Below are 65,214 nucleotides of genomic sequence, written 5' to 3' on the forward strand. Positions count from 1 at the left end.
ATATAAATATCAGAAAGAAATACCATTCTCCATTTATTTATTTATTTATGTTAGAAACTTTCTTAATGATGAAGAAAGAAATACATTCATATTATGAAGGGATAAATACCACTTTTTCCATTTTATTTAAATTCGATTTTTATATTTATGCATAGAGGAAAGAGAATATGCACATAAGGAAAAGAAAACATAACATATACATATATACATATATACATATACACATATACACACATATTTACATGTGTGGCCTAGACTTAAATTGTAAATAATTACTCACATCAGTGAAATAAATAAAAAAAAATGAAAGGTTCCAGATATTAATATAATATAAAACAAAATTTAATTTCATTTATCCCCAAGGCCTTATTAATAATAAATTATTATTATTATTATTATTATTATTATTATTATTATTATTATTATTATTATTATTATTATTATTATTATTATTATATTTAGAGTGCATCATTATTAATTTAAATGATAATAATTTAAATGGATCTACTTTAAGTAAAAATTTGAAAATCATGTAAACCTAACTATCTAACTCTAACATTTCATCGCTTCATCTTTTCCATCATTCAACTTGACTCTAATCTTAATTTAAATCCTTCCAAACAAAATTTGATTGTTGGATGACTGCCAAACCGAAATTTCTACTCGATTTTGATTAGGTAGCTGGTAGTTCGATTTTAGCATAGACGACTAACTAATATATATACACACTCTTAATAATTATTGATTTATATGTGTGCGTGGAGGTAGGTGTTGAGAATTCCTTACTCGATAACACTTACTCCTTCGTAACCAAATAAAGTTTAGAGAGCATATTTTCTATTCCCTCTATGAAATTTTGTTTTTCTTAAACCAACCGTTGACCTAAAAACTTAAATTTGTAGATGAATATAAATTTAATATCATATCATTCAACCGTATGTTTTTTTTAAACCCTTCTCATCTACAAGAAGCTAACTTCTCGTTTGACTAAAGAAATTGTATGCGTAAACTCCTCAATAACGATGAGACTACTCTCCCCGGATCAAGCTTATAAATATATATATATAAACATCGCTTTCCTTGCCTTTCCTTTTAATATTAACATTAAAATATGAAAGAGATCATATGCCTTAAAAAGAAAAAGAAAGATCCATGAGATGTTGGGGGCAATAGAAAATTAAAGTTATAAGTTGAAGTAGTTGACTAAAGTTCCATAGGAAACTTCCTTTACATTACATCAAATCAACTCTAAACTTAATTTATTTTATCTATAGTTTCTTTGAATTTTCTATTTTCTCACTGAAATACCTATTCCCAATTTTAAGGTTTTTGTTTCCTTTGTAACTAAGGTTTAGCTAATTTTCATTACAATTATATAATTAAGCTACCTAATCTAATTAACATAGAAGAAGGTTCCTAGCAGATTGAAGAACATCAATTTTATTTCAAACATACCCTTTCATATCTAAATTTCTTATAAAAATACTTTTCTAATTAAATTTACATAAACCTTTCAAGAATATTATAATAATACAAGTTAAGTTATAGGTTTATTTTCTTTGGAAAAAAATAAAGTAATAATACAAATACAATTCCAAACATGAACCATCCTCAAGAATTTTCTATCAATAAAGTGTAGTCATCCGTTGATGATGAACTCATAAGTACTTTCTCTTTGAGAAGAAAGAAATAATTCTACATTGAAATTTTTGAAAGAAAGAAAGGAAAAAACCAAATTTGTGGTATATGATAAATGAGTATGTATTGATAACACGCATTTAAGTGAAACTCACTTTGATTTATTAAATATATGTCTGATACAAAATTAAAAACCGCGTCAATTTTAATTTATAAATTTAAACTCTAAACTACGGGTTATATGTTTACTAAAAGAGAAGATGAAATTATAGAAATGAAGGTTTGAATTTAGTTGAAGGTATATGATTTAATTAAAAGGGTTGTTGGGATTGTTATTGTGTTGTACGCAAAACATGAATATGAATGTGTCAATTGGTCAACAAATTTCCACTCTATTTGAGTCCACCCCACTCAGTAAGGTATATAGAAGGATCCAACAAAAATGAAACTAACTTTTTATTTTATTAATTACAACTTGGTCCTTCTCTCGTTAGGTTTTTATTTATTTTTTCAATAAATTTTTACATTAAATGTCTAGTAAATTTTAAATTTTGGATTTTGCGTAAGTTAAACTAAGTAGAGATGTCAATTTAACCGACTCAGTGGATACCCGTCCCGATTGAGGTGGAGAATTCCTTTATAAAATATAAATTGGAATGATATATGTTTAATAAAATGTTCAATTACATGTTAGAAATGTAAAATGTGTGTATGAAATAGGTCAAATGTCTCTTAAATACAAAAGATAACTATTTCACTTTTTAGTTTTTTTTTTTTAAAAAAAAAATTATAAAGTTTGTTTCTACACTAAATTTTACATCTTCCTTTTAGAAATACATTGAAACAATAAGCAAAAATTCTAAAAAAACAAAGTTTTTTTTTTAATCCAAAATTTGGATGGATTGTTTAGAACAACGACTCTTTTTGAATAGGTTATAAAGTAAAATAAAATACCGATAGAAGTGGTGATTGTAATCTATTTTTTAAAAACAAAACGAAAAGGTTATTAATTGTCTCTTTGATAACCTTCATATTTTATGTTTCTTATTATGTGTTTCTCGTTTTTTATTTCTTCTTTTATTAAAACAAAGATACATACTATGTTTAATAACTATTAATGTTTCATAATTTTTTTTTAAAAAAAAATACTGAAACAGAAATTTATTTGATAATATTTCTTGTTTTTCGTTTCTTGTGTTATCTTTCTAATATTTTTACTTTTTTTAGTTTAAATATAATTTAATAATGTCAAATTTTAAAAATATATAGAATTCATTAAAATATTAAAAATAATTGTAAAGCATTAATATTATCATATACATATAAATCTATTGTATAATTTATAACTATAATACAATAATTTATATTAGTCATATGTTATTAAAATTTTAATTTGAAATATTATTTCTCATTTAATTTACTCGTCTTAAATGATATTGATTCAAATTCAACTTAATTATAATATTATGTAAATATCGTTAAAATATTAAAGATAGCGTTGACGATTATCTTAGTAAAATATATATATATGGGGTAAAATTCTAACAAATTTCAAAAATATTTAAATAAACCTTTTCTCAAAATAAAATATAAATTGAAATATTAAACGATTTAAATTTTAAAATTAAATTAATTAGCATATAAATATAAAATATTAATAGTAACAAATATAAAATAAATGAGATTTTCTAAAAATAAAAAAATTAACAAACTATAGAACAAAATCACTCAAAAACAAAATTCAAAATTTAAAATTAGATCTAAAATTTGAAAATAAAATAATACACTAATCTAAAATACTCAAAATTTAAAATATTCAAAATTAAATTAACTTATAATTATGAAAAATTATGAGAAGAAAAAAATAATATATATTTATAGATGAAATATTAATAAAAGAGAAAAAATAACTTAAAGAAATATTAAACATATAAATATGAAAAATTAATAGATAAATAATAAATTAAATTAAAAAATATTAAACATATAAATATGAAAAATAAATAGTAAATAATAAAACAAGCTAGGAAATATAAAAAAAGATGCAAATAAATAAATCATAAAGTTTGAAACTGAACCAAAATCTTTAGGCTAAAAAAATAAATATAGACATGTCTCCCATCCATTAGCTAACTAGATATTTAAAATTATAAAACAGAATCAAACGAAATGGAAACGGAAACGATTATTAAACATATTTATTTTTCAAAAGATAAGAAACATAAAAAAAAAAGAAAAAAAAAAAACATTATCAACCGATCCTAAGTAACTAAAATGTTTAAAATGATCTATTTGGTAATTTTAAAGTTTAAAAACTCAGTAGAATGCAAATAGAAAGTCTATAGATATATTAAATATTTTGAAAATTTAGAAGTGATGGATTAGAATCTTTAAATATCAATAAATATAAACATAAGTAATCAAACTTTCAACTTATAAGGTCGTATCAATTATAGGTAGAACTAAGGTTCTTATTCACATGTAATGGATAGTAATTTCAAACTCACATGGATATACTGTGAGGACTTTTTGATATTTTGACGGTTTTAAATTGGAGGTATTTGAGATTGTTATTGTTTTAAATTCAACCATTTTTTTCACGGATTTTATATCTCATGATTTCATTTCAACATCAATTTTTACATTTAACTTAATCCCAATTTTCAATATTTTACGAAAAATTATATTTCTAACCTTAAAGTTTTGAAGAAAACATGTTTTTCGATCCCTATTTTTAAAAAGTAGCTACTTTTTTAGTCCCCAAATTTACAAAAATAGATCTATTTCATTTCTAAGTTTTCAAATGTACCTTTCAAAAGTCGTTGGAGTACCTTTAATTTGATCTATAAAAAAAATAATTATATAATCCTATTTAAAATTAGAAAAAAAAATAATAAAGATGCATTTTCAAATATAACATAAAAAAACTATCTACAAAATAGGTTTAAATTTTTTGTTATATTTTATAAATAGTTTGATGCATATATTAGGGTTTTTTCAAAAATATAAAAAAAGGGCAAAGTATTTATTAGAACAATTTCGAAAACAGAAAAAACTCAAAGGTCCACGGTGTAAAATACAAAAAATGTCCCATCAAATAAACCGTCAATAACACGCGTAATATATTTGTGATCGTTTAGATTTGGTTATTGTTTGGTACACGATCTTTTAGATATAACTACAATTTTGTTATTTAATTTGGTTACACGATTATTTAGATTTGGGAATGATTTTTGTTTTTCAGAACTTGGATCGTTTAAATTTGGCTAAACGATTTTCTAAAATTCTTTTCTTACAGGATCGTTTAGATTTAGCTAATTCTTTTTGTAAATTGTTTAGATTTGTCTATCAATATTTATTTTTTTTACACGATCACATTTGGCTAATTTAATCTAATGATTTTTATTAGATTTGGTTATTCAAATTTAAACTAAAAAGATTTGTCTACCGATATTTATTTTTTTATTATTGTTTACATTTGACTAATTTTTATTAGATTTGGTTATCCAAATTTAAACTAAAAAGGAAAAGAAGAAAGAGGATGAAAAGATTAAATGACCTAAAAAATCAGAAAAGAAAAAGACGATGAAAATATTAAACGATGTAAAAAAGAATAAAAATAAAAAAGACGATTGAAAGAAATTGCAAAATCAGGAAGAAAAAAACATGATGGAAAGAAATCGCAGCGAAAAAAATAGACAATTGAAAGATTTAACGACGTAAAAAAGTAATTGAAAAATAAGAAAGATGATGGAAAGAAATCGTAGAAAAAAGAAGGACGATGAAAGAAATCGGAGGAGAAACGATTTCATTACGATGAGAAAAGAAAAATAGAAGAACAAACATGAAATATTTAAAAAATAGTATAAGTTAGATATTTTGTTAGATATATGTAAGTTTTTGTTGGCATCGTTAGTATCAATTTTGAAGTTAAAAGAATGGAATAAAGTAAAAGGGAAAGGAGTTTGTTGTTAAAAAATTGGAGTACACTTGGGAAGTTTCCCATAATCTTATTAAATATATATATATATATATGGGCAAGAATTAGATGCATGATGTTGTTATTAATATATTTTTGGTAGGGACGCGGTTTGAGTAAGAAAAGTCCAAAACCAAAATTAATATTATAAATAAATAAATAAATAATAAAGTGCTGTAAACAGAATCACAAAATTGAGAACCGTCGCAGCACTTTCCGCCATTATTCTGCTTCTTCATCTTACGCGCTCTCAACTTCGATTATCCCCTCCGCCGCATCCTCTCTTTCCACACCTACATAACTATTTCTTTCTTATTCTCAAATCCACTTTGCCGACATTACTACTTTCTATATATACACACACCACACCCCTTCACCTTTTCTTCCAAATTCATTCCTACCCAATTCCCCCTCCAATCCCAATTCCAAGCATTACCAATGGCCCATTCCTCGATTGTTCCCAATTTCCATCATCCCCCACGAGTTTTCGTTTGCAAAACCTGTAATCGTGAATTCTCCTCCTTTCAAGCTCTCGGCGGCCACAGAGCATCGCATCGGAAGCCCAAACTCTCCATCTCCGCTGATGGTGTTTTTAATAGTAGTAATCAGGTTAAGACGAAGGTTCATGAGTGTTCTATTTGTGGTGTTGAGTTCCCTGTTGGGCAAGCGCTTGGTGGCCATATGCGACGCCATCGGAATTCTTCTCCTCCTCCGCCTGTTGTTAATGATCATCCACAGATGGGTCAGCCAGTCGTCTCCGATGAATCCGATTGTGATTGCGGTGTTGGTGGAGGTGTTGATTTGGATTTGAATCTCACCCCCTTGGAGAATGATCTCGTTCGCTTGCAGTTGATGGCTCCCCCAGTCGGTTGCTTCACATAATCATTATTGTTATTATTTTGTATAAAATATTTAATTTCTTAATTTGATGATGATACACACAGAGCTAGAGACTTCGACTTTTTCTTTCAGGATTTTGTTTGTTTCTATTGCAATTCCGTTCCCTTCAAAAAAAAAAACTAACATCAAACAATAACGAAGATATATTGAGATCCATACGTCCGTATAAATTGGTAATTGGTATATATATATATATATATATATATAGCAACCGGCCACCTTCTATTAATTTGAGCAATACAAACATAAAAACTCATTCAACTTTATCTCATCTCATGTGTATTCAGATAAATAATATTTGCTTATTTCTCGTAAAAAAAAAATCTCAATCATTATCAAACATTTACTTTCCATCATCATAAACAAATCCGTAGATAGATATCAAATATTTAATTAAACTAACAAAATATAATTTTTTATTTGAGATATATATCTATCATTGTAGATTCAGTTTGTTTCTCAATTTAATTAATTAAGTATATTTAATTATCTATTTCTTTTTTTTAGAAATACGAAATATGAAAATACTAATACACTGACTACTCAAATATTTACTCGTATGAAATTCGGCCTTCGTAAATTCTTAATTGCAATAATTTGCAAAAGTGCAAAATATATAGTTCATAGACATTGGACGATTTTTAAAATATTAATGTTAAATATTAATGGTGATGAACATACCTCAACAACTTCATTGAAAGTTAATCATCAAAACATAAATTAATAAAACACCATTTTATTAAAAGAAAAATTGGTAAATGATAGTATTGTAGAATAATGGATCAATTTGGTAGATACCCTAACATTTATTTTAATATACCCTAAACCCTAACTAAACTATCGAACTCATGAAAAGTGACGATATACATGTGTTGATTATAATTAATTAGTACCCTAGATATAATATAGGGTCCAAACAATTTACAATCTTTTTAGGAGGACAATTAAAGAACGTAACATTTTTAAGTGTTTATAGTTTACTTCTAATTATTTGCCAATTTTATGAACAATTGACATTATGAATTTAGGATTTTCTAAACTAATTATTAGCGATACAATAAGATCAATTTTTTTTACATTTATGAATCCCCAAACTCAACATTTGTTCCATTGGGATAATAACAAATAAATAAACAAATAAAACCCAATAGATTCATTCAAATTAAATCGTTTTTTTTTTTTTTTTACCAAAGAATACGTATAATTGTTTATAAAAAAAACAATAAAACCTACGTAATATATATCTTCCCATCAATTGATCATCGTATGGACCCATAGCCGAATTCTACAAAATTAGTTATTCAAATCCCAACCTCCTTGCAGCATACCCTATTATACAATCGACCTATCCAAAATAAAAATAAATAAATAAATATCAAGAAATTAATGAAAAAAAAAAGTTAGAAATAATGGAATTAAGAAATATATTGATATTAATTAAAAGAGTAAAAGAACCTGATGAGATCAGTGGTGAAGAAGGAATCTTGTTGAAAAATCATGCGGTGATTTCTTGTTGAATTGCCGCCGTCATTTTGTAGTGGCGAATTAGGGTTCCAATTCCAGGGAGATAGAAAAGAACAGTCGATTTCAAGAAATGAAGTTAGACTAGAAAAATCAATGGATTCGACCAATGGAGTAATAACATATTGTCGATATACCGGTGGTTGAAGGTTCTGTTGTAGCAAATGGAGGCTGAGTATACTCCGACGACGATATGCCTGTTTCAGAAGAAGGTGCAGCCATAGTCGGTATTGGTCATCGAAATCCATTGTTTGGATTTGAATTGCAACCAAACTATGTGTATTGTAAATGATTGAATGAAAGGATTAACAATGTGAATTGTTAGAAGGAATTAAAAATTAGAGATCGGTGTCTCCTGCTCTTGGAAAAGGAGAAAAGGGAATTGAAGAAAAGTTTAGGAGATGACTGCTCCTAATTTTCAAACTGCTCCCTCCTATTCTATCTAGGTTTTCAATATATTTATATACGTGTGTGTGTGGTGATATTATTTTTTTTTAGGTCAAATCAAAATTTTCAAATGTGTTAAATTACAACTTTAGTCATCTCCAATACTAAATTTAAATTTTTATTTTGGGTTTTTAGTAGATATTTAAATGATACAAGTTTTTTCGTTTTTTGATAAATTAAATCATTTTAAATAATATAAATTTGAATTTCATGTAATGGGAACTCTACATTGGGTTAGAAGTGTATAGGTTTGAAAATTTTGAAGATTTAGGGTTTAAATAATAAACACAAACTTCCGGTGGTGGCTCCAGACTGGAGTGTTGCAGTCATAAGTGGTAGTATACAAGGTTGGATGTCAAAGGTTGAGCATTCGAGGGAGGTGATTTTGTCGAAAGTGGTCATCAAAGGTGACATGTTTTCAGAATGAAGACAGTACCATTAATAGTCAACTACTATTGTTGTTGAAGTTGGACATCGAAGCTGATTGTTGGAGTGGAATGAAGTGGTTGCCGGTAGACAACGTTTGGAGTCATTGAAAACATTGGAGGGAAGGAGAGTAAGAGGAATTGATGCCCCCAAATGACACTAAGCATCACATTGCTTTTGAGAAAGTCAAATACAATTCTACGAAGATCTTAATTATTTTAAATGTTCAAAAAAGAAAAGATTATTCCTTAATTAGTTTTCATTATTAGGTCTAAAATCAACATACTAGTTTCCTAAATAACTATCATACCCTAGCTAATTGTTTTAAACTAAAATTTCATTATTTCATGTATTTTTTTCTCTTCCACACTCATTTAGCCATCATCTTAAGACTTAATCCCAAAATGGAACTTAACTTAGAAAATTGCTACAAGAGTTAAATAGTTAACCATAGTAACAATAACAAGTTAGCCCATCTAGTATTTTAGTATATTAATAACCATCAAATATGTGGTTCAAATCCTCCCGCTTTAATTATTTTACTAAATAAAAAAAAATTCAAGTATTGCAACATCTTACCAATTAAAAATTATTATGAACTCTTTAGACCTCAACTTCAAAAATAGCATGAAAGCAAAATCTATTGAATTATTTTGATATAGAGTTACTTTCAAACAAATACTACAAGAAATCGGAGTTCTCCCGACGCAGTCAAAGACATCGGCAGAAACAACATCGAAAATAACAGGCTCTCCCGACGCACAGGATAAGACGTCGAGAGAAAAATCTATTCTCGACGCATTACGATTAGCGTCGGAAAAGGTAGGTTATCCCGACGCACACTGCAAGCGTCAGGAAAACATCGTCGGAAATACAGACACATTAATTATAGCAGGTATGTATTCCCGACGCCATGCATAGTGCGTAGGGAATAACCCGTAATTGCCTATGCATCCCTCATGTGTCGACAAAGCCCCGAAGTTTCCCAACGCTATAAGTAGGATCTCCCAACGTTTTCGTGCAGCGTCGAGAGATCCCCTATAAATTAATTTCAGTTCTGTGTTAAACAAAACCGAAACGAAGAAAGAAAAGAAAGGAAAGGAAGAGAGAAAAGAAAGGGAGAAGGAGTTGTCGCCGTCTGCCACCATACAGGTAAGTTTAAAAAAGTTAATTTTTAGGCTTAGTGTAGATAGTTTAGGGTTTTTAAAAAGTAAATTGTTTTAGAATTTTGTTTTGGAATAGATTTTTTATTGTTAAATGTATTTTTGTATAGAATGTGTGTAATGTTGTTATTGTTGAATTGAAATTTGAGGGGGTTATAGTTAAACTGAAATTTGAAGGGGGGTTATGGTTGAATTCAAATTTGAATGAAAGGGGGTGGGCTTATGGTTGTTTTCAAATTTGAAGGGGGGTTTATGTTTTGAATTGAAAATGTAATATGCGTTAAGATTTGTTTTGTCTATGGTAGCCTTGTTTGTTTTGAATTTGTTTCTGTTTCGGATGGTTTCAAGGGGAGATAGTAGGATAGCTTGTAAGATAGCATTGTTGGAAAGGGTGGGTAGGATATGAAGATTTTGAAATATTTTGTTGTTAATAATTAGGTTGTGTTGGCTATCCTACGGTTATGGTAGCATCTATAGTTTGAAGTTAGTTTTAGTAAAAATTTTGAGAGATCGTACATTACTAAGAAATAGTAAAAATTCAAGGGAGTAAGTTATGGATGTGAGAGAGGGAGAGAGATATGTTTCTAATCAAATCTATTTATGTTTTAGAGACTTAAACGATGAACAAGGGTTGGATGAAAATTAGAAATAAGTTATCCCTTAAGTATAAACAGGGAGTGACCCAATTTTTAGAATTTGTCAAGTTTCATGTTAATGCCTACGAACGATTAAGGTATCCATGCAAGAGATGTTTGAATTTAAATTGGAGTTCATTAGAGGGTGTGAAACGACAACTATTGACTATTGGAATATCCCCCTACTACACATAATGGATGTATCATGGAGAACTATTAAACTTTAGAGGTGTACATAAAACTTTGAGAAAAAAACTAGTAGTAATTCTTTTGATGAAGGAACTAGTAGTAGGCAATTTAATGAATAAGATGATATGTTTGATATGCTAAATGATTTACAAGCCCCGATTGAACAGGAAGAGGAAACAGAGGAACGTCGTTTGAAAGATGAAATGCTGATGAATGTTGGGGTAGATATAGATGGAAATAGAACAAACATATTTCAGGACTTATTGAATGAAGCACATAATGAGTTGTACCCCGGTTGTTCTAAATTTTCGTCATTGAATATTTTGGTTAAGTTGATGCATGTAAAGGTTCTAAATGGTTGGAGTAACAAGTCGTTCAACATGTTGTTAGAACTCTTAAGAGCAGTGTTTCCAATGTGTAGTACTACTATCCCTAGTTCATTCTATGAAGCAAAACAAAAACTTCGTGACTTTGGCTTGGGATACGAGACTATTCACGCGTGCAAGTATCACTGTGTATTGTATTGGAAAGAGTCCGCTAATTTGCAACATTGTCCTACATGTGGCGAGGTTAGGTACAAGGTTAATCATAATAAAGGAAAAAAAAATTCTGCATAAGGTATTGCGCCACTTTCCTTTGGTACCAAGATTACAGCGCTTGTTTGTATTGCAGGAAGGGTCTACTGACATGAGATGGCATAGGGATAAACGTGTTGAAACAGATGATGTGTTGAGACATCCAGTTGATGCAGAGGGGTGGAAGCACTTTGATTCTGAATATCCCGATTTTGCTTCTGATCCACGGAACGTGTATTTGAGCTTCTGGTCTACAGAACTTGTTTAAGAAAAAAAATTTAGAAAAAATTAAAATTACATATTAAAAAAATACATATAAAAATGAATTCTCGACGCAACATAACGTCGGGAATAGGATGTACATGACATGTCGGGATAGTTCTCCTGATGCGTGTCTAACGTCCGATAAGGAACGTTGGGAGAAGGAATTCCTGACGCCTATTGGTCATGCGTCGAGAATTCTTCTCCCGACGCGTTTCTTCCGACGCGCGTCCCGATGCAGTAAACAGCATCGAAAAAAGATATCCCGACGTTTTTGTAGTTTCTTCCGACATCGTTGTACGTCAAAAGTCCCTCATCTCTTACAGTGAAAATCTATCAAATTATTTCAATAGATTTTATAAATAATTCTATAAAATTTGATATTTTTTTAATATTTGTATTTTATTATTATTGTATTTAATATTTTTCTCCTCATTCAATAAGTCAAATTTAATTTTATCTAAAATATTTATTTTTTAATATTTATTTTTCGATATCACAAATCTTTTGCATTTTTTTAGTGATACTAGAAAGAACAATTATATGTTAAATTTTAATTTAAATTGTTTAATTATATGTAAAAATGTAAAAAATTTAATTTAAGGTTTAAAATAGTATATATTTTTAATTTTTCTTTTTAAGATATTCAAATATTATAAATCCGTGAAGTAAAATATTTGGAATTATATAATAAATTTATACAAAATAAAAGAAAATTTTAATTACAAAACAAAATATCTATTTTAAAATTTTAAATTATACATATCTTAGAAATTAAACATTTTCATGTTATTTTAATTTTTTTTGTATGAAGTTGATTGAATGAAACATCTCGTTATTCTTTTGTTTGGAAAATTTGTGTTATTTCGATTGTAACCATGGACGATTATTGTCAGATAAAATCATAAGATCAATTTTAAGTTTATGAACACACAGCTGTATGAATATAATATATATAAACAAAGAGGAAACTAGTGGTTAACCATAATATAACAAAACATATCTTTTTTCATTAAAAATAAATGAAAGAAAGAAAACAAATAATAAAGAATGAAATGACATAAATAAAATAAAAAATGATGGATAAAGAAATTTCTTTCCATCCAAAATATAATACTCAAAGACAACCAAAGTTTAAATTAATCGAATATAGATACATAGATGAAATAATGTTGTAGTACATGGTAAGTACCATGAGAATATTACTTATTCGACATATAGTTGATAGTGTCGTCAAAAGCCTCATTGCATCTCGATTGAAAAATACAAAAGTACATCTTGCTTTACAACAAATTCTTTTATATATGGATTTATTTTATTACTCACATTGAGAGAGATAATAATTGAAAATTTGAACACGAATCACAAAGAAGATGAGGGAGAATGCATGAGTGATAGAAGAGATCATACGTTTTTTCTTAATTTAGAACACATTAAAAAAAATAAATGAATTTAATTAATTGTGAGATAACGCTAAGGTAAAAAATGTTAGATAATTAAAAGAATTAAATTACAGTAAAACCAACGTAGTAAAAAAAAACAAACTAAAAGGAAAGAAAAAGTTTATGATGCTTTCATATATACTATAGAATAGATTTATATATCAAAAGGTATTCATAAAAATCATTAAAAATGAGTATTGTATTAAACATATTTTCCGTTTCCACTCTCATACAGAACTGCACTCTTCCTAATTAACCTATCAGTCCTTCCCTCGTAAAAACCCATCGAAACTCCTCGCCGGAGCTCTACTCTTTCGAAACTCACTTATCAACGGACGGTACGTTTCCGGTACACTTGAATGGTAAGGACAACTTAAAATTTGTCTTTCTGCGTTCATTTCTAGGTTTTCTCTTGCTCGAAAATTCCCACGATCTTCGTTGATTCGCTTTGTGTGCAAGAGGATATTGATGTTTCTTTTCTTAAGCTTTGCGTGTTTATTGAAACTGTGGGTTGGGTCTATGGTATGAGTACAGTTCTTTTCTCATTAATTCTGGTGCAGTGAAATGGTGGGCTCGAAGAAATTGGGGAGATAGTGCGTTTAACAAGGAACCTCCATCTTTGGAAGAGTTTCTATGAAGATTCATATGCTTCTCCACGTGGTAGATGCTGTGTTGAGTGAATGAGACTAAACTACTTCTGACTAGAAGAAGAATCAGAATGGTATGCTTTGAAGTTCTACAAGTATGAATTTCTAGGTTTGTTGCTTAAAATCGTTTGCGTCTGAGCTTAGAAGAGTACTAGGTTCGATTAATGGCTATGTTCTAAGAGTTTGAGCTACATCTCATGGGATAACACGATTGAATATTTTAATAGAAACAGTACCCCTCTTTTAATTTGTATATAGAGTACCATATTCAAAACTTAAATTGGGGCATATTTTAGGGTTTGAATCGTGGTTTTGTATGCTTGATTTTTTTTTTTTTCAAATTTTTGAATGGTCTATAGCGATCTTGATGGCCTGGATGGACATTCAATTGGCTTTCCTCGTTTCATTTCTCAAATGATAAGTGTTTATGATTGCAAAATGAAATCAAATGTTTTTAGGATTTGAGACTAGCACAATTTACTGGAGCATAAACTCAATTTTTACCACCACGCAAAAGGTCTTTTGGATAGAGAAATCCTTTCGAAAAACCATCAAGATGAGTGGTCTAAGACTTAGAGAGGAAAACCGAAAGTGTGACAGTAAATAGCCTCTTCGCATTAATTCTTTCTGATTTCTTCTCTGAATAATCATTTCTTGGTGGACCTATGATTTTGGAAAAGACAGAAAGAATCCACTTGCTCTGATTATTTGTGATTTTCTGTCCAGAACAAGGGTTTTTGGATGACAAAGGTTCCTGGGCATGAAAATGATGCAAATTCAACTTTTGACAGCCCATCATTATTAGACATGAAGCGGGCACATCACTGGTTTATAGATGGCTGTGAGACACAGGTTTTCCCCAACAAGAAGCAAGCAATTCAAGCTTCAAATAGTAAAATGACTGGAGTGGTGTCAAATATGAATGTTTTTCCTTGGGAGCAACATACTCCAAGTTATCAGTCTGTTTCACATCAACTTATCGGCCACTTATTTGGACCTGAATCAGTAAGGTCTACTGACTTTGATCGAGCTAAAACATCTTCTGTAATTTCGGATAATGTGGACCTCAGGAGAAAAGGTATTGAAGTTGAAGACCATTATGGAGAGGATGCATCTGTTGGGTTGTCGATTTCTCATGGTATGGAGGATCCTGAAACATCTCCTAGCTATGGAAGAATTAGAAAAGTGAAAGTCAATCCGGTAAAAGATAATATACATGATCTCCAACCGTGTCTTAGAAGTAATACTAATAGGGAAGATGGTGGTCAACTCACCATAGATAGTTATTACAAGGAAATTGAAACGGGCCTTGTATCTGTGGGATCAGCCTATATTAAGGAGGATGACAGTTTCAATTTGATGAATCAAACCTCCAACAATGGGGATCACCATATTAGGTTTCTAGGTCATAGTGGGAAGATAGATGACAATGTTGTCTCCATTGGTGATGATTATGGTAAGCGGGATGCAAATATAATCTCATTTGATGGATTTCCTGATGATCAAGATATTATATCCTTAGGCAGGACACTTGGTAGCCATGACTCAACATTTTATGAACCTTCATTCCAAGCATCTGAAGCTGAGGGTGTCGTAGAGTTGGAATCATCAAGTTTCGATGTACCTGCAAGCAATTCTCAGTTAGCGAAGCAAAAGCCTGATATAACGCTGAAGAGTAGACCAGAATACAAAATGAGGAAAGAAGCTCCAAACAGTTTTCCTTCAAATGTTAGAAGTTTGATATCAACCGGCATGCTTGATGGTGTTCCTGTTAAGTATGTTTCCGTAACCAGAGAGGTAACTTATTATCTTCTTTGCTTCATTTACACCGTAAGTTGTATTCTCTGTGTGGTTACCCCATATACCTTTCACTGATTTCATTAGGAGCTTCGTGGAATAATAAAGGGATCTGGCTATCTTTGTGGATGCCAATCTTGCAACTTTTCCAAGGTAAGTCATTAAATTTATAGCTCAAGATGCATTCAGTCAGATCATACCTAACACACTCTTTCTTTGTTTTCTTGGAAGATGCTTAATGCATATGAGTTCGAGCGGCACGCTGGCTGCAAAACAAAACACCCAAATAATCATATATACTTTGAGAATGGGAAAACTATTTACCAGATCGTACAAGAATTAAGAAGCACACCAGAGAGCTTGTTGTTTGATACAATCCAAACTATATTTGGTGCACCTATCAATCAGAAATCTTTTCGGATTTGGAAAGGTAAATACTAGTTTTTCTTTGGAAATACATCCACAAACAATTCTTGCTCCCTCTATCGTACTCAAATCACACACACAACACCACCTTTGAGAATTATGCTCTTCACTCTAAAATTATGTTTTGAATTGATTTTTCCAGAATCATTTCAAGCAGCAACTCGCGAGCTTCAACGCATATATGGCAAGGATGAACTTAACCTGTAGTAGACTAGACTTCATTGCCAGTACTGTAAATGCCAGAGAAGATTAGGTGGACACTGTTCAAGGTAATCAAAAAATTTCTTGCTAACTGATTGATTGTCTGAACGTTTTCGTGGACGTTGGTTTCTATCGTACTTGCCCAGATGCATCAGTTGGTGGTTGAAATTCAATTGGTGTGGGGGGGGGGGGGGGGGGGGGGGGTGGGGGGGTGTTAGAATTTAAATGCTTCACCTTATTTGGAATTTTTGTAACCATTTGTGTTGGAAACTACAGCCACATTGTAAATTCTTAGCATGAAAGCCTGATTAAACTTTCCTTTAAATTGTGTAGCTATCGGGGGTTGATATTTGAAGACATGGAAATTTTAACCTTTCTTTTGAGGGGGTAGTTTCTATGTTTTTGTACATTCTTTAGTCGAAAGTTGAACAGATTTTGCTCTGGTGGATAGAAGGTCTAAAATTTATTGCTATACTGTAATAGATATTGCAAAACTATCAAAAACTTCATTGCAATATACCATAAAACAGTACTTGCAATTAAAACGAATCAATGATTATGAAATCACCGGTCAATCAAAAAGCTTATTGCTCAAAGATAGCATTAGATTTAATTATGTCATGCATCAACATATCTTTTTATTTATTGGCTTGAAAATTTGTGAAAAGTTGAACAGGTAAAAATCAAATAATAATGAAGGTGAAAGCAACATAATTAGACTTATCATTAAACACCATGTTCAATAGCACCAACTCAAAAGCTTAGATAGATGGTCTAAGCTTTAGAGTAATGATAAGTTTATCTTTTTTTAATAAGTAGGTAGTTCGATCCTTTTGATTTTGCTCTTCATAGTAAACTGATAGGAGATGGAGAGCAATAGGTCGAATTACTTTATAAAGAAGAGTGGTAAATGACCAAAATAAGTTTTATCATTTTTAAAGTAAAAATAGTTGCTTTATATACAAACCATCTTATAGCAAACAAATAATTGGGACATCATCGTTTCTGAAAAGCCAAAAAAGAAAACAAATAAATATCTTTATAATATAGACATGATCACAAATGAAATTCTAAAACATGAAAGTGCCTATCTATCTATTACACACTAAATGAAGTTCAAAAGAATTACAAAATAACTTGATCAATGAAGTATGACTTCAACATGATTACTACTTCAAAGGGTTTGATCATCTTAAGAGCCACAACAAGCTGATTTTTGCGCAGCCTGACCAGCATTGGCTCCCTGGTCTTGTTGATTGATCTTGATCGTCGAAGGCTGCAAAATGTAATGAAAGCCGACTTTTTGGTCATGAATTGTGGGATGTTATAGGATAGGTATAGGATAGGGATACAATGAGAAAATAAAAGGTTGTAGCTTAATGTTTGGGTGAATTATGGCAGAAAAACGATACAATACCTCGGCTTTTGAATCAGTATCAGCAAGACGTTGCTTGATATCCCTTGCTATCGAGAAGAAAACTTCTTCCACATTAAGATTGGTCTTTGCACTCTGCAATGGAAATATCTTTCAGCCTACCAACTTTACACTTTTGTGGAAAAATTACACAGGTAGAAGAGCAAGCAACTCACAGTTTCAAAGAATTTGATCCCATACTCATCGGCAAGTGCCTGTCCTTTGGATGTAGGCACAGCCTGTAAGAGAAGGATATTAAAAGATACGTTACGACAATAGTGAGGGCTTGAGGGATAAAGTAATCTTAGTTATGACTTGGAGGCTAGATTTTGTGTTAAACAACATTTTTGTGCCATAAAATCTGTTCCGTAATTATTTTCTTCTTGAATTTGATGTAATGACTATGCATACGACAACAACAGTTTGTTCACAAGCTGTGAGGTACGTAGCACAACCATTTAGAGTCTATGCCTTTCTTTTATGTTCTTTTACGGCAGAATATAGCATACCCTTTTGCTTTCATCCATGTCGGCCTTGTTTCCAACCAATATCTTGTTGACATTATCAGAAGCATGTTGTTCGATATTACGAATCCAATTTCTAATATCTGAAAATGGATAGGGGAGAATAAGAAATGAGTAGGTAAAAATGATAACGAAAATGGATGCTATGAAACATCCTTTCCATAGCCTTGGCCACACCTCATAGGAAAAGACATTAATGAATGATGGAAGCATATGTTGGATCCAATGAAAATTATGTACAATATTAAATATAATTCACCAAAAGAAAAATCTTCAAGAAGAAATGGCAAATGGTACTTACTGTTGAAAGATGATTCATCAGTTACATCATAGACCAGCAAAATGCCCATTGCTCCACGGTAGTAAGCTGAAGACAACAAACAAAACAGCTAAGAAACTCTGCTAATCGGAATATTTGGCATGACCATTAATACTAATGATACAATTTAAGGAGCACATGAAACAATAGTGGGAACATCTTGTTAAACAAAGAAAAGAGAATCAATCTCCATATGCAACAAAGAAGAAACTGCAACCTATCCTGTCCAAAATCACCATTAATAGTTCGAATGCACGAAAGATATACAATTTAGGAACAGATCCAGTAAAGACTAACCACTAATCAATTTCATGCATTACAATGTTGATTTTCTATCATGAATTCAACTCTTAGCAATGGACAAGTCCATAATCACGAAGGGTGACAAAGAATACCTGTGGTGATTGTACGGAAGCGCTCTTGCCCAGCAGTATCCCAAATTTGAAGCTTGATCCGTTTTCCATCAAGCTCAATGGTTCTGATTTTAAAATCAATACTGCAGGAGGAAAAAAGTTGATCCAGTCAGTTCAGAAAAAAGCTTTTTAAACACGTAAAAATCCATGTGATTTTCACAATCCCACATGACATGGACATTTACATTTACATTCATATGGAAAACTGGAGTTCATACACACCCAATGGTAGTAATAAAACTAGTGGTGAAGGAACCATCAGAGAAACGTAAGAGAAGGCAACTCTTACCGACACCTGCACACGAAAGCAACCAAAGAACATCATTAGCATTTGGTGGCATTACAATGCGAACCGAATCAGTAACTGAGCAGCAGTACATCTTGAAATCGAGATGTTCAAATTTAAAAAATGTAAAATACATCAAATCAGAACAAACATCCTCAATCACCAAATCAATTTCAGGGTAATCGACATTATCATCAGCGATCCCAGATCCCAGAGAAACAGGCATTCCCAATCGAAATTTTTTGCGTTTTTCCCAATCGACAAACAATAATGAGAAAAGAAGGCACTATTTACGCACCGCTATCGCCGATTAAAAGAAGCTTTATGAGATAATCATAATCCGCCCGAGCTCTTGCAGGTGGAGCAGCCATAACAATTGCAATCAAATCGAATCAGAAACCAAAACAAACCGTCTTCAGAAATAACCTAAAACATTATCAAAACAACCCCAGATGAAGAAAAGAAAAGAAAAGACACAAAAACTCAACAAACTCCATTATTAACGAACAAAAGTTAGAAAGACAAAAACAAAAAAAAACAAAAAAAACAAAAAAATCCAAAATGCCTAAGAAATGTACCGATTCCAAGTCAGGAAAATGGGAGAAGAGGTGGAAACGAGTCACCGGTGAGGCGCGTGAAGTGGCGCGTGGGAAAATTGAGAGAGATCGACAGTGATTCGTGGGTCAGTTTACCGATTTTAGCGAAAAAGAAGAAGAAAAAATTGAGCGGCTCATCACCCGTAAAGAAACCTCCTTTTTCTCGGACTTTATTCCCTTTCTTAAGAGGATGGAAATGAAATGACGGAACAGTCCCTCGATTCTCGCCAATTATCTACTGACACCTGTCGTTATTCTGTTCTATATCTTCTATGCCACGTGTAGTAGTGGGTTTATGCTACGCTGTATTTTCAATTTTTTCTATTTTTTCTTTTCTTACTTTCATATTCCAATCATAGACATAGGGACAAAATTCATACTTCAATCAATATTTTCTATTACTTTTCTACACTTCAAAAACAATAATTTAGTTCATCCTCTCCTTGGATATATAATTGAAATGGTTTCCCTAACTCTTTATATTTTTCAATAATCTACTTTTTACAAATTGTAAAAGAATTTATAGAACAAATAGATATAAATGTCGAAGTTATTGTAATACTAGAAATGAGACAATTGAATCTTTTACCTTCAAGTTGTTCGTACAAATGTATATCTATTAATAGGTGATATTATAAATTTTATAAGTAGATTCCCTTGAGCATTATTGATACTAAAATGAAATTAGTTGTCAATGCGCTGGTTGCCACATCAGCAAATTGGGCTGCGGCCAGTACGTTGTCATATTTGAATATTCTTCTACTAATTATTTATTTATTTATTTATTCCCTTCTTCTATATTCAAACTTAAGCTATTCCTATATTAAAATATAATATCATTTTTGTTCTTATATTATAGAGTTTGTTTAATTTTTTCATTATAATTTTAAATGCTTAATTATAGTCTTTCATACTCTCCATAATTCTTAAATAATAACTTCTAATTAGTAGTTTATAGTGAATTTTTATTAGTATTTTTCACCATAAAGTACTTTATGAACATATTTATATACTGCATCTCCTTGTTTGAATATTGTTGTTTTTTTTTTTTATCAATTTCAATAAATATTAAGTTCGAAATACTAAATTTAAAATTAATCGAGAGGGCAATGACTAAAATTATAAAGTTAAAAGAAATTTGATCGTATTACATAAAAATACATCACATCTAAATAATAAGGAGTAATGAAAAGCATGGAGAATAGGAGGAAAAGAAGGATATAAGAAATTGTGTGATTCAAGAGGACATTTGTAGGTGTTGGTAGAGGTTGTGATAGCAAAAAGCATTGTGGAGATCACTAAATGCGGGAAAAAAGGTGAAATTCCCCTAAACAAAGTGTCACATTTTAAGCATCTTTAATAAAAAAAAAAAAAAAAGGGGGGGACTTTGGTTCATTCTCATTTATCAAGTTGACCACCTCCACGTATGCGGATGTCTCAGGTTCACTACTTTTATCTCTCTAATCTAATTAAATCATAAATGATGCAGCCAGTTGAAGTATTTAGCCCAAACAAAACTAAATCCATCCTAAAATTCACTCCCAAGAACCAAAGTTGTATTGAAATATGATCCCAAAAAAAAAAAAACTTTTAGATTACAACCCACCATTTATAGTCTTACAAGGAAATAAGAACATTAACTAATTAATTTAACTCTAAAATAAAAATTAAAACTATATATATATATATATATATATATATAATAACCTCTCTGAAGGCCAAAAAGAAAAGAAGAAGAAGAAGAAGAAGAAGAAGAAGAAGAAATCGCAATAAAGAAATGGGGAGATTATTTGTTGTTGAAAAAGATGCTTCAGTTAGAACTAAAATCCTCTGCTCCATCTGCGAAACTTTCATTGCTTCATATAGAAATATGGATTTTCGTCATCTCTACGTAGTAATAATTAATAAAATATTCCTAATTCTTTTATCTCTTTAATTGTTTTCTTTTCTTTCATATTTTTCTTCTAAACCCTAACAATGGCCGCTATTTCTTCTTCCAGAATTCTTCTGATGAATGTACTGGAATTTACTTCTCTTCTGTGTAAGACCATATTAATTAATTAATTCTTCCTATTTTAACTAACTAATTATTAATTATTATTATTATTATTATTATTATTATTATTATTATTATTATTATTATTATTATTATTATTTCTTGTGGAAATTTGTAGTGTTAATTTGGTGGAAATTGCGTCTCAAAGAATTGAAGATAATGATGAAGAAGACGATGATGGTGTTGAATTATGTATACGTCTTTATTGTGTCAAATGTGGAAGTTTCTTGGGACATAAAAGAGTATATAAATTCATTTATTTCTTAATTAATTTGGTTTAATTTTTTAGAATCTTGATTATAGTCTCTTTTGTTATTTTTCAGCATCCATATGGTCTTAGAACATTTCCACCTATTCCTTGCATTTTCCCCCGGTAAGGATTATTGAATTGTATAATCTTGAATCTAACATCTTACATCTAATTTTGGTGTCACTTTTAGTTTCTTTCAAAGAAAATGAAAATGGTTCATAAAAGATATTGTTAATGTACGATTTATTTTCCCATTTCTTACACTGTTCTGTATCATTTTGAACTTTTTTTTTCCTTTAATTTTCGAAATTCAAATCATTTTTTTCGAGAGTAAATGACAGAATAAAGAAATTTAGAGTCAAACAAACAAAATGTTTATCGGCTTAGGTGCGTTTGAATTGAATGAAGTGTTTCTAAAAGTAAAAAAATGGTTTATAAACACTACAATTAAACTGATTACAAAAGCTAAATCTTTAATCCAATTTGTAATGTTTACATTTGAGGGGTTTGATTCTGAAAAGTTAATATATATATATATATATATATATATATATATATATATATATATATATATATATATATATATATATATATATATATATATGATTTGGCAGAAAGGTGTTGATTGCAGTTTGATTTGAGAATGAATGATGGATACTTACAAATACAAGGTTGGTGAAAACACAATGTCAGGTTCAGATATGCTGCTACTCTTTCATATATATTCCAATTAAGAATTGAAGCAGTATCTATGCCAGATTTTGTTGGGGTTTGTTTTTGTAATTGTCTTTGTTTATAGTTTTAGGTAAGTAATAATAGAGATATTGTATATGCATACATCCTTCTATTTCAATATACCATTAAAATCAGTTTCTTCTAAATTCATTGATAATTAAATTAACCAAGATATTGACACTAACGTTAATCATAGTAATTATTTTTCTCAAATCAAATTGATAATCTTCAATTCTCCTTGTGATTATTGTTTTATTCAAATCTTCGTTAATCTTATTTTAGATTATTGACCAACGTTAATCTCTTGAAGATGAATAACAAAACAATTTCTTGAAGATGAAGAACATGATAAGTCATCTCATTGATTCCTCGCTTGTAAATATCGAATACAGTATTGCATTCCCAAATACCTAATTCTTCTTCGTCCACACTTACAAAAAAAAAAAAAAAAACAAAAACAAAAACAAAAAAAAAAAAAACCATTGAAGAACAAATCCAACATACCATCATAAATTACAACATTCATCCAACCCTAACTCTATAATTCCACCCTTAAGCCGCCTTCGATGGAGATTTTCCGGCCTTTGATGGCGATTTCGGTTCTTTCGTACCCTTATCTGTCTTCTTCGGCAACAAAACCGGATTGATATTCGGAAGAACACCACCGCTAGCAATAGTTACGCCGGCAAGCAACTTTCCAAGTTCCTCGTCGTTCCTAATCGCCAATAGAACGTGTCTTGGAATGATCCTGTTCTTCTTGTTGTCTCTAGCCGCATTTCCAGCCAACTCGAGAACCTGTAAATCGAAATATCTAAGATCAACACATTTAAGATCAACACAATGGCGATTCGACAGAGAAGGATGAGGAAGAAATGGAGGAAAAAAAAAAAAAAAAGACGATCTGGTTACCTCAGCGGCTAAATATTCCATTACTGCGGCTAAGTAGACGGGAGCGCCGGTACCGACACGCTGAGCGTATCTTCCTTTCTTCAGATAACGAGCTATACGGCCGACGGGGAACTGTAGACCGGCTTTGACGGAGCGAGAAACTGCCTTCTTCTTCTCGCCTCCTCTTCTTCCTCCTGCGCCTTTCTTTGCCTTGCCGCCAGTTTCCATTGGACACTGATTAGGTGTTTTACGTTGAAGAGAATGAAGCTTGTAGTCGACGGGGAGTTATCGGAGTTGAGATTGAGTGAGAGACGGGTTTGAGTCGGATCGTCTTTGAGAGTTTGGATTTTATACCGCAGTAGGAACTGGCTAATGTGTCGGGAGAACGTGAGCTGTCGGATTGGTATTTCATCGACGGTTGTTAATGATTTAATTTAGCGATCCGTGGCGCTTTTGGGTGGACCAATGATAATTGAGTATAGAGATTTGAATTTTGGGGCGTTTTTCGGCGAAAAATTCAAATTTCCCGCTACGTTTTTCACTTTGGGGAATTTTATTTCTTTTCCTTCAAATTTCTATTTGTTTAGGGTAAATTTGATTTGTTTAGGGTAAATTTGATTGGATTTATTTTGTGCCACTTCCCTTAATTAATTAATATTTTTTAGTATATTAAATTAATAGTAATTAAATAATTTGTCCAATATTTAAATATGTCAATCAACAATTTTGATGGATAGTATTCAAATTGAAGGAAACAAAAGATTAGAATCAATCTTGTGTTCTTAGTTATAAGTCGATGTTATGACTTATTAAGTACATTTTTCTTAATCTTTTTATAACGTTTAATATGAAAAAAAAAAAAAGTCAAAATTTACCCTCTTTAAAAAATAAGAAGAATGATTACATTGTAATTAAAGGTAAAACCAAAAGAACGTTGGCTAGAAAATGGCCTAATTTCACTTGCAAACTACCAATTTCTTAAACTTTTTAGAAGGTGACTTGAAAGCTTCTATATTCTAAATGGCCTAATTTCACTTCTAAATTTGTGTCATGGCACTTTGCCACTAAACAATAGCATTCCAACAATTTAAATATTCCAACAATCTCGATCACTATTTCACATATTCTATCATCTATTTATATTTAGAATATGGATTGTTGTTATTTGGGATTTTATGCCTGGAAGTCTCGTAGTTAATTAGTTATTAGATGTAATAAATGATTGTTTTAATAATATTTGATGTAATAATGATTGTTTGGGGAAAATCTAGGGTTATTTTGTGAGGCTTTAATAATATGTTGTGAATTATGTTTAAAATAATAACCTAATTGGTCTAAGTATATAATGAATACTTTCGTATAATAATCAATTTGTATAAGACGTGTGATATGCAAATAATTGATAATGATTAGTGTAGGTATTAAATGGATATCTTGTTTACGGGGGTGCTTTGAAGATGAAAGGTTAATGGGGGTTTGAAAGTCTGGTGGGATGCTTTGATTTATTAAATAAACCAAGTAATTTTATTTTAATTGTTAATATGATAAAATGGAAAAAAAAAGTATTAAGTAAAAAAACTCACAGTTAGATCTGTTAATGAAATATTTTGATATTCTTGAAAAATAATTAAATAAAAATTTTATTAAAAAATTAATTTAATACAAATTTAAAGAACGAGATAATTAGATCTATTTTAAAAACTTATTAGAAAGAAGTATTTCAGAAAACTTATTAAAACTATAAATTTTCAAAATCTCACTAGAATATATATTATGGATTAGTTAAATATATATTCTCGAAACGTTAGTAAACAAATATATGAGTATTTATTAAAAATATGATATAATAGACTAACTAATTTGAGATATTAAGGATAGGGATTAAATTGATATATGAAAAGATTTGCTACAATTTTCTCTGTCAAATAAATATGAGATTTAGGTAAGGTAAAATCCAATAAACAAAATATATTGTTTTGTATAGCTACCCAGCCAATATCCGATCCATTTAAAATACACAATACATGGAAACCATGAAATACCACAGAATTAGGGGTAAAATTAAAATTAACAGAAAGTTATAAATATATGTGTCAATGTATTGCTATAAAACTTATTCCATGCTTTTTTTTTTTTTGCTAAATTTTCAACCAGGTAAAATAATTTTGTCATTTAATCCAATTCCCCGGTTACAGGTTAAGTAAAATGAAGATGTATCTTATAGAATCATGGGCACCACAAATAGTGTTTGTAAGGACAGGGGTTTAAAGGCAGTAAGTCTTACAATATAAGGACCATGAAACATTATGATAGATAATCATTACCAACATGATATATATATGTATCTTCCTTCTTGATAACTTCTTTCTAATCTTTTTCGTCTAACTCCACGAAACCATGTTGTCCCCACTAATGAAATATCTTCGGTTGCTCTTCAAGGATCTCTTGAAGAGGAGTCGTCGCACATTACAAGAAATCGGGATTCTCCCAATGCAGAGAAAGACGTCGGAGAACAATCGTCGGGAATAAAAGGCTATTCCGATGCCCAATGTAAAACATCGGGAATTATATGTTTTTCTAATGCCATGCATCATGCGTCAAGGTAGGCATCGGGAATTACATGTTATCCTGATGGGTTATGTATGAGTCGGAAAAAATCCGTCATAAATTAGATCACATTAATTATGGCAGACATGTATTCCCGACGTCATGTATCATGCGTCGGGTATTGCATTGGGAATTAGGGGCATTCTTGATGATGTTGTTGTGCGTCGATAACGAAGAAGCATTCTCGACGCCGTTAGTGGGATCTACTTTTGGAGATGATATACTTTTGGGCTAAGTTAGTTAATTAGATAATGTTTAGTTGAATTCTTGGAAATTTGATGAAATTGTTTATATTGGTTTTGTAAATGATATGAATATGATGCAAAGTTTTGGAAATGATATGAATAGATGATGTTGAGTTGTCATTTGATGAATATTTATTGTTTATATTTATTTAAAATGGAACAATTGTTGGACAACTATATAAGACCAATGGGAGCATAATGCATGAACAAAAATATAAATAAATTACAATAAAAAAAATGAAAAATTGCTTGACGGTTTTAAAATGTCATAAACAACGACATTCTTGACGGTTCCTAAATATCATAAAAAAACATACTCTTGACGGTTACAAAATGTCATAAACAATCACTTTGTTGATGGTTAATAAATGTCATGAAAAAAATGTACTCTTGACGGTTTTAAAATGTCATAAATATTCATATTTTTGACAGTTTAAAATCGTCAAGAGAGTTTGTTTTTGTAATATGCAGTGATTTTTCTGTATTGACTCGTTGAACATCAGACATTCAACACCGAATGACTGTCAAAGACACTTCATTCTATTCTGACCCAACATAAACAAGAGAAGAGAAAGTATTTATTTTGGGAAGAGTACAAAACAAAGATATGAAGAAGAAAGACGTGGCAACCAGACACGACTAAGCACCATGAGAGAGAGAGAAGAATCTTCCCTTCTTCGTTCTTCATACGGTTGGTTAAACGTGCACCCATTCCCCCCCTCTCTCTCTCTACATTCAAATAAAACCCCCAATTCTCGATTCATCATCCTCATCACAAACATAATTCCCCTTTTTCTTCCTTCTTCTCCAATGCCCATTTCTTTCCTCCACCGCTTCTCTCTCGATCCCCCGCACTGCCGCACCGCCGCTAAATGGACTGCCCTATTAACGCTAACCGCCGCCGTGGCCTCCTTCGCTCCGGAGTTCATTTTCGCTAATGCAACGTCGCTCCATTCCTCCTTCTCCAGATCCTGTCGGCGTGATGGCTACATCAGGATCCCACTCGACCTTCCCGGCGATGTTCTGTGCTTGCCGGCGAACATGGTGAATCGATCCAGTTTGGATTTCTTCGTACCTACGGTTTTTGCGGCTCTCGGAGTTGGCGTTTCGGCTTGTTTCGTTAGATCCTTGGGATTGTGGGAAGAATTTTGAGATTTCTGGATAAGCTAAGGAAAATTGGTATAGATAGCAAAATTTATGGTGTGGTTTTAAAAAATGTAGAAAAAAAGAAAAAAAAAAAAAAAAGAATTGTTATATATAGGTTTGATAGGATGTATATTGATGGCAATTATTTTACATATTTATGTTTATTGATTAAATATTATATATACGCTTCATTTATTTTTATGTAGTTGTAACCATTTGTATTTGGCATATTAGTGACATAAGGTAAATAAATTAGTATTTACAAACATATGTTTTTGTAATTTGGTAAACTAGTAAAGAAGGTATGCCTACTACTTAATTAGTTATATTTTTGTGTCTAAAATAACTAAATTTGTATACATCCTGTAGTTATTTTTCTATAAAACTAAATCAAAACTGGTTAATAATGAACTAAACTATAATAATTTATTATTGATTTTTTTAAGAAAATTCTCCCATATCTATGGATTAGTTAGATTTATGGTTTAGGGTAATTTCCTGTCTTTCACTGATTAGTATTGTAGGACATATAGGGTATTTTGGTTTTGCTAATTATTATTATTTTTTTTATCTATAAAGTTCAATTTGCTATTTTACTATTTTGATTCTTTTTTTGTTATTTTCTCAAATAAATTTTAAAAATCTGCTACTTTATTGTTAAAACAAATTAAACTGTTTGTCTTCTTTTTCCTCTCTAATTTTTCCCTCTACCTACACCTATTCCACTCGGAAAAACCATCGTGAAGCTCTTTGGTTAAAATCTGTGTTCATTAAAAATCTTCGCAGTGGAGAAAAAAAAAATCATTTGATCGAAATTCGTTAAAGCATTGAAGTTTTCCACTGTCCATCTGTTTAAAATTATTATTGGAAATGACTTATTTTGGGCTTAGCCCAAATAGCAAAGCTATTAACCTTTGTCCCACATGAATAAAACTTTAAATGGGATGAAGAAATATAAACTTCTATCGTTGAAGGGGACTACAAATTAAGTAAGTGGTGATAGTATAACCCTGTCCCATACGTGCCATCGCCGTCCGGTCGAGCAACCGAGTTTAAAAGCTAGGTTCTTTTTCTTTTCTCTCTCTTTTTTTTTAATTAACAAATGGTTTAAAAAAAGATTAATTTTTTTAAATCAACTATATACAAACCTACCATCTAAAAAATATTTTCTAATGTTATAGAAAACAACATACATAAAACATGAGACAGAAGATTGTTACTACAAAGATAAGAAATAAAAAATGATATGTTTATATACCTTTTTTTTTTTCAAATATTTTTGGTGAATCAAATGAAATTAATTTTTGGTTAACAAATAAATATATTTGGAGATTATAAAAAAAAATTAAACGGACTACATCTTCCCCAATATAAAAGAAATCAAACTAAATCAAAATTGCACGGTTACATTAAATCAAAACTAAAAAAATGACAAAATTCAAAATTCAAACCGTGACATAACACATTTTACTCAAGTCTGCCAAAGTTTATTCAAAATTCATTCACGATCATGTTATAGACGATTTCATTTATCTTCTACAAAAATAAAGTCCAAAATATTTGAAAAGTCATACATCGGATGATCAAATATGGCATATTGAAAATATAGGCATGTGTGTCGATCAAATCTGACATATCGAAAATATTAGACATTTATGTTGCATATGATTTGCCATAAAAATAAAATTTATTGTGGATGTTTTTTTTCTTTATTTGTTTTGCCAAAAATTGAGCAGCCCCAAACTAATTTGACATTCCATCCAATTCTTCATACATTTTTTGAAGTCGTTCCTCCTATGAACCGTTGATTATTTGCTCATTTAGAACACGATCCAACGAACGCGATTCAAGACAGGTCAGCAATCTGTGGCCTTAGCCCACCAGCGAATTAGAACTGATTGAACGCAAATATGGGCCTATGAAAATCCATTGGCCCAACGTAGCCTCATTCGGTCTGCCAAGAAGGAAACTTTTTCCGAAGTTATTCCTCTTACCTACCGTTGATTATTTTCTCATCTAAAACACGATCCAACGCATGTTATTCAAGACAGGTCAGCAATCTGTGGCCGTAGCCCGTCAGCGAATCAGAACTGATCGAACGCTAGTATATATATATTAGTCCAACCACATTCTTCAAGGATTATACATTATTCCGCTCCTTGTTAATCGTATCGAATTCGATCCTTAATTTTCCACCGCCTTTCCTTCTTCCGAACAAATTCCGATGGCACCGAAGGCAGATAAGAAGCCCGCCGAGAAGAAGCCGGCCTCCGACAAGCCGGCCGAGGAGAAGAAAACCGTTGCAGAGAAAGCCCCAGCGGAGAAGAAGCCCAAGGCCGGTAAGAAGCTTCCAAAGGAAGGCGGCGCTGCTGCCGGAGACAAGAAGAAGAAGAGGATGAAGAAGAGTGTAGAGACGTACAAGATCTACATCTTCAAGGTGCTGAAGCAAGTTCATCCAGACATCGGAATTTCCAGCAAGGCCATGGGAATCATGAATAGTTTCATCAACGATATCTTTGAGAAACTCGCCCAAGAGTCATCTAAATTGGCTCGCTACAACAAGAAGCCCACCATCACTTCACGGGAGATCCAAACGGCCGTCAGGCTTGTTCTTCCCGGTGAGTTGGCCAAGCACGCTGTATCTGAAGGCACAAAGGCGGTGACTAAGTTCACAAGTTCTTAAAGCTTTATTTAGTGTCGATTGAAATCCTATAGGTGGTTTTAGATGAAATAAATTAGGCTTAGTATCTTTATTTTTAATTATTACGGTGTATTTGTGTTTTAATATCTTTTGGATTTGTGAATTTCTTTTCACATATATAGATGCTTTTGTAAATGCTTCTTTCGATGTGCTGGTAATTGAAGTGATTTTGTTCATCAAGTACTTTTTTTTTTTTTTTTTTTTTGTCTCTGATCTTTGAATCATTACTGGAACTCTGTCTGCTAAGACGATGAACTAGGGTTTTCTTGTAGGTTATTAGAAATTTGATACTTAATGTTTAGGAACAATTTTCGCTTTGAATTTAGGATATTCAAATGGGTATCTAATGTAATCGTTGAGGGACTATTTTATACTCGTGTAGGGATTGTCAGTTGCATTGTTCATTGAAACCATGCCCATTTCTTTATAATGTTTGTGTAATTTCACGGCCTTGGTGTAGCTAGCTTTATTCTGAATTGAATTGTACCCTCTTTTTGATAACTTTCTGTTAGAACATCTTTCAAGATTGTATGTATGCATTTCCATTTCGTTACTTATTTAGTTATTGAGTTCATGACATGTTCATCAGATATGGTGAGAAATTTGCATCTGTTTTGAACTTTGAGGAGGTTTGTATAAGTTGTGGATTAGTTGATTAAAGTTAGAGTGTTCGTATCCTTCAAAATCAAACTACGGGGTTTTGTTTTAAAAATCCAATAGAAAATTGGTTAATATAGCACTTAATACTTGGTACTTTCGCTTTTACATTATCTAGATCTTAAATTTTAGTGCTCAAGATTAATGATTAAATAAGAACACAATATCTAAATATATTAGAGTGAAAATCTAAATCTTAATAGAAGAAAAATAAGAAGTAACGAAATGATCTAATATATTAGAGTGAAAATCTAAATCTTAATAGAAGAAAAATAAGAAGTAACGAAATGATCTAATATATTTAGATTTTCCTAATAATGTAATAAAACTAACACAAATATTAAAGGCATGTGTAACAAAAAGTAAAAGTTCTAGATTTGCCATCGAATTTTGCAACGTTACTTCTTTTTCTTCTCCTAGGCAATTTATCATTATTTTTTTTTTGTTGTTATTTGTTCATTGTGATTTATTATCTTAAAAAAATTCATATAATTTTAAGCAGTTTATTATGCTATTTAAATCTCCTATTTTATTTTAATCAGTTTAGATAAGATCATTTGACAAAGCTATTTCACGATTGTTTCAATTGTCTTTTTTGAGATCGCTTTAAATGATCAATACGATCATTAGATTTGAAGTTTTTCATGATCTTTTACGATCATTTAACTATAGTCAACACGATCATTTTAAGTATATTATTTCATTGCACTGTCGTCTATCTTTGTGATATATCTTAAACAAGTGTGTAGTTATGATACAAAATAATGTGTAAGGATTCGACAATCATTTACCAATATCGAAACGATCTTGGTACAGGATTGTGCGTAAATGATCATGTACTAAGATTGTTTACCAAAATCTAAATCATCATGTAACAAGATTTTCACGTACGGGTGGAGGTACCTTTTTTATTTGAGATGGTGGGTTATGAATTTTTTTGGTTTTCAAAATTATTGTATATGAGGTATATATACGCGTATTTCGTTGTATTTTTTAAAATATCCCTAAACTTTTGTGTTTCTTTTGAGTAAATAGTTTATTTATCTTTTGTTTTTTTTTGTTTGGAGAAAACCCGTTAAAATTTCCTGACATATTTTGAGTATATTTATATTGGGGAGGGTGAAACGGCGTCGTAATTTTGAACAACGCGTATAAACTACGCGGTCTTCTTAGGTCTTTATATCGACTAAGAAAATCGGCCTCCATCGCCAAAGCTCTCTGCCCAAACCATTTCACCGTCGCGGAATCTCCCAAACCCTAACTTCCCTTTTTCTTCTTAGTCTTCTCTTTTCGATTACTTCCTTCACTGTTTTCGTCCAATTTCCCTTCAACCATGGCCGCTCCTTTGGACATGAGTCTTGACGATATCATAAAGAACAACAAGAAATCCAGATCCGGAAATTCGAGAGGACGCGGAAGAGGTTCTGGACCTGGTCCCGTCCGTCGATTTCCCAATCGCGCCGCTAACCGCACACCTTATTCCGCTCCCAAGGTATGGTTTCGAGTTTCTCGAGATTTTCGTCTATTTGTCTTGATTTAGCCCCTTTAATTCTGGATTAAGGTTTTGTTTTGAACGTTTTTTATTTGGTAAACGTTAGGCGCCGGAGACGACGTGGCAACATGATATGTTCGCCGATCCGAGTTCTGGATTCATTGGGCAAGGTGGGCGAGCTTCTGCTATTCAGACTGGGACTAAGCTTTATATATCTAATTTAGATTACGGTGTTTCTAACGAAGATATTAAGGTATTTATACTTCTTGTGGACGAGTGGAGTGAAAAGAGATTTCCTTTCTTGTTTGCTTTTGTTGACAGTCTGCGTGTTTGCAGGAGCTTTTTTCTGAAGTCGGTGATATGAAACGTCACGGAATCCATTATGACAAAAGTGGGAGATCCAAGGTATCTTACGAGGCCTGGCATAAGATACCGGTTCTTTTGCATTATCTATTTTTGGGCGAAGTTAATAAACTCTCTGTCTATAGGGAACAGCGGAAGTAGTTTTCTCACGACGACTAGATGCTGTTGCGGCTGTCAAGAAGTACAACAACGTTCAGCTTGATGGAAAACCAATGAAGATAGAGATCGTTGGAACTAATATTTCCACGCCTGCTGTTGGTCCTACCGCTGCCGTGAACCCTTTCGAAAATTCAAATGGGGCTCCGAGAAGGTTAAACCCTATTATGTTTTCATGCCTAATCATTGAAATTAGAACATAGATTTGTTTATAATTGGGTGGAATAGTTTACTACATCAGCATAGTGCAACATAATATATCATGAATATTATATATAGCTGTTGAAAGTTTGGGATATCAATTGATTGATATTAGCTGTTTTCAGATTCTTGAGAGTCCGATTATAACTGCTGAAAGTTTTCTTCCCCTTGTTTTGGTGACCATTATTTCTGCTTATAAAGAATTTGTATTATGGCCTCCTCATTTGTTGTATTAGTGAACTTATGGTATATTTTAGGTGAAGTATGCTGTTGTATGTCTTCTTGGGGAAATTTGTCTCTGATACTGACAATTATGGCATATGAATTCGGACTTGAATCACTTTTTTACAGATTTGTACACGATAAAGATGGTCGGAGCCTTTTTTTTTTTTTCATTTTTAGTGTGTCCCCTTTATTCAAATCTCTTTATATTTTGAGCTCAGTTTATTTGGCTTTGTTTTACATTTGTTTTATATAATCAGCGATACCATCCTCTGAGCCATCCATATCATTGTGACATTCATTTTCTACGGAACAGGCAGCAAGGTAGGGGTGGTCCGCCATCACGCCAACGTGGTCGTGGTTTTGGAAGGGGGCGTGGGCGGGGAAGAGGCCCAAGTGAAAAGGTTTCTGCTGAAGATCTTGATGCCGACTTGGAAAAGTATCATGCTGAGTCTATGCAGATAAATTAGTTGGTTCTTATATAGATGCTTTTGGTTCAACGACCACGATCTGTTCTCTGTATCACCACCATTGTCTAAACTTGGCAGAAAAGGGCTATAGTTTTTCCCTAAATTGGTTTGAATTTCTTTACAGCTTTTGGGCTTTCTATTGTTAGATTTTGACTTCAGCACGGTAATGTAATTGATGAACAGTAGTCAGTGTGTACTCTGCTTTCATTCATTAAGTCCTTTCTGTTTCATTTAATGAGTTGGGAATCAAAGGATCTACTATTTCCCTTAGCCTGATCACATCTGCAAGGGTGAATTGCTTGGAATAAAGCGCTGGCTGCTAATTATACAACAAATGAGTTGCGGTTCCCCATTGAGGTAGATGTCTATATTTTTGTGCTGCTAATTTCCATATGTTTCTCTCATGATTGTAACTAATGATGTTTCTCTTTTAATTTTTTTCAGGGAACCTCAACTCAATAAATCTAATATGTAAGGCATTGAACTCAGAGTTGGCTATAACGTGCTAAAAGATGAACAGTCTTCGTAGCTATGGATCCGACTCGAGTCGAATGAAATTAAGAAATTTCCAAGATGAATAAGCCTTTGTTGGTGTATGGAATCTTTGCCTGCGTACTATAGTAAAAATGCCTGATAATAGGTGAGATATCATTATTTTAAAGTAATTGTCGTTCAAATGTGTGCAACTTGGTGGTGGTATTCTACTGCTGTGCGTGTGGAGAGAATCCGCAGAGCAGTTTGCCGCAACTCAGAGGCCTGCATTTGAGGTAGCATACCATCACTGTTGAGGGACAGTCAAGTTTTTTTACTGCTCAAGTGCTAGTCTTGCAACATGATCTCTTTCATTAGACAATGGATAGCATCATGGCATTTTGACCCTGATCAACGAGCGGTAAAAACTTGGTGTCTTCGGAATCATATTCAATGCATTTACATTTGTTTGAATATTTGAAAACAACCTGCGTGGGGATTGAGACGAATATGTTGGGGTAAGGAGCAATGCCATTGGATTTTCATATTATTCTTTTCATGACATAGTATCAATAGCGTAAATAGGTATGTTGATATCACTTTCTTCATATTTCCATCCTCCCCTCCAATTAAACTTGGGCCAGTTTTTGATTGTTTATTTGTACAAAGCTATAATGTGTATGTCAATATCGATTTACGGCTGAGTGTGGTTTATATAGATACTAGGATGTATAATGTTCTAATTTTTAGATTATTGCGTAGTTGGTCTGATTTTGCACGATGGAATCAAATGGTGTCAGTGCTAGGAAGACGGCAACTCTCATTTAGAAGCCTTTTTTTTTTTAATCTTTTTAGAAAAGAACAATACCAAACGATCAAACGTTGTTCTTTACACCAAGTCCTCATATTGGCCTTCGTATGTAAAGTTTAGGGTACTTTAAATCCTCTAAGTCGGTCTACATCCTATTTTGTTCTTGAATCTTGCATCTTATTCTATTTTTGTCCACTCCTGAAAGTTTTGTTGACTGATCTTCTGAAAAGCTTGATATTTGCTACCAAAACATTTAGTGAAATACCTTCTTGGTGTCTTAGCTTATTGGAATAGGTGCATCTGGTTAAGGGTCTTTGAAATGGTCTTGAAGGTTGTAAGAATAGGTTTAATAGGACCTTAAACCACTAAAAACAAACAGGAAATTGACGCGTTTAATAGATAATATAATGATATTAAACATAAATTTTTTCTTCTGTTTCTACACCATTCTATTCTCTTTTTTTTTCTTCATCTGCCTCTATCAAGTGTCATTTACCTCTATGTACCATTCTCACTATTGTAAAGCATCAATAATTGGGTGTCCTCTCTAGATGTTTCTCACTCAATTTTCTCAAGCATTTCGTGAAAGACTCCATTGATTAGACATTTTTATAAAAAGAATTGCGATTCTTCCCTTTTACTTACTGCGTTGGTTTTCCTTTAGGATTTTGTTTTTTTGAATGGGCTTTTTATACAATGAAACATATATTATTTTGTAGGGATTGTCACAATTTTTAATTTTCAGATAGTCTTCAGGATGTTAAATTGACGGAGGGAAGAATGTAGGAAGAAAATCTTCATCTGTAATTCATGTCGCTGTCTATCTACCTCCACATGGATTGGGGGACTTCTCCTGTTTGATGAAATTGAACCCAAAGTTAGAGCCATCTTGCTCCAGTACGTTGGATATCTGTGGTTAAATCTAGAGAATCCAATTCGAAGACTCCGTGAAATCCTAATCCTAATTAAGACTCAATTCTGAGGTGCAATTCACAGAATCCCTAAGCTAAGTAAAGTAGTCAATTCCTTATAGGAGTTGTAATTCTCGTACTTGAGGACGCGTCCGTCGGGGAAGATCTGATGACGGTGGGGAGGCAGCAGGGAAGGTTGGTGCGGCATAAAGTCATGTAAATTTACAGAATACCGTTTCTTGAGATTTAACCCAAGCACTTCAGAAATTTTACTCTTTAAGAAATACAGATTTAGTTGGAAGAAACCCAGAAAATAGAATCATGTAGAACTATTTGATACATAATCTGCTTGGACAAGGTTTTTTCGATTCAACGTGTCAGTTTTCTGTTCACTTTTAATGGTTTTGTTGGTTTGATAGCAGTTTTGTTGGAAGATGTACTCTAACCAATCGGTGCACTCCTCTAATTGAAAACAACCTAGATTCTTAAAGGATGCAATCTTATTTGGCATCTCTAGTGTGTATGTAAACTAGTTTACTATTTCGTTGAATAGTCAATATTAGTAAATGGAAACAAGAGCTTATTAATGTATGAGTTACAAAGCTCACTCTCTTTGTTTTTGTACAAGCAATTTCATAAAATCATCATAACATCAGTCAAAAAAGATGTTTGCACCTAAACGATACACAAAAACACTTTCTGAAATGAATATAATGTTGCTTGGTTTAAAAATTAACATAAATAATTAAATTTTTCATAAAACAGTGGACAGAGAAGTATATAAGAGGGGGAAGAGAGATCTTTATAAAGAGAGGAAGTGAAAACGATTGGTTTGCGTAGAAATGAAACAAAAGAGTCCCTTTTAACAAAACAATTTTATCGCAACCATTTAAGTCCTTGCTAAATCCCAATTATCTAAATTCAACTCTGTCAATCTGTTGGTGGTTTAACATAATTTCCAAGCAGGAACAGAATAGATATAGAAATCTGTCAACCCGAACATTGCTATAAAATTTCGTAGCTTGTGAAAGAAAGAGAAGATAACTTGGACATATTAAGAGGTCATAATTCTCTAATTCATTATCTCAAAAGTTTAAGAACAGACGAGCACAATATAAATCTATAAAACCAGTAACGCCTTGGAGAACCCAGTTCAACAGCCAAGATCTACAATCATTCTTGCAACCGAACGACAACTTAACCTCCAAAGCCATACAGAGTCCTCCCCTGCCTTTTCAAGGCATAAACCACATCCATGGCCGTCACGGTCTTCCTCCTTGCATGCTCGGTGTAAGTAACAGCATCACGAATCACATTCTCAAGAAAGATCTTCAAAACCCCTCTGGTTTCTTCATAGATCAATCCACTGATACGCTTCACACCACCTCTACGAGCCAAACGGCGGATTGCAGGCTTTGTAATGCCCTGAATATTGTCTCTCAAAACCTTACGGTGACGCTTTGCTCCTCCCTTTCCCAATCCCTTACCTCCCTTTCCGCGGCCAGACATATTTCAGAGAAGATGGGTGATTCCGGGGGATGAAGAAGAATTGGGCCAATTGGAAAGTTCGAATTTTGTTGTGAAGATGAAGAAATGGGTGGGGGAAGAATATATATGTGTGATTGATTGAGGATAGAAATATGACGTCCGTTGGATCTTTTGTTGATCGACGGATGAAAAGGTCGATCCATGTGAAAGAAACGCGGATGGTGGTAAGGATTTTGAGAAGTGAAATAAATAGCGGTTTGATTTAATATTTTTGGCGGGTAGAGGGCGGGAATGGTGAACTCCCAAAACTTATGTCCCAAAATTATTAGAATTTAGAATTGAATTTGTGGTTTCTTTGAGGACACAAAAGAACAATTTTTTAAAAAATTAATAACAAATGGGTCTTTTACTTGCTTGATACTATTCTAGAAGGTTCTTAAAATGTCTATTGACATATTGTATGTAAACTAAATTTTAGGCGCGTTCAAAATAATTGTTAATTCAAACAACTCGGGTTATCCAACCCAAACCATAAGGTCCTACGTTGTACAAACAATGGTCGAGTTGACCCAACCAGACCTGAATATCAATATAATATACATATTAAAAAAAACCATAACATGAGCTTTAAATCTAAACGCGATCGTGGTGACTTGATAAGCAATCGTTTTGACTATGCTAACCTACCAACCCAATTCGACTCAACCTGAATTTTTTTGATTGGGTTGGTTCGACCCTAAACCGATATGGTTCATTTTTTACCAACCTGGTTATTGCGGGTTGGTCCATATTTTTACTCAAACCCAGCTTATGTACACTCTCACTAAATTTCTCTAGAATTAGGTTGAAATATATGAATAAATTGTTAGAATCCTAGGGAAATTCTATTGCTCAAGCTTCACAGATCTTACACCTAAGAATAGAAGTTAGAGAAATACTTTGAGTAAAATGTGAGTGTTTTGATAGTGTAAAATAGTGTTAATCTTCACATTGTCTATCTTTGTAAGTTCTTAATAAAAGTTTCTTTATTAAAAAGTAGGTTTCGTTTTCTCTTTTGTGTCAATTTCATTAACATTACGAACATCCTTCACACTCGAAGCAATATTGTTAATCTAGATATGACTTGATTATTTCAGGATTAGTATACATTCATTGACTTTGCCGGTTGACTCTCGATAGATTTTAACATAGTGTTAAATTTTATAGATTTTAACATAGGATTAAATTTCATATTGCATCAATATTTTTATCAAAATGTCTACATTATAAATAATGTATCATCATTTCTATTATATCGATAAAGAAATCAATGAAACATAAGTGTGATATAACTTTGGATCAAAAATTCATTTTACTAATAGGAATAAGAAGTTAGCACCTTTGTCAAAATTCAAAAGGAAAAGTTAGAAGACTTCAAATAATGAAACATAATAGAGGCCAATCAAAATTGATCAAGCAAACCTTCAATCTAAATATTGAGTAAACCAAAGTCCAAGAATAAATTATCCAAGATCAACAAGCTAAAGTTTTGTTAGTCTCATATTTTCATTTATAATTGAGTTGAATAGTTAAAAAAAAAAAAATTGTGTAATGTTTAAAATTGAGTTTTTTTTTTCCTTGCAAAGTTTTTCAATTTCTCACATAGATAGAACTATCGAAACACGATCTTTTAAGGAGCAGGGTAGTTTGTTGAACCATAATAAATTAAAAGGCCACTTTTTTACAATGGCAAAAAGTCAAATATACAAAATTAATGAAAGATTTACAAAAGCTATTTACATTAGTGTATGGAACACACAATATGTTTTCTATAGGAAACATTGATTGTTTGTTGTATAGTTATCCGATCCAAAACACTTGTAAAAAAATGTATTTAAATGTGTCAAAGTGAAACTAGAGGTAAATATTAATATGTTGGGAGGTTTTTGTAAAATTAAAGACAACTCTAAAACATGATGGAAGTGGTTTCAACTTTCTATATTTGGAAGATAATTTTAAGATAAAAGACAACACTCCAAATGATGTTTTAAAAAGCTTTAGAAAACCCACCTCTGTAAACTCTATCACCTAAAACATGCATATACCGTTAATTATGAAACACCTCTTGTTTTTGCAAATAAACCCAATGAAACATAAGATTTTTCAACAAGTCAAAACAACAGTTTTTGCAATTATGAAAAATCTGAAACAAGATCAAGAAGCAAAAAAATTCAAAAGAATAAACTTAACAAAACCAGCAAACTCACATTTAGTTCTATAACAAGTACAAATTTTCTTACAATAAATCGACAAACGAAATCGCTAACAAAACAAATGGATGAAGTTTGCGAAAGAATTCATCCTGTGTCTTCATATAGTTCATGGTTGCCATTGCCATCTAGTAGCTGACACTGTTAAATCGGAGATGGTCATGGACTTCCTGTTGTCTATTGCACAGAAAGAAAGAGTTAGAGGTATTTCTACTAAGGGTCACTGTCGTCGTCGTGTCTATGGGCCTGTATCATTTAGAGAGTAATAGGATGAGCATCCCATATCGAATCTTTCGTATTTGTTAAAAACTCAGAATTATACAGAAGAAGATGGGAAAGAGGAAAACAAAAGGTGTCTTGGAAAGCTTATCCAACAACCAAAAGTAGTATAGTATAGTACCCATTGAATGGTCAATGATACAATCGACTGTGGAAAGCTCAACTCTTTATAAGGGTCATAATTTACTACAATTAAAAAGCTTTGGGATCTAAAGTTCATAAGAGTGTGTTCTACTCTTCTGGCACAAGTGTGTATTACTGGAGGCCTAACAAGATATGAACAATAAATGTGATGGAACAATGTCTTAAAAGGTTCTGGGGGAAGACACTGTACTAACAGAGATGTTCTTAAGATCGTAGGTCTATGTGGAGGCTTTGCAGATTCACAGACATGAGAATGTAAATGAACTAGGATCAACATTTGTGGGATTTCTACAGTCCCTCCAATCCCGTTTGTGATGTAGGAACCCCTTCAGGTTCAGCATCAATATTCTCAAACCTATCTAAATCTAAGATTCTGCTCAGACATGCTGGAAAGAAGCTAGCTGAATTTTATGTAAATCATAAAGGGCAGGTAACCTGAAAGGATTTGAATCTTGAAATGATGTCTTTTTCCATTATATACATAACATACCAACACGTTCCAACAGTTCTATATTGCATAAGTTATGTTGGCTACCGAAGTTGTTAAGGAGATCAGTACATTATTAAAAAATACATGGTATTCTAAAATCTACAATATCGAAGATCCATTGATTCTAACCTCTGGTTGGGGATCAAAAGAAAAAAATTCAAAAACTCTTGGATGATCCACGTGAAGAGGAAGAACTGTATGGAGGTTAAAGTCAAACATGGAAAGGTGGAAAAAATCCAATGTGGTCTTGATAGTGTTTAAGGACATTTGTTAAAAATCACATGAGTGAGGAGATGGTAAGAGCACCTGACAATTCTGGATGAACCGAGACCGATCAACAGGAAGGCAAGAGGAAAGAGAACAGTGATCAAGTATGCCAATGAAAAACAGAGTAAAAAATTATAGCATTGGACAAAGGGTGCATAAAAAAAAACAAGAGGATGGCTTAACAGGTGGATCAAGGGGTGAAATTCTGATTAAGTTTAAATGACTTCAAACTTCAAACTTCATCATAATTCACAATTCACAAAGTTATAACTAACATAAGAAGGCTAACACATACCAGGGTAGCAAAAACTGAATGATGCAAGGTTGGCTCTCATTTGTATTGGTTCAGGGGAATACTAAATCGCAAAAACCCACAATATCTCCCTGTTCCATATCAAGGACTTGAAGCATGGGTCAAATGTGGATCAATCAGTAAATCTACGAACAGTGCTACAGGTAAAACATGCTATTGGAAAAATCAGGCAGTCTCTTTCAAGAGCCACGTAATCTTGAATTATGAACATTACTGAAAGTTACTGGCAGCAATGAGAATATTACACATCAAAAAGACACAGAGGCAGCTATACTCACAGGGTCTTCCACTATATACATAGAAAGCTAGAAAGGAAAAGAAACAAAATCAGCCTCTTCATACATGCAGGTACTGTAAAGTTACCGATGAAAGGGAGAATGAACACTCAGCATTCTGTTAAACCAAAAGAAGCAAACATCAAAAAGAATGAGATCCAGCCATAATCAGAAAAGCAATCAATAATTGCAAAAAAATTGCATTATTCATTCCCTAATATAATACAGTAGACAAAAATATCAATTCTAGAAAGAAACAAAACAGAAAAGAAGCGGGAAAGAACCAAAATAAGGGCAGATATAAAAATTGCGTAAAGTTTGGGTAGAAGTAAAAACAAGAGAGAAACAAATTGGAAAGTAAAAAACTTCAAGCATCCTCATCACATAGGCAAAGGCAAGTAAACAGGGTAGAAAAAAAGGAATAAATAAAGAACGTCCAAAATACCAATAACAGAATGCTACCTGGTAAGTGTTAACAGATCATAGAACGCACAGTTCAGCCAAGGGCTTCATCAGGTTGAGAAATGAATACAATCACGAAACCTCAATATTCTAAGCTCCATGACAAAAAGCAGGATGGAATGAAGTCTGCTACAGTAAATACCAATGAAAAATCATCCAGGGAGAGGTGTAAAAGGGCAACACAAAATGAATTCTCACCTGAAAATATTACTAAGCAAAAGAAGATGACTAAAGAAGTGCCTTCTTGTTCAAGCTGACATTTGAAGCATTAATTTCTACTGAAGGAATTAAAAGATTAACAGGCAACATTAATCCAAGCCTTCCAACTTAACAATGTTGGCAGGTAAGAGTAAATTCATGTCTACATCTTGCACAAATTCATGTCTAAGAAATATACTTGATTCATGGAAAAACAAATAGAGACGACACATACTTCCATTCAAGCAAAGCACAGATTAAATATATCATCTTTCTTGGTAGAAAATAAAATTATTAAATTCCTACCATTGGCAAACGACCAAATTGCTCTCAGAGCACCAAAAATACATTTCGAATTAAGTTCTGAAAGATTCGAATTCAAAACAAAATCTATCAGTTAACCCTAAGTTAAAAGCTTCAATTATATCACACATTAATGCGGCAACATATTACGAGATAAATTTGGAATACAAAATATAAGACATAGGGAGTGGTAGTTGAAACTAGATGTTCTAACCAAAGCACTGCTTCCAAAGAATAAAAAGATTCAGCGCTGACAGCTGAACTGTTCAAACCCTATACAATTTATTAGCCGAAGGAAACCGAAACTGTGCCTGCCTTTTTCTTGGATATGAACTTATAGCAAAGTTAACTGAAGTCAAATTGAAGACGGTTAAACAGTTATCTCGAAGAAAATTGTTAATTATCGAGACAAGAAGATCAAGAAAACTAGAAAAAGGAAACGAAAACCTTATAGCACATCGCATCAATGAAGTAAAACTTCCATCACTTCCAACTAATGAGGAATTAACTTACATTAATCAATAAGAACGAGTTCGACTACAAAATATAAGATCAAAGGTAATGGTCTACAATCATTCTTCGAATCAAACCCTAACCCTAACCTCCAAAACCATACAAAGTCCTTCCTTGCCTTTTCAAAGCATAAACCACATCCATAGCAGTCACCGTCTTCCTCCTTGCATGCTCAGTATAGGTAACAGCATCACGAATCACATTCTCAAGGAAAATCTTCAAAACCCCTCTGGTCTCTTCATAGATCAATCCACTGATACGTTTCACACCACCTCTACGAGCCAAACGGCGAATGGCAGGCTTGGTAATGCCCTGAATGTTATCTCTTAAAACCTTCCTGTGACGCTTTGCTCCTCCCTTTCCCAATCCCTTGCCGCCCTTACCACGCCCAGACATTGTCGCCGGTGATTGTGGGGTTAGACTAGAACAGCGATGTGGAACAATATCGGTTGTGAGTTTTGATTTTGATTTCGATGAAGATATAGTAACGATTGGGTTAATTTATGGAAGCGCAAATTGGAAACCTTGGTTTTGGCGTTTAGCTGAGAATTCTTTCCTCCGTTGGATCTTTGAAAGATGGACGGTTCAAAAGCTCGATCCGCGTGATTTCCTTAGGGATTGTACTTTAAAAAGTGTAAATTGTTTTTTTTTTAAAAAAAAAAAAAAAAAAAAAAAAAACTTTTTTTCATTTTTCCCGGGTAGCGGGTAATGTGAAATTCTTGAATCCGGGCAGCGGGAATGCCCAAATGTGGTTTTTTTTTTCGTATTTTAAGTGTCTAAATTTAAATACAAATTTATACGCTAAAAATAAAATTCTATATTTAACGAAACTTGTCTTCTTCTTCAATTTTTAGAATATATGATAGATTTATGAAGCGATGATGGTGCACAAACATCTTTCAACTCTTGGTCGTTGCTGTATATCTTAATCAATTAAATATATTTCTATTATTTTATATTTAATTGTGAAAGTAAAAAAATAATTTAATATATATGCGGGATATGTATATCATTTACAAGATGTTTGATCAGATTAAGCACTAATTTAGTATTGGGATGAGTCTACTCAATGTCTTAATCTGTGCATGAAGCACCTAGTTCATTTAAGCACTCAAGTATATTGTTCCTCATAAGGTGGTGGCTGGGCTACTTGTATAATTTATCGTTTAACATTCACTTGAGTGTACAATGTTGCAGGTTATTACACATTAATTCATGTTTAAATATAAATGTTATTGACATATCGCACATTTATCAATAAACTTTATAGTTCCCTCTTTATATACTTTTCGCTCTATTGAAGAATTCCACCTTGTAACTCTACACATTAGACACAAACTTCCTAATTCCAAATGTATTAACTTTATTTGGCTAGATCAAATAGCTACAAAAGAATAAAAGAATCACATGTAATTCTTTAGTAAGTAGGCATTCCCACAACTAAGTTCACTAATAGCCCTAATCAACGGAATGAAACCTACCTTCCATTCGTCTAAACTATCTATTTCCAACAAAAGTCTCCTGATACCATTGTGGATCATGCTCATACTTGCAGAAGTAGCATTGGTGATCAAATGCAGATTTGAATTGAGAAGCAGTTTGTTTTATTCTATCAACCTCCCCATATCTGCCAAGCCTAATGGAAAATATAATATGACATCCCAAAAGCACATAGCAAGGATCTCAATCAAGCCATCAAAAGGAAGTACAAGTACAACGATCGACTGATAAAACCGAAATAAAAGTAAATATGAGGTCATGAGACTAAAACAGAGAACATCAATAACTTGTTCGTTAAAGAAGCAAGCGTCGAAATGTGGATTCCTCAAGGAAGTGCTCAACCGACATTCTTTTGCTCACACTTCAACGGATGGACAAATGACCGTAAATTCAAGAACTTAACCTAGTTTAGATCAAACGCTCATTGACAAATGATATTATGATACAAAACGATCAAGAAGTTGAGATCACAGACCAGTATGCACATCTTCCATTGCTCGAGGGAAGTGCCCCTCTAAATCCACGTAAATGTAGGATAGCAAACAAGTACCAAAGCTTGAAAACCTCAATGATAACTAGACTCTGTGAACTTTAAAAGCATTACCAATGCTCTAGCACATCAACTTACAGCAAGAAACACCAAGGCATATTTGAGAATATACACCGACTACACAAAGATCAACTTCAAGTGTCCTACCTGAGACCCCGATCTAGGAAAAGCATGAAGATGGATGGGCATACACGCTGTAAAAGACCCCGAATTACTACACAAATTGAAAATGCATACGCTGCTCTTCAACTTACAGCACCAGTTAAGTAGAAGATGGATTGCCATCATTTAGACAAAAGTTGCAGCTGTAGCCAGTGAATACAACAGATTACTTAAACACATGAAGATGCAACGTTAAAACGCATTGTAATGATCATGACCACAGCTCTCAGAAGAGAAGATTAATGCATATTGTCAACCTGCAGAACACTTATGAAATGAACTGTTTTGAATCTAGGATGCAGTACCAAAATATGATAGGAAAGTAACGCCATTATGAAATATGACGAACCAAATAGCCAACAAAGAACTAGAAACTCTCGATCGTTTCTTCTTGACAAATCTGTAAAAGATCTTTCTTTGGTGGCACGTACAAATTCCTTAAGGTTATGTTGTTCAGACTTAAATATCAAGGAGAGACGATCATTTGAATATAATGTAAGTCTCTCAATAAACCTTTCACATGCACCCAGCAGAATGTTCTAAGTCGTCCAAGTTTAATGGATTCATTCAAACATGACTAATGGAACATCATACTTTGGGATGTGTAAATAACATAATTACAAAATGATCAATTACATTCAAGATCATTCACATCACAGATCTTTCAACTTCTAAGATTGCAATTCTTCAACATAATTATTAAAGATAATTAGCGGAATTTGTTCAACAAATTGGATTGCTGTTTATTTAAAAAGTCAGTAATACAAAGATTCTTGAATTCACAAGAAGCTTACCTAAATATTGGAACGGGACATCAAGGTTAAACGTTGTTTAAATCCCATAGTAAATGTTTAAAAAATTCGAACTTCACTAAACTGTATAAAACCTAAAGTTCGTAAATTGTTGAGTTTTTGCAGATGAATTCGGAAGAAGGAGAGAAATGGTGCAAGAGACAGATAGTGAGGTAAAAGCATAATTTGATAATGAACGATTATCATTCTAGCAGAACAATAAGAAAAGAACTTGCAGAAACAAAGAGACCCAGCAGAAAAGAGGCAACCTATACAACGATTCTCTAGACCAAAACCATAACCTAACCTCCAAAACCATACAAAGTCCTTCCCTGCCTTTTCAAGGCATAAACAACATCCATAGCAGTCACCGTCTTCCTCCTTGCATGCTCGGTGTAAGTAACAGCATCACGAATCACATTTTCGAGGAAAATCTTCAAAACCCCTCTGGTTTCCTCATAGATCAATCCACTGATACGCTTCACACCACCTCTACGAGCCAAACGGCGAATGGCGGGCTTGGTAATGCCCTGAATGTTGTCTCTCAAAACCTTCCGGTGACGCTTTGCTCCTCCCTTCCCCAACCCCTTTCCTCCCTTTCCACGGCCAGACATTTTCTTGATTGATTTGAAGTAATGAAGAAAGGATTAATTGATTGATTGGGAAATTTTGGTTAGTGCCCTAAAACACTTGTTTGGGGTATTTATCAATGTGACGATACAGAACTCCAAAATTCCAGTGGGATTTGGAGTTCGGAAACGAAGCACCTTATCCGTTGGATTATCGATGTAATCGACGGTTGAGAATGACGATCCGCGTGAAGCCTTTTCAAATCGAGGTTTGAAAATGCGCTTAGTTCAATTATTTGGCGGGCAAAGATAAATTTGTGAGTCGGGCAGCGGGAATTCCAAATTTGCTGACCTTTCCATCGTTTGTATATTTACATCTTAGTCTTAACAAAAATTGTGGTTATAACAACTTTGTTCTATATTTTTAACTTTTTAATTTCTTTAGTTTTATTCTTAATTTTAAGTTTCTTTATATTTAAAATTCGTTTTTACTGTTAGTTATTTTAATTTTTTAAAAAACTACGGAGAATTGTTAAATTGGTAAATAATTTGCTTTTTTTTTTTAGGTTTTTTTTTAAATAATACAACCAACCAACCAAATATTTGATCCGTATATAACAATTTTGAAAAAAAAAAAGGAAAAACTCATATGCCCACGATATGAAATACCAAAAATATATAAGTAAATATGTGATTAATTGACCATACACGTGCAAGTAATCTTTTTCTAAACAATTATATACTAAAGTCTAAACGATAATTTAGTTCATGATACACGATCGCATAGTTTCTTATAAACAATGGGGAAAAATACTTCAAATTTAAATGATTTGATATTATACTCTAAACAATGGTGATAAAGCTTCAAATATAAATGATCGTAAAATATAATCTGAGCACAATAGATAGATGATTGTGAAGTTGAATAATATACTTTAAACGATCGTGTTAATTATGGTAAACAATCGTGTTAATTATGGTAGTCGATCATGTTAGTTATTGTAAGTAATTGTGTAGTCCAATAAAAATTATCGTGAAAAATTTTAAATCTAATAATCGTATGATACAATTTTAAATCTAATAATCGTATGATACAATATACACAATCATTTAGATTTTAGTGCGCAGTCACTTAAAAATGAAGTGAAGAAATTGTGTACAATCGGTTGCAAATGTGCGGTACATAGTTATTTGCTAACATTGTTTTACTAATCTTCTAAACAATTTAAAATTCTTAGTGAAGAAATATATATAAACGAACATAATTTTATTTGGAAATAGTCTATGAATTAATGCATGAATGATTTTTAGTCAAAATTGCAATAGAAAGATAATAAAGATGGCCAAGAAAAATGTGATCGGGTCGAGGACATTGAATTACAAAAATGTAGGAGTTTAATTATCTTAAATGGAGATATATATTGATATACTTTCGAAAGTTCGAAGTTTAAATTAATATTTAGTGTTTTAAACAATAGAACTCTAAAATTTAGGGGTATGAATTGATATTTGGTCCTAAAATTAAAATCACTTATGTTGGTTTTAATCAAACCCTCACTTCTAAAAGTTTTGTTTCCATTGTTGATTTGGTAAAAAAAGATTATAAAAAAAATAAAGTTAAATTCAAAGATGAAAAGGTTGTATATTATGTAAAAAGTAACAAAACATGAAAAGTTTTAAATTGGTTGTGATCGTGACCAGTAAATTTAGAATATCTTAAATGACGAAAATTGTCACATTTATTGATTCAACATCGAAGAAGACACGTACAAAATCCATATATAAAATTTATTTATGTCGAAAACGAATTGAAGAACAACGTCGAGAGGAGCTAACCATTTGACCGCAGAGTGAGAAGAGACTTAGTTGGACATGTGGTTTAAGAGATAGGTGAGGCTGCAGGAGAGATTTGAGATTTGCTACAATAGGTAATAAATTTACATTAAGTGGATTTTTGTTTGATTTGGATTATACTTTTTTTCCTTTGGAAAAGATTAACAAAAGTTGAATATCCCAAAATAGTAATTGGACAACCTGACGACAACCTTAATGTATTTCATCCAACACAAGAGAAGACGGAGTCAAAGTCAATGCCCCATCCAATCCATCCCCTCCTTCTTCAAAGACTATTTAACTTTTTAATTCTTTTAAAAAGATTAAGGTATTGAATTTAAGCAAAATTAAAATCTTAAAACAATAAGTAAACATGGCTATTCTTTTGCTAAATCCTACGTTTTTCCTTTTAATAAATGTGACAATGAAATTTTTATCATATTTTATAAATATTTTGATTAATTATGTTATTTTAAGAAATATCATTTTTACTACGTATTTATACATATAAAAAAAAATCAACATTTTTCATACATTATCATTTTATATAAATCTTGTGGTCGATCACAGTGATAGTTGTAAAAGTGAGGACATAACCACTGTATTACAACCATATTTTGTTTAAAATAAAACATTATTTAATATATATTATAAAAATATAAAAATCGATAATATGAGGAGGATACGTGTCTCTGTTAGACCCCTTACATAAATCCATCGGTGTATACGAAACAAAGATGTGTGAAAAAAATTTAGTTACAGCTTACCAAAAAAGAGTGTTAATTTAATATTTTAGATCATAAGTCAGTGAAATTGAAAACTTAATTTAATATGCAAACTCAACATAAATTAAAATTATGATATCATCGGATGGATATATTTAGGCAACTTTTTTGATATATTTTAATTAAAGAAGATTAAACTATAAATTTTGTCCAAATGATTTTATAAATTAATTCTTTGTTTTTGCTAAACTCTTGTAAGTAGTAATTACAATGGTTAAAAGGCTAATAAAATAAAGTTAAATTAATTATAAGTCACAGAGACTGAAATTTTATTTGTGGCTAATAATTTTGGTATGTAAATATATGATAACGAAGGTTATAATTTAAAACATTTTAAAATTATTTATTGACTAAATTGAAACGAGACATAAAACCTCATAACAAAGAATGTATGTTTTTCAATAAAATTTTAATATAAGTCAACATATTATCGATCAACATTCGAGAATTCACCATTTTCTTTTAATCAACCTTCTAGTCAAAGGTAATTTAAAACACTTTACTACAGTTCAAAGGATTAAAATTATTTATGCTAAAACTTTGAAGATTAATTAAATACTAATTCTAAATTTTAGAACAATAGATGTATTGTACTCACATATTTGATTGGCATTTGGATTTTATGGAGACACTTACATGTGTATCGATTACTTTAAAATATTAATATAATAATACTTTTAAAATTTATAAATACAACAAAATTTGTGAGAGTTTATCAATAATAGAAGTATATAACTAATAAATCATATTACAAATATTAGATTCTTATGATCTATTATTTTTTATTATATTTACATATTGTTTTTAAATGTTAGTATATATTTGACTATTGTCCTTAAAAATTGTTAATTATTATAATTATGGCAAGGTATATTACATTTTTATCCCTTTGATCTATTGAAATTAAAACTATATGATAAAGAGGAAGAGAACCCGTCTTTTATAGAAAAATTCAAACCAAATTAAAGTAGGAAACATAAAATCTAATAATTTTCACAGATATGAAAAATAAATAAAAAATTTTAAAGAGCCTTTTCCATTCCTCACAATTGGCAAATATTTTTTCATTCTTTTTTATCTTAAAAGAAAGAAATATAAATATAAAAAAGAATAGGATTAATTATATTTAGAAATCCCTGATAAGATTAGGATTATAAATCCTAATAACATCATAGTTTGTTGCTTTAGTCTTATAATCAAGACACTGTAATTACCCTTAAAGCATAACAAAAAGAAAATGTCAAACCTTTCTATAGTTATTTTATATCAACTCGATTAACAATGTCGCTCTACGATTGCCTTTTCAAATATATTTTAATTGGAGATACAGGTTTTAATTTATCTAAATTTATATATATATATTTTGTGTGTGTGTATATAGGGGTCGGAAAATCTTGCTTAATATCATAATTTCTAGAGAAAAAGTTTGAACCGGTTCATTAAGTCACTATGAGGGCTGAATTTGGTGTTCGTACTCTTAATGTTAATGACAAAACTATTAAGCTTCATATTTGGGATTTCTTTTCTTTATACTTTTTTTTTATCTGTTTAAATTGTCAAACTTGCCTTCCATCCTAAATGGTGTACATAAGTCCGGTTTGAGATAAATTATGAACCAATAATAAAAGATCTTTGGGTTGTCACAAATTGAATCAATTCAATATGGAAGGGTTGACTAAACCCATAATTTTTGGGATTTTCTTTCTTTCCTTATGTAGACTATTTTTTCGTTCTTTCCTTTTTCCATTAAAAGTTATTTTTTAATTGAATAAAACAAAAATACAAAATTTACATAAATGACCTAAATATGTTATGATAATTTTTTTTAAAAGTTATAATCAAACAAAGAACAAGCATTTTAGTAAAACCCAAGTTTATATTCAAATTAATTTAAAATAGGAATTAAATTATATTCAAAAGCTTTACATGCAAAGTCTAAACATACATTCAAATTTATTCAACAACAATAATAATATTGGGTTGAGTTGGGTTACAAAATCCTATAACCTAACAAAATTTGAAATATATTTTAACTTTTTTTTGCAACCCAACTCAATCCAAAATAAAACGAAATCTAATCTAACGCCTTTACAGTTGGGTTTGGTTAATTCGTGTTGGTCAAATTACCTGGTTTTTTTAACATTCCTATTGAACGTAGAAAAATTGGTCTCCATTTTGTAATGATTGTATTATTAAAAGAAACTCCAATCCTTAAAATTTTTATGCCATTTTAATTGAAATATATATTTACAAATATAACACAATATATTGTAGCAAGCTAAGCAAGAGGCATTCAAATCAATTAGTGCACTTTTAGTTTATGGTGTTACAAGATAAGTTTTTTATATTTACCAATATAAAAGTAAATTGAAATATTACCACTAAATTTGATCATTAATCATAGATCATGGAACCTTTAATAATAGTTAGAATGTGTGAATTGACGAGGTTAAAATTGATGTATATTTGCCTTAATTGTTATTTTTGTTTCAAATAGTTATTTGGATTGATCTGATAAATAATTATTATTGCATTAATAGAGGAACATTCTCTAATTTGAAGATTTGGTTAGATGATGTTAGGAAGCTTGCCCATCCCAACATATCAATTATGGTCATCGAAAATAAGATTGATAAAGTTCCTCAAAGAGAATAACCAAGCAAGAAGGACAACATTTTACCAAACAAAACCAACTCTAGATTTAGATTAGAGTAGTCAAATGTAAACGATCGTGTAAATAATTATAAACCATGTGTACAAAAATAATTAATAAAATTGTGTGCCAAATTAAAAAAAAAAAATTATTTAGATTTGGGTTCCCAAATCTAAATGATTAAACGATCGTGTAACAAAATTAAATGATGAAATTGAAAATATAAATTGTAGTCATATGTATAAATTGTAGTCATATCTAAACGATCGTGTATAAATTATAACATATCTAAATGATCGCATTTTAGCCATATTTAAACGATCGCGTATATATTGAACCATATCTAAACGATTGCATATAAACCGCAAATATATTACGCGGGCATTATTGACGGCGTGGTTGACGGGACATTTTTGATATTTTACACAGTGGATCTCTAGACTTTTTCTGTTTTTGGAATTGTTTTATATAACGTAAATATTTTGCCGTTTTTTTATATTTTTGAAAAGACTCCTTATAAATATTATAATTTATACATACATACATACATACATACATACATACATACATACATACATACATACATACATACATATATATATATATATATATATATATATATATATATATTAAGTTTGTAAACTTTTTAAATTTAGCATTTGAGTTTTATAAAATTTTAGTTATTAAATGTATGGTAGACAAATTTAAGGATTCAAAGTTAATAAATAACATATTTTTAAAAAAGAAAAGGAAATAAATAAATAATTCGACAACCCAACCCGATCCAAATTTCAAGGGTTGAAAATCTTATTTAGATTATTAGGCTGACAATAAGAATAGCAAAATTATAGGTTTACTTCAGATAAATGACAATTTTATTTTTAAATTGACAAAATAGCAAACATAAAATTTTTAAATAATAAATGGGAAAACAATTTCTTAAATACCCCTATCTAATTGACAAATGTGGTTTCTAAATACATTTATAACAGAATCTACAAATACCCTATAATTTTCCCTAAAAAAGAAATTAAACTATCAAATCATCTGCAACATATCACATCTTGTGCATGCAACCATTTCACACATCAGTTGAAATCCCTAACATCTCCTTCTTCACTTTAGAAGAGAATAGCCTACACTACATGGCTCGGGTAACAAAGAAAGCAGTTCGGACGGCTCAGTAGGGAGCAGAAGACGGGAGCGGCTCGGGTAACTAGGAGATAAGTTCGGATGGCGCACGCGGCTTGGGACATGACTGCTCGAGGACGGAGGCTTCTTCAACGGCGAGGAGAGCACGCCTTGGTGCGGCAGCGTGCTACAAAGAAAGATGGATGATGCAACAAGCTCCACGCGAATGGGAGATCATGATTGTCGCAGCTGGGTTCGTGGAGATGCGACGACGTGGTCGGAGCTTCGCGAACAAATACCAGTTGAAGCAGACACAGTCCGCTTGCTTCAAATCCGGACGTCGCGATGCAGAGGAGATGGCTGATGGAAATGGGAGCGGCTCGAGATGTGGTGGCTTGGGCTAACGACGAACATGAGCTCGACGGAAAACTAAGGTGACAATAGCAGCTTTAACGGATGGAGGGAGATTGTCGCCGGAGATCTCGGTGGAGAAAATAAAGGTAGGGGCCGCGACGATCGTGTGATTTCGAAGAAGATGAGAGTTGAGGGGGCTGCGACTGAGATGAAGAAGATGATGATGAATGTAGGGTTTAAAAAACGATATAATAATAATAATATATTTTATTTTATAATATTATAAAAATTATATCTTTTCTTTTTAATTTTTTTTTTCTTTTCCTTTCTAAACTTAAATAACTTTAACACCTAACAAAATAAAGTCTTAATAACTTAGGATAATAATGTTAAAAAAAATTTAGCTCAGAAGTTTGGGGCGTTACATTATGAATTCAAACTAAGAATCTAAACTTGATGTATTATGTGTGTTTTAATTTAAAAAATAAAAATGGTGAAATTAATAGATTATCCATTATCTTTGGCATGATTTTAGGAATTCAATTTTGAATCTAAAATTAATTAATTTATGTATATTTTTTCGTAAATAATTTGAAAAATAAAAATGGTGAAAGTAATGGATTGTCCATTAATCTTTGGATTTTAAAATCATGTTATAATTTTGAATTAAAACTAAGGTGGAAAATAATGTTAGAATATCAAATATGTATTAGGTATATTTATGTATATTTTTCATCAATAATTCGAAAAGTAAAAAATTGAATCTTTGAACTTATTTTTCGTTAATTACTTGATTTTGTATCCAACTAGTGGATGTTGAAACTAATGACATATCTATGCGGATTGTTGGAACAATGTAGTATTTTTTTGATTTAGTTAAGAATTATCATAAATGAGTGTTTACAAATACACTCTATTCGTGATACGTGATATTTTATTTAATTTTTTTTATCTCAGCAAATAAACAAATACATTTTATTTGTATATACACAATTATCATTAGAGGTAAATTCGGGAAAAAAAAAGAAAAATTATTCTTTCAGTTAGTTTTGTTATAAATCAAAATAATTTAACGGTTTATTTAGGTTGACAAATGATCAACCCAAAAAATTTGAGGGGTCCAAAATTTTTTTCCAATCTATTTACACTCAGATGCACAAAAAAATATGTTTATTTCACTAAGAAATTTGTTTATTTCATCACTTGTTGCTTTTTTGGACTTTGAACTGTATTCTCCATAATTTCATCTTGAGTCTTCATGTAGTCTTTGAATTCCATATTTCAGAATATGGATTCCTCCATTTAGTTTTTTAAAAAAGTGATTAAAGTGTAAAAAAGTCGATTCAAACAAACTTTAAATCATCAAACCACTTTCAAGAAGCACGAGAAGTTGGAAACCATTTAAAAGCAACTCAAAAGAGATCTTACCAAAAGAATTTGAATAAAAAATGAACGGGAGATGGATCAAATCCAGCAAATAGAGCTTAGAGAACTTACCCCTCATCCAGCCCACATGAGAGAAGGTGAGGTCTAGTTAACAATCATCTCCCCAGAAAAGTCACAAAATTTAAACTACACTTGCCGATACAACAAAGAAAATCCATTCAACTGGGGCCCAGTCATTCTCATTTCCTATAATCCTATAATCAAGAAGCTCAAAAACTTGTGAAATGAATGGTTCACTGAAGTAGTTCATAATGAAGGGAAGGACACACCAAAGCTGTAAGCGCCTCGTCAACAAATCCCAACATGCTCCACTTGGCTAGACATTAAATCCTCCTGCAGCTTCTTAAACTAGCCAACTTGGTTGTTGTGGGAGTACCTGTTTTCAGTTATTACATTGAGAATTTGTTAGGTTAGGTATCTAACAATCCCTGCAAACAGAACAAACCACGAATATACCAAGAACTGTGTACAATACTCACCCTGTACGATATCTATTCGCGGAAATAGCAAGAGTTCAACAAGTTTCCCACAATTACAAGGAAACTCACAAGAAGAAATACAAATACAAGGAACTGAAATGCGCAAATCCTCGACTATTCAAGATAACAGAATCTTCTCCAGCCACTGTAACACTTCAAAATTTTCCCAAGCTTTCTTCCCAGAGCAAAGTTCTTAAACCCCTCATGATCCCTACTAACAAATAGTCCTCAACCAGCTGTTACACGAACTAACGGTTTCCCATGAAATACCCTATCTTACCCTTCTTGAATACAAATTTGCAAATGGGAATCTTACAGAATCATACACGGTTTACAGAATATGACAGGAAATAAGTCAATAACAAAAAAATTCTGTCCATCCTACATCCACGTATGAATTGGATTTTAAGATGAACTACTTTGAAATATTAGTCAATCTCTCCATGTCGATTACTAAGAATAGGATACATAAACAACATCCCAAATTCCCAACAGAAAAGGTTAGGAGATATAACAACTAACAAGCTATAGCTTGCATACAGATAAATACCAGATATATACGCAGAACAAAGTAAAGATGAGTGGCAAGGCCAGCAAATTTCCATAGTAAACATAAAGGACCACATTAAAAATGAAAGCTGATGATAGATACAAGAGTTACATTATTTTGCTAACTCTAGTTGCAAAAGTGAAGGCCATATCAATTGCTTGACAACAGAACAGATCAGATCAGATGCACAATAGTAAAGCTAACTGGTCTTATTTGACAAAATAACGATAAGAATAAAAAACGGTCTAGAAAGATAAATGAGAAGTTATAAGCACCGACCTGCACACCTTTTGAAACTGTGGAGGGAGTCCATAACAATGAACCTGCTTCTTGCCAATAAAAAAGGGTCGTCTCGACTTCAAACCCTTCAACACTGCGCTACCCCCATAAACTTTGAACAATAAGAAAACTAGAAATCGGAATGCACGAACATACCAATAAGTCATCCGTTGACAAGTTAAATTACGAACCAAACAGTAAGGGCAAACAAGACATCTCTCCCATAACATTCATTTGAAGCTGTTCATCCACCCACCATCCTCTCAATAACAAGTCCACCATCCTCTCAACCTTCACATCCTATCTCTATTAAGGGCTCAGATTTTTCATAGCAATCGAGCAGAAATGAAGTGTTGTAATCATTTAGTTTTTCTTAAAGAGAAACCACATTACCCAGCCATCATTTTTTTTAATTCATACACTAGAATGTAACTAGACTTCATTTAAGATACTGGGTGTTACATGGCTTCTTCGATACAAAGTTAGATCAGACTTCTTCAATATTTACATCTAAGTCTCGACGAACATATATAGTCAAGGATCAAGATTCAAACATAAAAACAAAATTAATTGTCGCACTACAAATTAGCTTCAGAAATTCGAAAGAAATGTGCTCCTTCTAGCGTAAAATATTGACTCGATTTTTATCGTGTTTCTACGAACAAAAACCTTACAACAAGCAGACTAAATCAGTTATAAACTTTATTTTCAACGATCAATGCTTAGTAAATATGCATATATAAAGTAAGAAGAAACTGAAGAAAGTAAGTACATGACGAACTAGAATTTCATTGCAATAACAGTAAATGACTTCCAAGTTTTTCTAGCAGAACATGAACATCAATGACCTTAAAATCCAAAACCCAGATATACAATCATTCGTAAAATCAACCTACAACCTAGCCTCCAAAACCATACAAGGTCCTTCCCTGTCTTTTCAAAGCATAAACCACATCCATGGCAGTCACCGTCTTCCTCCTAGCGTGCTCCGTGTAGGTAACAGCATCACGAATCACATTCTCAAGGAAAATCTTCAAAACCCCTCTGGTTTCCTCGTAGATCAATCCACTGATACGCTTCACACCACCTCTACGAGCCAAACGACGAATTGCAGGCTTGGTAATGCCCTGAATGTTATCTCTCAAAACCTTCCTGTGACGCTTTGCTCCTCCTTTTCCCAATCCCTTACCTCCCTTACCTCGTCCAGACATTGTTTCAACTGAAAATTGGGGAAGGAATCGATCTCAAAATTTGATTTTGGTGGCAAGTGGTGGGGATTTTGGGGAAATTTATGGAAGGGGAAATTTGAAGCTTTGTATCTTTATGTTCATTTGAGAAACACGTGGTCCGTTGGATTTTAAATTAATCGACGGTTGGGGATGTCGATCCGCGTGATAGGTTTGCGGATTGTGGTTTTGGAATGAAAAGTGAATTTTTGTTTTGGCGGGCAGTGGTGTAATTACCATACCGGGCCGCGGGAAGGCCCAATTTCGAAAGAAGTTTCGATTTGTATATTTTACGGTTTTAGTATTGTTTTGTAGTCAAAATAATAATTTTATAATTAGGTTAAATTTTTAAATTTAGTCTAAATTTCTGAGGAGTTTTTTAATTGTTTTTTTTTTGCGCTAAATTACACTTGTTTATAGTAGTTTTCATTTGACTAACCGATTGCTTGAATTATGAACTAAATTTAAAAATCAAAATAAGCATTTTAAAAAAAAATTACTAGTGAAAAAATTATCCTATTTTGATCAGATTTTTGAAGAAATTTGTATTTGTATTGTTTTTAGTATGTATGATGACTACAATATCATAAGCTTTCATGATACAATATTAAAACTTAAAGAGATCCATTAGACATTTTTTTAAATGAAATGATCAAATAGATTAGAATTTGACAGCATAAGCATGAATCGATAAATATTGTTAACTGTTTTATGTTTTAGAGATGTATGCTTTGTTTCTACACTATTTTTTATTATTATTATTATTATGGGTAAGAAGTAATGTTTGTAAAATTAGTTTTAAAAAATTAAAAAAAGATGATGTTAATCCATTTGCATTATAAGCATTTATTTGTTCATATTTAAATATATATTATATAGAATTTTAACAACAAAAAGTGGCTGTAGTTTAGTGGTAAGAATTCCACGTTGTGGCCGTGGAGACCTGGGCTCGAATCCCAGCAGCCACATTCATTTTGTTGCCTATTTGCATTGTATTTATTTGCCAACTTAATAATATATGTTTTTATTGTTTTTGTTAACACTTGTGTGTTTACATATTTTTATAATCAAAATTGAAAATATTTCATACATTTGGGTTTATTATTTAATTTCAATTAATTTTTCTTACATCAAATCGGAGTATTAAGCCATCGAACTTTAAAAATCTTCTTTAAATTTTTAATTTTTGAAATTTGAAGGGTTTATATATATAATCCTTAGATATGATATTTGTACGGATCTTTTCAATTTTTTTTTTAAAATGGTAAAATATTTACATCTCTATAGAAACAGAAAAAGTTCAGAGGCCCACCGTGTAAAATACTAAAAATACCTTGTTAACCACACCGTCAATAACGCGCGCATAATATATTTGCGATCGTTTAGATATAACTACAATTTATACACGATCATTTAAATATGACTACAATTTATACATGATCGTCTTTTTTAAAAGGATCATTTATATTTGGCTACTCTAATCTAAATGATTTTTTTTCAAGATTCTTTATACACGATCTTTTAGATTTTGCTAAAAAAAAGAAGAGTAAAAGTAGAAAGACGATGGAAAAGTTAAAAAAATAAGAGAAAAGAAAAAAAAAAACGATGAAAAGATTAAACGACATAAATAAAAAATTGAAAAATAGGAAAGATGATGGAAAGAAAATTGCAGAAAAAAATAGAAAAAAAAAAACGAAATAGCACCATCAAAAATGGAATGGGCAAACCTGAAATATTTAAAAAATAACTAATTTTATGGACTTTGTGACATGTAAGTTTCCCATATATGTATTGTATTACTTTTGTAGATGCATGTATTTGAAAAGATAAAAAATGTAACATTGTAAACAATACTTGTTGTTATTGTAAATATAATTACATATTATAAATGTAGATATCTATAACCTACATAGGTTACAATTTTCATAAAACTCTCACATTCAATTCCATATTGTAACATCAATTTCATAATGTAACTTATACCATAAGATATCCTATAAATAGAGGAGTGTGGTGTTTTTGTAAGACACACCACAATTGAGTTCAATTGTCTTATCTTCTCCCTCTCTTCTCTATTATTCTTTTGTGTTCTTATTTAGTTTTTGGTTATTTTTTTCATAACATGTTATCAGCACGACGCTCTACAATTTTATTATTTGCAAAAGGTAGGTTATAATGTTAGTTTGTTTTTTTATGGTATTTGTGAATATTCCATGAAACAATCCATGTATACATCATGCATAGTTTAAATGTTTGAGAATATAATATTTTATACCTATTGCATGTTGTAATTTTACATATTACGTTTACATGGTTATTGTTTGTTAAAAAATATTTTTAGTTCATGATAAGATTATGATTTAGTTCATCTTTAATTTTTTTATGATTTTTATGATTGTTTATGTTTGGTTTTTATATCAATTATTTAAAGATTTATGTATAGTTTATGGATTCTTTATAATTTGTGTTTATAATTTAGTTGTTTACTTTTTATTAGTATAAGTTTTGTAATTGTTTTTATGATCTAAATGCTTTTATCAATTTGCTTAAGTATGTTGTAAAATTAACATTTTTTGTGTGTATTGTTGTTAATTTTCCATAATATGTATATGTAATTTTTAATTTTAGTTATTGTACATTAACATGCATGTTTTGAATTATTATATATGGGTTCCATTGATTTTTGTATCATATGCATAGTACGATATTTATCTAAGTTGTCTCAGAATGCATGTTTGACATGTTTTATTAAATTTCTAATATAAGTTAGTTTATTTGTTCTTTGTTATAGTTTTACTACTTCAAGTCTTACTAAATTAGAATTTATAGTTCTTGATATTAATAGTGATAATTATTTATCATGGGTGCTTGATGGTGAAATTCATTTGGATGCCATGAATCTTGGAGAAACGATTAAAGAAGGAAACACGACTTTAAGTCAAGAAAAGGCGAAAGTCGTGACTTTCCTTCGACATCATCTTCGTGAGGGACTAAAAATTGAATATCGTACGATAAAAGATCCCTATGAACTATGGCAAAGTTTAAAAGAAACGTATGATTATCAAAAAAGTGTGATTCTTCCTAAAGCTCGATATGATTGGATGCACTTAAGGTTGCAAGATTTTAAATCAATAAGTAATTATAATTTCGCATTATTTAAAATTTGTTCAAAATTATTGTTATGCGAAGAAAAAGTTACTGATGAATATATGTTAGAGAAAACCTTTTCAACATTTCTTGTCTCAAATATGCTCCTGCAGTAGCAATATCGAGAAAGGGGTTTTAAAAAGTATTTCAAACTCATATCATGTCTTCTTGTGGCTGAACAAAAAAATGAGTTATTAATGAAAAATCATGAATCTCGACCAACTGGAGCAACACTATTCCCTGAAGCGAATGTTGTATTTTTAAATAATATTAATGGTCGAGGTCGAGGTCGTGGTCGAGGTCGTGACCATGGTAGAGGAATAAATAATTATACTTTACGTGGTAATAATCATTTAGATTTCAAGAAAACCACAAATGATGATCATAGATGGAAGACTCCACAAAATAAGAAAATTAAAAGTGGTGAAAATCAATGCTTCCGTTCTGGTATGAATGATCATTGGACTCGTACTTGTCGTACATCCAAGCACTTAGTCGACCTCTATCAAATCTCATTGAAGGAAAAAGGGAAGAATATGGAAGTAAACTTTGCCTATTAAGATGATGTATTTGACCCTTCCAACATGACCCATTTGGATGTGGCGGACTTCTTTGAGTCTCCTAAAGAGAAAAATGATATTAATGAAGGAATAACAAATACTTTCTTCCTTTAATTATGATAATGTCCAAAACTAATATTTGCATTATATTTTCTCTATTTAACATTTACCAGTTTATTTACATTTCAAGGTTAGTTTTTTTCTTTTTACCAAGAAACTTATTGAGTTTCAAAGATATACGTCAAAATGGTTATCATGTTGAAATTAACAATAAAAAAATAATATAGAATATCTTTATATTACATTTATTGTTTCACATGAGAAGCGTATATTGGAAACATTGTCTGTCTTTTCTTTTGGATTATATTATACTCATTTACGAGTAATTGAAACATATGCCACCATGAACCCGAAGTTCATGAATTTAAATATGTTTACTGTTTGACATGATCAATTGTGTCATCCTGGGTCAATAATGATGAGAAGAATTATTGAAAATTCTCACGGACATCCACTAAAGAACCAGAAGATTCTTCAATCCAAAGAATTATCATGTATTGCTTGCTCTCAAAGAAAATTAATTATTAGACTATCATCAGCCAAAGTGAGAGTGGAGTCACCTACATTTTTAGAACAAATTCATGGTGACATATGTGGACCAATCAATCCACCAAGTGGACCATTTAGATATTTCATGGTTTTAATTGACGCATCAAGGTCACATGTGTGTTTATTATCAAGTCAAAACCTTGCATTTGCACGATTACTTGCTCAAATAATCAAATTAAGAGCATAGTTTCCAGATTATACAATAAAAAACATTCGACTTGATAATGCTGGTGAATTTACATCCCAAACATTTAATAATTATTGTATGTCAACTAGGATAAATATTAAACATCTTGTAGCTCATGTTCATACACAAAATGGTTTGGCAGAATCATTTATCAAACATTTACAATTGATTGCCAGACCATTACTTATGAGAGCAAAACTTCCATTATCTATATGAGGTCATGCTATTTTGCATGCAGCGTCACTTATACGCATAAGACCGACATCTTATCATAAGTATTCCCCAACACAATTAGCTTATGGCCAGGAACTAAATATTTCTAATTTGTGAATTTTTGGTTATGCAGTATATGTTGCAATTTCCCCACCACAACGTACTAAAATGGGACCTCAAAGAAGGTTAGGAATATATGTCGAATTTGAATCCCCATCAATTATTAATATCTTGAACCCTTGACGGGAGATGTATTTACTGCACGATTCGTTGATTGTCATTTTAATGAGACAAATTTTCCAACATTAGGGGGGGAATTAAGAAGTTGAAAAATGAAATTGCCTGGAATGTATCGTTATTGTCTCATTTAGATCCTCGTACAAAGCAATGTGAACTAGAAGTTCAAAAGATAATTCATTTACAAAGTGTAGCAAACCAAATGCCAGATGCATTTACAGATACTAAGAAAGTGACCAAGTTATATATTGCAGCTGCATATGCTCCATCTAGAATTGAAATCCCAACTCAGCAAGTTGATACAACTAGTCGTGGTAGACCGATGGGTTCAAAAGATAAAAATCCTCGAAAAAGAAAAGTGACCAATAGTCGAAATGACTTAATTGACAATAGAAACATTCAAGAAAAAGTCATGGACACGACTAGTGGTAAAAATGTAGAAGAGACTCAAGTATATGAAGATAACAATGAGATCTCGATAAATTATACCATGACAGGAAAAATGTGGAATAGAATTAATGTAGTTGTGGACAATATTTTTGCGTATAATGTTGCACATAATATCATTCATGAAAATGAGGATTATGAACATAAATTTGTTGACGAATGTCGTAATAGAAAGGATTGGCCCAAGTGGAAAGAAGTCATCCAAGCAGAACTAAACTCACTCACGAAACGTGAAGTTTTTGGACCTGTAGTTTATACACCTAAAGGTGTAAAACCTGTGGGATTTAAATGGGTATTTGTGCGTAAACGAAATGAAAATAATGAGGTCACTAGATACAAAGCACGACTTGTTGCACAAAGATTTTCTCAAAGATCATGCATTGATTATGAGAAAACATATTCTTCTGTGGTTGATGCTATTACATTAAGATATTTAATTAGTCTGACTGTATGTGAAAATCTTGATATGCATCTTATGGATGTAGTTACAACATACTTATATGGATCTTTGGAAAATGAAATCTATATGAAAATCCCTGAAGGATTTAAGATACCTGAATCATATAATTCAAACTCTAAAGAATTATGTTCAATCAAATTACAAAGATCATTATATGGATTGAAACAATCGGGACGAATGTGATACAATCGCTTAAGTGAATATTTATTGAAAGAAGGTTATCAAAATAATCCAATTTGTCCATATGTTTTTATTAAGAAACCACAGTCAGGATTTGTGATTATAGCTGTATATGTTGATAATTTAAATATAATTGGAACTCCTGAAGAGCTTTCAAAGGCAATAGAATATCTCAAAAAGAAATTTGAAATGAAAGATCTTGGTAAGACAAAATTTTGCCTTGGCTTACAAATCGAGCATTTAGCCGATGGAATTTTTATTCATCAATCAACATATACAGAAAATATTTTAAAAAGATTTTACATAGACAAAGCACACCTATTGAACATTCCAATGGTGGATGGTTCGATCACTAGATGTAAAAAAGGACATCTTTCACCCTTAAGAAGATAATGAAGAATTACTTGGTCCTGAAGTACCATACCTTAGTGCAATAGGTGCACTAATGTATCTTGCTAATAACACAAGACCAGATATAACATTTTCAGTAAATTTGTTAGCAATATATAGTTCTTCTCCAACAAAAAGACATTGGAATGGAGTTGAGTATGTACCTCGTTATCTTCGAGGGACAATTGATATTGGTTTGTTTTATTCAAATAAATCAAACTTTGATCTAGTTGGTTATGCGGATGCTGGATATTTATCTGATCCACACAAAGCAAGATCTCAAACAGGTTATCTGTTTACATGTGGAGGAACTGTTATATCTTGGTCGTTTGTAAAGCAAACCATGATGGTCACTTCATCGAATTATGCTGAAATTTTTGCAATTCATGATGCTAGTAGAGAATGTGTATGGTTGAGGTCAATGACTCATCATATTCGAGAAACATGTGGTTTGTATTTCAGTAAAAATTTACCAACAATATTATTTGAAGATAATACCGCATGTATAGCACAAATCAAAGGAGGGTATATAAAAGGAGATAGAACAAAACATATCTCACCAAAACTCTTCTATACGCATGACCTTAAAGAAAATGAAGACATCAGTGTTCAACAAATTTTTTGAAAATACAACTTGGCGGACTTATTCACAAAAGCATTACCCACATCAACATTTAAAAAGCTAGTGCACAACATTGGAATGCGACGACTCAGAGAACTTAAGTGATGTATCCATAAGGGTGAGTAGAAATATTGTCCTTAAGGAATATGAGTACTGCATTTTTTTCCTTTGACTATGATTTTTCTCATTGAATTTTCCTAGCAAGGTTTTTATGAGGTAGTTATTAATGTATAAAAATGATGTACTCTTTTTCCTTCACTAGGATTTTTTTCCCATCGGATTTTTTCCTGGTAAGGTTTTAACGAGACATTTATTTTTATATAATATGGATATCTAAGGGGGAGTATTGTAAATATAATGATATATTATAAATGTAAATGTCCATAACCTACATAGGTTACAATTTTCATATAACTCTCACATTCAATTCCATATTGTAACATCCATCCCATTGAATTTCATAATGTAACTTATACCATAAGATATCCTATAAATAGAGAAGTGTGGTACATTTGTAAGACACACCACAATTGAGTTCAATTGTCTTTTCTTCTCCCTCTCTTCTCTATTCTTCTTTTGTGTTCTTATTTAATTTTTGGTTCTTTATTTCATAACAGTTGTCTTATACAATTAACCTAACTGTATTTTGATAACTTGCCTACCTTTTACTCTAAGATGCACGTAAAATTGAG

The 65,214-nt window shown here is 31.6% G+C and overlaps 11 protein-coding genes, 2 long non-coding RNA genes and 1 other non-coding gene across 17 annotated transcripts; 7 read left to right on the top strand and 7 right to left on the bottom strand.

The window, feature by feature from the left end:
- The first annotated feature begins 5,821 nt into the window (after positions 1-5,821).
- On the top strand, positions 5,822-6,588 carry LOC103490583 (zinc finger protein ZAT11). Its single transcript, XM_008450152.3, has one exon. The coding sequence runs from the start codon at positions 6,056-6,058 to the stop codon at positions 6,497-6,499; it is 444 nt and encodes a 147-aa protein (XP_008448374.1). The 5' UTR covers positions 5,822-6,055; the 3' UTR covers positions 6,500-6,588.
- Positions 6,589-13,356: 6,768 nt separating this feature from the next.
- Positions 13,357-16,719, top strand: LOC103490584 (uncharacterized). Of its 3 annotated transcripts, none has more exons than XM_008450153.3 (6): positions 13,357-13,538; positions 13,737-13,897; positions 14,550-15,620; positions 15,708-15,773; positions 15,852-16,050; positions 16,189-16,719. In XM_008450153.3, the coding sequence occupies exons 2-6, from the start codon at positions 13,895-13,897 to the stop codon at positions 16,251-16,253; spliced, it is 1,404 nt and encodes a 467-aa protein (XP_008448375.1). In that variant the 5' UTR covers positions 13,357-13,538; positions 13,737-13,894; the 3' UTR covers positions 16,254-16,719. The 3 variants fall into 3 exon arrangements, with proteins under 3 accessions (XP_008448375.1, XP_008448376.1, XP_008448377.1); XM_008450154.3 differs by having other exon boundaries at positions 13,358-13,514; XM_008450155.3 differs by having other exon boundaries at positions 13,360-13,538; positions 13,737-13,932.
- Positions 16,720-17,158: 439 nt separating this feature from the next.
- LOC103490585 (ras-related protein RABE1c) lies at positions 17,159-19,961 on the bottom strand. Its single transcript, XM_008450157.3, has 9 exons — positions 19,782-19,961; positions 19,502-19,629; positions 19,140-19,212; positions 18,900-19,000; positions 18,487-18,552; positions 18,171-18,268; positions 17,838-17,900; positions 17,665-17,757; positions 17,159-17,523 (listed from the first exon to the last, which is right to left on the bottom strand). The coding sequence occupies exons 2-9, from the start codon at positions 19,572-19,574 to the stop codon at positions 17,440-17,442; spliced, it is 651 nt and encodes a 216-aa protein (XP_008448379.1). The 5' UTR covers positions 19,575-19,629; positions 19,782-19,961; the 3' UTR covers positions 17,159-17,439.
- Positions 19,962-21,999: 2,038 nt separating this feature from the next.
- LOC127144027 (uncharacterized) lies at positions 22,000-22,905 on the top strand. The gene is made up of 3 exons (XR_007815585.1): positions 22,000-22,097; positions 22,179-22,228; positions 22,720-22,905. It is a non-coding gene; the product is annotated as an uncharacterized LOC127144027 (long non-coding RNA).
- A 261-nt stretch (positions 22,906-23,166) lies between these two features.
- On the bottom strand, positions 23,167-24,036 carry LOC103490586 (histone H2A). Its single transcript, XM_008450158.3, has 2 exons — positions 23,750-24,036; positions 23,167-23,635 (listed from the first exon to the last, which is right to left on the bottom strand). The coding sequence occupies exons 1-2, from the start codon at positions 23,954-23,956 to the stop codon at positions 23,393-23,395; spliced, it is 450 nt and encodes a 149-aa protein (XP_008448380.1). The 5' UTR covers positions 23,957-24,036; the 3' UTR covers positions 23,167-23,392.
- A 3,001-nt stretch (positions 24,037-27,037) lies between these two features.
- Positions 27,038-27,931, top strand: LOC103490587 (uncharacterized). Its single transcript, XM_008450159.3, has one exon. It carries the CDS (start codon positions 27,229-27,231, stop codon positions 27,730-27,732), a length of 504 nt encoding a protein of 167 aa, XP_008448381.2. The 5' UTR covers positions 27,038-27,228; the 3' UTR covers positions 27,733-27,931.
- Positions 27,932-29,854: 1,923 nt separating this feature from the next.
- LOC103490588 (histone H2B) lies at positions 29,855-30,607 on the top strand. Its single transcript, XM_008450160.3, has one exon. It carries the CDS (start codon positions 29,951-29,953, stop codon positions 30,407-30,409), a length of 459 nt encoding a protein of 152 aa, XP_008448382.1. The 5' UTR covers positions 29,855-29,950; the 3' UTR covers positions 30,410-30,607.
- Positions 30,608-32,223: 1,616 nt separating this feature from the next.
- Positions 32,224-34,223, top strand: LOC103490589 (THO complex subunit 4A-like). Of its 2 annotated transcripts, none has more exons than XM_017045051.2 (5): positions 32,224-32,576; positions 32,683-32,829; positions 32,913-32,981; positions 33,065-33,249; positions 33,835-34,223. In XM_017045051.2, exons 1-5 carry the CDS (start codon positions 32,418-32,420, stop codon positions 33,986-33,988), a joined length of 714 nt encoding a protein of 237 aa, XP_016900540.2. In that variant the 5' UTR covers positions 32,224-32,417; the 3' UTR covers positions 33,989-34,223. The 2 variants fall into 2 exon arrangements, with proteins under 2 accessions (XP_016900540.2, XP_008448388.2); XM_008450166.3 differs by having other exon boundaries at positions 32,257-32,576; positions 33,779-34,223.
- A 3,010-nt stretch (positions 34,224-37,233) lies between these two features.
- On the bottom strand, positions 37,234-37,772 carry LOC103490590 (histone H4). The gene has a single exon (XM_008450167.3). It carries the CDS (start codon positions 37,688-37,690, stop codon positions 37,379-37,381), a length of 312 nt encoding a protein of 103 aa, XP_008448389.1. The 5' UTR covers positions 37,691-37,772; the 3' UTR covers positions 37,234-37,378.
- A 2,092-nt stretch (positions 37,773-39,864) lies between these two features.
- On the bottom strand, positions 39,865-42,904 carry LOC127144028 (uncharacterized). Its single transcript, XR_007815586.1, has 2 exons — positions 42,149-42,904; positions 39,865-41,804 (listed from the first exon to the last, which is right to left on the bottom strand). It is a non-coding gene; the product is annotated as an uncharacterized LOC127144028 (long non-coding RNA).
- A 212-nt stretch (positions 42,905-43,116) lies between these two features.
- LOC103490591 (histone H4) lies at positions 43,117-43,690 on the bottom strand. The gene has a single exon (XM_008450168.3). The coding sequence runs from the start codon at positions 43,556-43,558 to the stop codon at positions 43,247-43,249; it is 312 nt and encodes a 103-aa protein (XP_008448390.1). The 5' UTR covers positions 43,559-43,690; the 3' UTR covers positions 43,117-43,246.
- A 2,644-nt stretch (positions 43,691-46,334) lies between these two features.
- On the bottom strand, positions 46,335-46,868 carry LOC103490592 (histone H4). Its single transcript, XM_008450169.2, has one exon. The coding sequence runs from the start codon at positions 46,777-46,779 to the stop codon at positions 46,468-46,470; it is 312 nt and encodes a 103-aa protein (XP_008448391.1). The 5' UTR covers positions 46,780-46,868; the 3' UTR covers positions 46,335-46,467.
- A 10,145-nt stretch (positions 46,869-57,013) lies between these two features.
- Positions 57,014-57,559, bottom strand: LOC103490593 (histone H4). The gene has a single exon (XM_008450170.3). It carries the CDS (start codon positions 57,453-57,455, stop codon positions 57,144-57,146), a length of 312 nt encoding a protein of 103 aa, XP_008448392.1. The 5' UTR covers positions 57,456-57,559; the 3' UTR covers positions 57,014-57,143.
- An 807-nt stretch (positions 57,560-58,366) lies between these two features.
- TRNAH-GUG (transfer RNA histidin (anticodon GUG)) lies at positions 58,367-58,438 on the top strand. The gene has a single exon. It is a non-coding gene; the product is annotated as a tRNA-His (tRNA).
- The last annotated feature ends 6,776 nt before the right edge of the window (positions 58,439-65,214 follow it).

This window comes from Cucumis melo, chromosome 11 (assembly GCF_025177605.1).
Source record: "Cucumis melo cultivar AY chromosome 11, USDA_Cmelo_AY_1.0, whole genome shotgun sequence".
NCBI classification, from domain to species: Eukaryota; Viridiplantae; Streptophyta; class Magnoliopsida; order Cucurbitales; family Cucurbitaceae; genus Cucumis; species Cucumis melo.

Excerpts from the sequence above, each read along its gene's own strand:
- LOC103490590 (XM_008450167.3), bottom strand. The coding sequence starts at position 37,690 with ATGTCTGGCCGCGGAAAGGGAGGTAAGGGATTGGGAAAGGGAGGAGCA.
- LOC103490592 (XM_008450169.2), bottom strand. The coding sequence starts at position 46,779 with ATGTCTGGCCGTGGAAAGGGAGGAAAGGGGTTGGGGAAGGGAGGAGCA.
- LOC103490585 (XM_008450157.3), bottom strand. The coding sequence starts at position 19,574 with ATGGCTGCTCCACCTGCAAGAGCTCGGGCGGATTATGATTATCTCATA. Across the intron at positions 19,213-19,501 it reads TCTTTTAATCGGCGATAGCG|GTGTCGGTAAGAGTTGCCTT; the intron begins GTGCGTAAATAG and ends TTTCGTGTGCAG. Across the intron at positions 17,758-17,837 it reads GGATCAAATTCTTTGAAACT|AGTGCAAAGACCAATCTTAA; the intron begins GTGAGTTGCTTG and ends TTTCCATTGCAG.
- LOC103490588 (XM_008450160.3), top strand. The coding sequence starts at position 29,951 with ATGGCACCGAAGGCAGATAAGAAGCCCGCCGAGAAGAAGCCGGCCTCC.
- LOC103490593 (XM_008450170.3), bottom strand. The coding sequence starts at position 57,455 with ATGTCTGGACGAGGTAAGGGAGGTAAGGGATTGGGAAAAGGAGGAGCA.
- LOC103490586 (XM_008450158.3), bottom strand. The coding sequence starts at position 23,956 with ATGGAAACTGGCGGCAAGGCAAAGAAAGGCGCAGGAGGAAGAAGAGGA. Across the intron at positions 23,636-23,749 it reads TGGAATATTTAGCCGCTGAG|GTTCTCGAGTTGGCTGGAAA; the intron begins GTAACCAGATCG and ends TTCGATTTACAG.
- LOC103490584 (XM_008450153.3), top strand. Across the intron at positions 15,621-15,707 it reads ATGTTTCCGTAACCAGAGAG|GAGCTTCGTGGAATAATAAA; the intron begins GTAACTTATTAT and ends TGATTTCATTAG. Across the intron at positions 15,774-15,851 it reads AATCTTGCAACTTTTCCAAG|ATGCTTAATGCATATGAGTT; the intron begins GTAAGTCATTAA and ends TTTTCTTGGAAG.
- LOC103490583 (XM_008450152.3), top strand. The coding sequence starts at position 6,056 with ATGGCCCATTCCTCGATTGTTCCCAATTTCCATCATCCCCCACGAGTT.
- LOC103490587 (XM_008450159.3), top strand. The coding sequence starts at position 27,229 with ATGAGAGAGAGAGAAGAATCTTCCCTTCTTCGTTCTTCATACGGTTGG.
- LOC103490591 (XM_008450168.3), bottom strand. The coding sequence starts at position 43,558 with ATGTCTGGGCGTGGTAAGGGCGGCAAGGGATTGGGAAAGGGAGGAGCA.
- LOC103490589 (XM_017045051.2), top strand. The coding sequence starts at position 32,418 with ATGGCCGCTCCTTTGGACATGAGTCTTGACGATATCATAAAGAACAAC. Across the intron at positions 32,577-32,682 it reads CACCTTATTCCGCTCCCAAG|GCGCCGGAGACGACGTGGCA; the intron begins GTATGGTTTCGA and ends GGTAAACGTTAG. Across the intron at positions 33,250-33,834 it reads TCAAATGGGGCTCCGAGAAG|GCAGCAAGGTAGGGGTGGTC; the intron begins GTTAAACCCTAT and ends TCTACGGAACAG.